Raw genomic sequence first — 60,948 nt, 5'->3', positions numbered from 1 at the left:
GAAAAGAGGAAAAAACATGCCATGCTAAACCATGCTAATTCAGTGCAGTCAGATTAATATTAATATTCATACTATATGAAAACGGTGCACTTTTTTAAATGTTCTCGTTCACTGCACCTGCACCTGCACAGGTTGCGCCCTTAGAATTCTGATGCTGATGCTGAGTCCAACGTTGTCATCCTCGCCTGCCCCCTTTGGACTAAATCTTACATTACAGTCTCCGCTACGTCACTAGCAGAGAGATGTCATGGCGTCTGTGGGACTGGAGCTAGAGCTACAATTTAGCTAAAAACCTGTCGACAGTGTGTAAACCGAAATGGAGAAAAATGCAAACCTGCATCGAGATACTGGAGGACCTTCTCTGTGTGCGACTATTGTTGGAGAAATGGGCGATGTTAAAGCAGCCAGCGGGATGAAAGGAGCGAGCGATACGCGCAAGAATAGTGTGCATTCTCTCAGTACTTTGGTTAGTTGTAATAGCGCTAGTAATGTTCCCAGCACTGCTGGTTCCGTCTCTAGTGTTGATAAATTTGAGAAGCCAGAAGTGTTTAAGTCTTTCTCAGTGCAAGAGAAGAATACACAGTCGAGTAATTGGTCTGAGACACCGTCCCCTGAATCTGGAGATCATTTGAGTAACGGGATGGGACATGGTTCGGTGCTGGCCACAGGAAACAGCGAGGGAGCCACCTCAAAGTTAGTAAACATCAAAACGGATAGGAGGACTTCATTTTTGAAAGGGGCATCGAGTTCAAGGAATTCAGGTGTCCCAGCTGAGGTTTTGGAAGGTGCACCAGTTGATCAAATGAAGCATATAGAACCGACAAATATTTGTCCGGACAAATCATGCACTGGAAACGCCAAACCAGGAGTTTCGAGCGATCAAAATATATCCGAGGGTTTGCCAAGTGGGAGTGACCCGAGCATTGCAGGAGAATCCCGGAGCTTTGACTCTCTAGAGTCTTTTTCGAACCTCAACTCCTGCCCCAGCTCCGACCTCAACGGCGAAGGACTAGAAGAAAGGGGACTAGCCATAGCTTTACAGAGCGAATATGGAGCTGATGGAACCAAGATCCCGTGCACCAAGGATCGGGGCGCTGGCCAGTCTATATACCACATCAAGTGGATTAAGTGGAAAGAGGAAAACACCCCAATCATTACACAGAATGAGAACGGCCCGTGCCCATTGTTGGCAATTATGAATGTCCTTTTGCTTGCATGGAAGGTAATAATTACATTATTAAGCCATGTTTTCAGAGGCAATCTTATGTTGGATGATTAATATATGAATGCCATGATGAATGAATATTGACCCATCACATTCTAAAGTTGATCTTTACTAAAACAGTATGTGTTCATCTCCCAAGCATGTAAGGCCCTTAAAGAAACGCTGGCTTAATAAATATATATTTCGTTTTTGAATCTGTCAATGCACAAGCTCCAGAGTATTTTAATAAAGTTACTAATGCCAGTAATATGCCAGTCATGTCACTGGCAGTAATGCCAGTAATATGACATATTGGCTGGGGTTTATTTACTGTGAAACAGGCTAATCATGGGAGTGGTAGATGCCTGCTGGGTTATTTTTTTTGTTGGGGGGGGGGGGGGGGGGGGGGACGACGACATTGTGTCACATTGCTTTGTTGATTTAACTAATACCCACTTGTGAATGTGTGTTTCATATGCAGGTGAAGATGCCACCCATGATGGAGATCATAACTGCCGAACAATTAATGGAATATCTGGGTGAGTAGTAGGTGGACTTCCAGTTCCTGACTCTGTTTTTGTTTATTAAGACGTGTCTTAGCTGTCACCTGGGCGGTGACAGGCAGGCACAGGCAAAGTCACAGTCTTCAAAAGCATTTTAGATAAGGAGACTCATATTATATTATTTTATATATATGTATATATATATGTTATTTTTATTTTTTTTGCGGTGGGGGGGTTCAAACGTCTTTGTCAGTAATTGCTAGTTTGTGTCAATGGGTGTAGAGGCACAGCAGGGCATGGAGATATAGAAGGGACTGGCTAGGGAGATCAATCTGACCCTAATGACAGAGTACTGGAGGACTGTAATTATGACCACAGTGCCTCTGCCTGGGAAGGCATTACTGAGTGCATGAATAATCAGAGGATATGGCCCCTATATCTTCTTTTACTAAAGTTCTCTCCGCCCATGTGCATTGGTTTCCTGTCTTTTAGAAGGAAACTAGATGACCATGAATGGTGTGTAATGCAAGCTTTGGTATGGTCACTTTGAAATGACATGGACTTGGAAAAACGGCGTATAAAGTGTTAGGTTAGGCCTTTACCTGTGCTCCAATTGGCCACATAGGAAAGCAAGCACATGTATGAGGCCAGGCCCACGGTGTGGTCCAGTTAGGACAGAGGAGCAGACCAGGACTGGGGAAATCCCCTGCTAACGTCAGGGAAACAGGAGCCGGTCCCCTCTGGCAGGCCATGCAGAGACCCCCCCCCCCCCCCCCCCCCCCCCCCCCCAACTGGGATGTTTACATGACGTAAAACTAGGGGTGTCTTCTTACTGCAGACTTGCTCTCCCAAGCGCTATACTACAGGCACCCCGTTACTGTCCTTGTCGCCAAGATCTCGCCGATTTCTATTTGGATGTTCAGATGGGCGCCCTATTTTCCAAGCCTTTTAACCTTTTTATATTTATGACATTTATTGTTTAATTGTAAATGCATTAATTAAAACAATTTCGAATCACTAACAGCCCTCACACGCAGTAAGGGATATAAACACACCAGCTGCAAGGTCTGGAAATGGATCTACTTAACTCATGCCATGGGAGGTTTGTAGACTTTGATCTGTTCAGCTGGGGTTTCAGAATGAGGGTCAGCTTGCACCACAACTCCTCTCCAGTGTCCCACATTAGACTGGTGAATATGAAACTGGGATGTTGTTGTTCACTTTCCCACTTGTGAGTTATCGGAGAAGGGGAAAAGGCTGCTGTTTATATTTCTCGATTTTTGCTTATTTTCCCGATTTGTAAATGTGAGATCCTACTTCGAGGCAACGAGAGTCTTACTGGGTGTACAGCACAATGGTTTTGCAAATCGAATATCCTATTCTACCAATCCCTTTCATACAAGATGACAGCATAGAAAGAAAACTGGCAGGTACCAAAGGTTCCTCCAGGTAAATGCACATGAAACCAAGGGGCCATAGAACGGGTCCTACCGCGACACAAGATTCCATATTCCGTTTCCTTTGTTCATTTTCTTATTTATTACTTTTACATTTAGTCATTTAGCAGACGCACTTATCCAGAGCGACTTACAGTAAGTACAGGGAAATTCCCCCCGAGGCAAGTAAGATGAAGTGCCTTGCCCAAGGACACAACATCATTTGGCACAGCTGGGAATCGAACGTGCAACCTTCTGATTACTAGCCTGATTCCCTAACCCCTCAGCCATTTATTCCTCCCATCTCTTTCTAGTCTTTTGCCCCCTGCTCTGCTAGACCTAGAAACCCCCCAAACTCTGATGGCAAGCTCCCTGCTTTGCTCTGTCTTAACCACCCTGACAGAGAACACGTACCCCACCCTGCAAATCAGAGGTGACAAGCGGTAATTGAGCACCCAACATTTTCATTTCACACAGGCCTGTTTTTCCAACTGTGTCATCGGTGTTAGATTTCCTCTGAGGATTGCTCATGGTTGTCAGCTATCCTTCTCCTGTTTGTACATCGCTGACCTCACAGGCTGTATGTCGGCCCAGTGGAGCTATGTGAATCAGTCCAGACATGTGAGCGATCCCTCTTCCTAGGCCTTGTAAAGTGTGTCTCTCAGTGATTTTGGAGTGTACGTGGTCTCTCTGTAGTTGAGTAACTAAGACTCCAAAGCGCACAATGAATCACTTGGGTTCTGGCCAGTGTGCACGGGCGGTAGATCGTTCCGAGCCTCATCACGACATAATGTTAGTTATTGTTTCCTCCCTAGCCATAAGCAATGACCTGCGAGGAAGAGAGAGTGAGAGCCACGCAGTGTGTGTGGTCTTTGAATGTGGGCTTGATGAACACGTGCTCAGGTCAGTGTTGAGGGAGAAGAAAGAGGGTGGTGGAGGTTGGGCTCCTGCGGCTCCCAGTGCCAGTGAGAGGGCAGCAGGGGCCCAGCAGGGAAGACCCTGTCCCCCACCCCGCTGGAGGGACACCGGGGCTGATGGAGAGAGGCCAGGGCAGAGGAAGAGGGGCCAGGGCAGAGGGAGAGAGGCCAGGGCAGAGGGAGAGAGGCCAGGGCAGAGGGAGAGGGGCCAGGGCAGAGGAAGAGGGGCCAGGGCAGAGGGAGAGAGGCCAGGGCAGAGGAAGAGGGGCCAGGGCAGAGGGAGAGAGGCCAGGGCAGAGGAAGAGGGGCCAGGAGGGGTTCCACGCATAGAAATGTCAGTCATTTGACTGGCCTCTACTGGGTACATTCTTGGGCTGTTGGCTGCTGTACATTGACCAATTCTGTAGTTAAGGAGAGGATATGGAGAAGCACTCATACAGCAGAGACACCCTGTTCCCTTACTCACAGCCAGTAATGAGGTTGTTTGGTTCATAACAAAAAAAACAGATGTTTCACTGTTTTTTCTGGAACTGAAAAGTTTTGCCTCTGTTTTTGGTGGAGAGAGAGGTTGTTGATTCACGATGAAAGTAACTAAACCTTACATTTACTGGAACGGCAAAAAAAAAGAAGCCGTATTGGAGGCGTCGTTTTGCACAGGGGCAGTGTACACCACAATGAGAGGCTGTGTGCTCCGACCTGCAGTGTGCCACAGGAGGAGGGCTGGTGCTGAGGGGAATGTTAAAGAGGGGCTGACAGGTGCACTGTGATCAGGACTGCACTGCCCTCTTCATGGTGGTGGCCGGACTGGGCGAGAGCACCGGGGAGGGAGGGGGGTCTGGTCCTCCTGCGTCCTGTCAGCCGGGGCCGCTCACGCTCGGCTTAGCCGACCCCACATGCCTGGCCCACTGGAAAGACAGCTGGCCAGCACTAAACGCTATCCTCACAGCCTCTCGCTCTGTATTATCCAGGTCTGCTTTCATCCGCGGAGGGAAAACCGTGTTTGATATTCTTTGCACGTGAGATTGATGAGAGGGGCAGATCGTGTGTTCATCGGTTCGTGGGTTCATGGGTTCAAATCTGGGGCGAGTGGGAGGAGTCTGCTGGTGTTTGCTTCCTCTCCCTGACCCTGTGCTGTTTCAACCAGCCGTGCTTGTCCTCTGATGTGGCCTCTCTCTTTCTCTCTCCGTCTGTCTCCCTCTTCTTCCCCCCCCCCCCCTTCCTCCTCCACAGGAGACTACATCTTAGATGCCAAGCCTAAAGAGATCTCTGAAGCCCAGCGGCTCAACTACGAACAGGTAAAGGTGTCGCGGCCTCAACGCGTCCAGTCCTTCTCCGTCTCTCCCCATCCCCGTTGACATGCGTTCCCTGCGGGCCGACGCTTTTATCCATCAAGACGCGCAAAACGCCCCATCTGTCTCGTTCTGTTTCCGCATAAATATCTCCGAGGCGAGCCGCAGCGGCGGCACCATCGCCGCCTCGCTGCGGACGTCCCTCTCCAGGGAGCTCGGCTCGTTCTTGGCACCTATGCAACCCCAAATACGCCCGTGTGCCCGGAGCCCAGCCCTTCTCCCCGCCAGCGAGACCAGAGTGGGGATTGCATAGGAGGCATGCGCTGCCGCCATCACAAGCTTACTCACGCGGTATAAAGCCGGCAGCCCTGCGCTTCTGCATGAGTGGGTTACAGCCCCAGATGGGAACAGCGAAACACTGATGTATGTTCCCATGATGTGTAAATAGCCTTCGCGCCGTTGTTTCCACTAGATGAGTCAAGAGCTCCATTCGGAGCTCCGCTCCTCCCCTATATAGCTTACGTAACATGAGGGCCGAGGGCCCAGTCGGGTTCAGGAGCATTGAATCATGTCCTTTCAAATGGCTGTGGGTGCTCGGGGATGCATGGCTGTGTTCAGTTTAGGGTCAATGGGAGTGTGTGTGTGCGGATGTGGGAGTGTGTGTATGTGGGAGTGTGTGTGTCATGTAGAGGCAGTCAGTGATGAGGCTCCAGCTTCCGTCCCTCCCTGTTGTCTGGGTGAAATGTGCGAGGGGTACAGCTCCTCTCCAGATTCTTTGTGGCAGAGAAACAGTACATCTGTGAAAGCTTTTTACACAAACATCGCTGCTCGGGGAAGAGTGTGAGTGTGTGTGTTTAACCTGCCGATTTGACCACTCGCACACTCTCGTAAAAAAAAAACGTACCCTTGCTTTGTTTGTGCCCATGTAATGTCACCCAGTGTCTGGATACCTGACAGAGCAGAGTTGGCTGGCTGCTATTTAGGTTCCTGGTGTTCTCTCTCTAAAAGCTTTTTTGGAATCGCAAAGAAGGACAGGCTAGCTTTGATGTAAGCACGCGTGTGTGCGCCTGTATCCGGGCTCTGCGCTTGTGTGGATTCTGGAGAAGCTCTGTTAGCTGGGGCAGCGATGCATCTCCGGGTCGCTGTCCCATTTGGCAAGCCCTGCCTCTAGCTCGGCAGCCGAGCAGTTGACCAGGGAAACGGCCTCGGCCTCGCTCCCTGAATGGAGTTTAGGGTTAGGGGCGAGGAGGCGGAGTCCTGCCTTTCACAAGAGGAGTCGCTAGCGTGCCAGTGTGCAAGTTCACCAAATCGATTCATCTGGCCATTCTGTTGGCCTATTTTTGTCCTTCCTTTCCTTCCTTTGGTCACTGCGACTTGCTTTTCAGTCGCATAGACGTGCTCTTTGTTGTGATTTTGAAAAGTTGAATGAGCTCGCGAGAGATGCCTTTATTTATACACTCTGGCTTCAAAACATCTGTCAGAGGAGGAGATGAGGTTGAAAATAGAGAGCTGGTTTGTGGTTCCGCTCTCGTTTCGAAAGGGAACATGAGTGCTCTCACAGGTTTCTCAAATGTTTCACACTGACTTGGTCACAAGAGAGCACTCTGTAGGGCTGGATGAGTTTTCATCAGTAATAAAAAACAGTTATTTTAGATAGATGTTTTTAACAATTCTTTTATATATGGAATGCTGAGACAGTGATTTAGGTAACCAGTCATGTTAATGGACGACAAAGAAATAGACTGCAGGCTGCCTTAGTTGCTCCTCTGTCAGGGGTTGTGGAAATGAAGTATCGATCTGGCAACAAGCCGGGCTACGTATGCGTCAGGAAGACGGGTCTGTTTGTCCAATCAAAGGTTATCGGCCTCTGTCTTTCATTAAACACGGGGGAGACAAAAGTCGAATGTGGCTCCGCGTGTCTCGCGCCAGCGTGTCCCATGCTCCGCCCCCAGGAGGAGGCTGAGCGGGGCCGCCCTGGCACGGGAGGGCGTGGGTGGACAAGACGGCCTATTGGTCGAACCGGCGCAGTGGTCGGGCACCTTCCCGAGCTCCGCCCAAGACGCCGGGCCGTGCCAGTTCCGCCGTCGTCCAGACGGTACGGTGTTACTGGTCGCGGGGTGGCACTGCTGCCGAAGCTCTTCTGCCCCGGGCTACCTGACAGGCTGAGGAGAGGACGAAAGCCGCCCCGAGCGTCTTCGCCGTGTTTTTCTGTTTCTCCGGCTGCTCACGACAAAGAACGGCAGAAGCGAGGGGAAGAATGAGATGCCCCCCCTATCACCTACACACACACACACACACTTACATGTGCACCGGACACACACACAAACACCACGCACGCACACAAAACCTCCTGCAGAGTGATGAGGTGCTTATCGTCGGCTCTCGTGAAGCTCATGGGCTGTTGTGGCCTTCAAGACGTCTGTCCCTGTGGTACAGCACCGTGGTCCATTACATGGGCCCCGCTAATCCCCTTGGACCACAGTCCACATGCGTCCTAATCCCCCCCCCCCCCCCCCCCCCCCCCCATACACACACACGCACACAGATGGGGCAGCAAAAGTCTTTAACCATACCACGCCGCTCAGTGTTGTATCGAAAAGCGTTCGGCTCACAGGGATTAATTTTCCCTTGGCATGATATCTCGTTATGGAACAGAAAATGAGAAAAGAACACGCACCAGCATTGTCCTGGAGCCTCGGCCCCTTCCTTTGTCAAATGTAACAACTGCTTTTCCATCTCATCCCAGTGAGAAAGCCGGTGGCATGACGAAGAACCTCGATTCGGTCTGACCCTCGACAAGCCTTTAATGAGAACACGAGTCTCATATGGGTGTCCTAATGTGTTTTTCCTCCCAGAACATGAGTGATGCCATGGCAGTGCTCCACAAGCTGCAGACAGGGCTGGACGTAAACGTGAAGTTCACGGGGGTACGAGTGTTTGAGTACACCCCTGAGTGCATCGTGTTTGACCTGCTGGACATCCCTCTCTACCACGGCTGGCTGGTGGACCCCCAGGTAAACACCGAGCTAGTCAGCGTACAAACATAGGAGCCGGGTCAAATGACCACCGGGGGTTTGGTGTTCTTCTGTATTGTCTTTCTCTTGGCAACTTGACAGAGGGGTTATTTAAGCTTGTTTGTCATTGCTTGGGAAATGACAAAGTTTGCTAAATGTTCTCTTCCGCTCTCACACGCATACACACTCTCTCTTTCTCTTTCTGCCTCTCCTTCATTCTCCACAGATGGGTGACATTGTGAAGGCAGTGGGCAACTGTAGCTACAACCAGCTGGTGGAGAAGATAATCTCTTGCAAACAGTCGGAGAGTAGCGAGCTGGCTGGGGAAGGTGGGTGGATTGGCCTTACGTCGTTGCTCGTCGCTCTGCGCCACCCTCCTCTCCACATCCAGGGCTCTGCTCGATAAGGCTCACAGTTCACTCCGTTTCCTCTTTTGTGCTGAGCAGATAAACCGAGCAGAGCAAGTGGCTGGGCTCAATGTTTCTGCGGAGGGCTGCCTCTAGTTCAGCTGGTTTCTCTCTTCATTGCTCTCTCGCTCACTCTCTCTCTCACACACACACACACACACAGACACAAACTGTTCCAATAGTGTATAAATCTATTCAAATGGCCTGACTGTTTTAGGCTTTTCGTCTTAATTGCATGACTAAACAAACAGTGAGTGGGTTAGCAGGGCTTAAAACCACATCTTTGTCTCACTCGAGGTCTGGGGCCTGGAGCTCTCTCACCATCTCCCCGATCCGCAACGCCGTTTCAGCCTCTCCATCAGCGCTACTACTAACCCAGTGGTTCTCAACCCTGGTCCTCGGGCCCCCTTTGCACCTGCATGTTTTTGACGTTTCCCTGCTCCAACGCAACGCCCGATTCAAACGAATGGGTCACAGGCCTAACCCATTACGCTCTCTCTACCCATCTCTGCCCTTCTACGATCCTCCCTCCCCCCTCCACCCCACGGCGTCCGCAGGGTTCGTGGCGGAGCAGTTCCTGCACAGCACGGCCACCCAGCTGACGTACCACGGCCTGTGTGAGCTCACCTCCACCGTGCAGGAGGGCGAGCTGGGAGTCTTCTTCAGGAACAACCACTTCAGCACCATGAGCAAGTACAAGGTGACCTAACCCCCTCCTGCTCCTGCCCAGCGCGGAGGTTGAGCTAGTCCGTGTTTCCAAACCACTCAATAGGATCCGTGTCTAGAATTGGCGGTCGGTTTCCGACCTTTTCAGCTGTGCGGATGTGCACAGAGATCTGACGTCCCCCCTAGTGGACACAATGGGCCTTGCAGGCTTGAGAATGTTTGAGGACAGGTTGTCCTTTTCTCTGGAACTTCCACTCCGCCACGGCCCACTCGCCATGTTAAACATGCAAGGTTAGAAGGTTCGGACGCAGATGGTGAGGTGGTGTACTGTAGTCACACTGCAGAAAGTAAATGTGGGAAGAATGATTCCCCGTAATATTTACATTACATTACATTTAGTCATTTAGCAGACACTCTTATCCAGAGCGACTTACAGTAAGTACAGGGACATTCCCCCCGAGGCAAGTAGGGTGAAGTGCCTTGCCCAAGGACACTACGTCATTCAGCATGGCCGGGAATTGAACCAGCGACCTTCTGATTACTAGCCCGATTCCCTAAACGCTCAGCCATCTGACTCCCATATTTATACATTTTGTTTTCCGCACACGTTTTTTCACTCCATGTCATCATGATCATGAAGATTAAATACAGCAGTGTTATTTGCGCTTGTACCGAGTGATAATTGTTCCATAAACAAATTGTAAAACCCATCAAAAATCTAAATTCAGCACTGTCTCACCATCACATTGCCCACTACGAGAGTGCAGGAGGAGGAGATGGCCCGACTGCATGTAATACAGGATAACATCACAGATATCCTACCTTTAGATAAATGCAGAACACAGTGTATAACTGCATATATTTATTTAATACCGTGCACATATCATCATATGTCAAATACAGCGGTTAAGCTGTTGCTACACGTCCTCGTTATCCGTCCAAACTTTAATAATGTTCATAACAAAATCGGCATGAAGAATAAAGTTGTTTTTTGGGCCTCCACCTCGCCTACAAGTATTTCAATGTCAGTGTCTTGCACCTTTTTTCGTTCTTTTTCCACTTGTCGCCATGATTCACCGTAACGTAAGAACAATCGCATGCCAGGGTCATTAATATACTGAATCAGCATTCATGAGGTGCTTTGCATTGACTATTTATGGTTAAAAATGGCCGTGTTCAGGGCGGGGTAAGTTGCTGATTCACGTACGCACACTTGTGGGTAATCTGTGATTAATAAAAGGAACATTGCTTACAGGTGTGCGTACGCACAGTTTTATAAGTCCGATTTTTGGGGGGCGTACGGTATTTTAGGCTTTTGGACATACGTACACTTTGAGTAGGAATCCTACGCACAGTTTTATAAATGAGACCCCAGCTCTTTGTGTACAGCATACTCATGTTGTTTTTTTTCAACACCCAAGTCCTTATCAGCCGTCTGTTAACCACGGGTCACCATCAGCCTCCTCCTCCCTTCCTCCCCAATGACTGTTCTTCACACCCCGTCTCCTCAGAGCGGAGGGATCAGCACAGCCTTTTCCAGCACTGCTGCCATGTTGTCACAGGCTCAGTGGGAATCCTTCATACATTCTCCTCAGCCTACCTCGTGTGGGTAGTAGGGGGACACGAGGAGTCCGAAGCCCCCCTCCCCTCCCTGTCTGTTATCAGGGCTGCAGGGACAGGCCCTTCCTGTTATCAGAGCAGGGGAAGTAGGGCAGGGCTGAGAGCGTGTCGCAGCCACGCCAAGCTAAGCAGAGTGTGTAGCGCCCCTCTGACCTCGAGATCTGCACCACTCACCAGTACAAAGCCCTCGTTCTCACGCGTCGTGCACACTCGCCATACTCATTTCCTCTCAAGTGCCGGGATAGGGCTCCGTCAACACTCACCTTCCGCCAACTGTCAGAGACGCTTCCTCTCAAATCAATTCATCGACTCAAACGTTATTTCTATAAAGTTCTAACGCGGTGTGGTTGTTACTTTACCCGAGGGCAGAAGGTGCTAGAAGGGTGCTGGCTTGCTGGCGGTGGTGAGACCGGAGGGTGTGATGTTTGTCTCGCAGGGTCAGCTGTACCTGCTGGTGACCGACCAGGGTTTCCTGACGGAGGAGAAGGTGGTGTGGGAGAGCCTGCATAACGTGGACGGAGACGGAAACTTCTGCGACTCCGAGTTCCGCCTGCGGCCCCCTTCTGACCCGGAGACGGTGTACCGCGGCCAGCAGGACCAGATCGACCAGGTCACACACACACACTCTCCCCACCCTCAACAACCATGAAGGCTTCTGAATAGTGAACACAGCAGCAATCACCTCAACAACCATGAAGGCTTCTGAATAAAGAACACAGCAGCAATCAATGTGGTGAAAGCGGAATATCAAGCCACAGTTAAACTCTGCTCTGACCCATCTGTGCTGAGACACAGTTATATTCTGTCTGAGTAGCGAGGCAAAGTTCTTTAATAATAGATGATAAAAGCTTCCCTACACCACATTACCAGCTCCACAGCCAAACACACACATACACTTTCTCCCCAGATTTGATCCGCCTGAATTCCTGATCAGCAGATCAGTCACATGTCGCACCCACCCTCTGTGTACTACACGGCGCCACGCTCCACCAATCTGCTCTTTGATGGGCTCTTTAATAATTCACGTCGTGTGCATTTCAGCATAACCACAGCTGGCTGCTGATTGGTTATTGCGCGCGGCCTGCTCTATGCTGGCTGGCAGCTGTGTGACTGGTGTGACGGCAGCTGGGTCCCACACCCACCCACCGTCCACTTCTAGAGACACAGAGAGGGGGGGGGGGTCACATTTCATCCCTGTACCCACACACAGACCCACACCAGAAGACATCCCAGCACACAGTTAAGACTGGGTCCAGTCCAGAGCGGATTGGTTGAACTCGGCCAGGGTTATAAACAGAGACCTCTCCTGTTGCCGCATGTTGGCTTGTAGGTGTTCAGATGATACACAGTGACACATCACACAGTCAACTGTTGATGATAATTATGTCAATGAAAACTCACTGTGTTTGCGTGTGGGGGTGTGGGGGCGTGTGCCCGTGTAGGACTACCTGATGGCGCTGGCGCTGCAGCAGGAGCAGCAGAGCCAAGACCTGCAGTGGGAGCAGCCGCCAGAAGGCCTCAGCGACCTGGAGCTGGCCAAGAAGCTGCAGGAGGAGGAGGACCGGCGCGCCTCCCAGTACTACCAGGAGCAGGAGCAGGCCGCCGCCGCAGCAGCACAAGCCCAGGTCTGGCAAGATGGAGATGTGGAGGGATGAGGAGGAGAGAGCCCAATGAGGAGGAGAGATAGTGGAGGCGGGGGTAGATCCGAGGCGGGAAAGGAAGAGTTGTTAGAGGGAGTTGTGGCAGAGACAGGGTTTTGAGACTTAGGGACTTAGATCATGACAGCTTTTACACATGACTCCCTTTATTAGCTTATTGAACTCCCAGGCTTTTCTGGAGTAGTCCGGTTGCCCGTATCCTCTGCATTCCAGTCAGCAGGAGGCTGAGTGTTGACGCTGCTCCTTGTCGTTGCAGCAGGGCCAGCCGCCGCCAGCAGGGGGCGAGGAGGCGGACGGAGGCGCGGCCGGGCCGGCCGGGGGGGCAGCGGGGCCAGTCGGGGCCACGCCCAGCCCAGGGAAGCAGCCCTCCTCCACTGAGAAAAAACCCAAGAAAGAACCCAAGGAGAAAGACAAATGTGTCATTTTGTAACAGAGGATGTGTGTGTGTGTGTGTGTGTGTGTGTGTGTGTGTATATATATATATATATGTGTGTGTGTGTGGATGAGAGAGGGAGGAGGCGGCGAAGGGCAGCATTTCTACCTAGATCTTACAGCTAACGCAAAGCCCCCACCTGTTGATGAACCAAGGTGTAGGGTGCGAAGGAGAACGGAGATACTTAGAGGGACGACAAGACTTAAGTGAGAGTTTCCGTTCCCAAGCCACTGGTGCCTGCCATCCTCTACTCTCAGTGGACCCTGGACAACAGAAGAAGGGACACTCACGAAGAACACCAAGCTTTCGTACAGTCGGCCAAACTTTGTTACAAGTTGCACAGTGCACTATGTTTGTGACGCGGGGTCAAGTTCATTGGGAGCGACTTTATAGCAAAATGGGAAAACCGAATATCACTACTCACTATTGCATCTTTTTGGGACACCATTTCATGTTCATTTTCATGGCAGTTGATAAGCTATTTTTTTTTATAAATTATAATTACAGCACCTCGTATAGAAATGCCTGCTATAGATTTATCTTGTTTTTTGGTTCTTAGTTATTGTTGGTCACTTACGTCTTTATAATCGTAGAGTCAAGAGTTTGACCCGAGTGTTTTAGCCTCCTTGCCAAATTGCCCACTGAATTCACGTTTGTATGTGAGTGCTACAGAGAAGTTTTATTTTGCTGTAAATTGAAAGGGATTTTTTGCCAGCTGGAAATTAATATAAGAACCCCTGTGACAACCGTATTTATTTCTCGTTTCAGACACTAGTACCCACCTCTATTCTGTCCTACAGAGATGTGGATTCCAGATAGCTTCACTGTTACATTTACCTACCCTCGTTGGGAATACCCACGTCCAGATATCCCTTTTGCCTTACTAGTGTATGGCAGAGTTCAATTCTGCTTTGTGTGTGTGTGAGGGTGTTCACGTGTGTGTTGCGTGTGACTCATTTTTGTCTGTCTGTCAGACCTATTTACTCAGCTCATTGATGTCTGCTTTTTATTTCATTTCTTTTGGAAATGGCATTTTAACTACACCTGTACAGGACAGTATATAAGGAATGCCATACATATTTCATTTATATATCTCCCATCCATGACAGTCTGGACAACCAGACAGTGTGTAAACCGGTAAACATTGTCACCTGAGAGAGAACGCTGGGTCTGGGCCAGATAGCTACTCAGCAGTATCCTACACTAATGCCCCCCCCCCCCATCTCTCTGACTGTCTGACTGCTGCTCACTACACCCTGTCAAGACATGATTTCAGATTAGTTCAGCTTGGGCAGCTGCCCTCGTCCCTTCCTCGTTTAGTTCTGGAAGCAGGAGTTTTATATTGTAGCCATGATTGATCCCATGCGCTTCTCCTACTTCATTTGACAACTAGACTAATTTATATACAATGTGTATCTTATGTAACAAAGGCTCATTTATGGTGAAGCTAGCTAGTAGATTGTGCAATTGTCCTACTATGGTACTGCCTACTGAGAAACTGTTTTTTATCTATACATTCCAGCTGATTGCCTTGACTGAAGCCTTGTGTTGTTTTTCAGATGTAGAAAACAGCAGGAGGAACACCTGGCAGTGCTAGCTTTGAGGTTTGCGTTGTTGTTCTCTTGTGTTTGTTGTCTAGAAAACGCACAGCTCCAGTCTTCAAGGCAAGCCCAGTAGTGTTGTGACTGTTTGTCTGCTTGTCACCTTGGACAGGCTGGTGGTAGTGGCACCCTTCCCTGCACGCTGGGCTTGACAGGCTGGGCTAAGCTGTGCCTGCCTGGCCCTCGTGCGGCCAGTCTTTCAAAAAAAGCCTTACAACATTTACAATAGATTTTATAAGGACAAAAGGAAACAGGTGTATTACCAGAATGAGACAATCTGTAGATTTGAACATAGGCATAAGAAATACTCTCAGGTCTTCTCTGAAGGAACCTATCCTTGAGTGTCTTTTGCTCATATCTAGATGTGAATCAGCTGCCTTGGCAACATTGTTCTTGATATAAACCAGTGTAAAGCATTTGATACAGTACCCTGTCACTCCCCCATGAGAATGTGTTGTAAATGTAAACGTGTAATCACAACATATGTACCAGTAATACAAACTATTTAAACACACAATAGGGCAACTTTGTAGCTGTTAGTACTGGCTGTGCATTGTTAAAACTGTCTACATTTATGGCTTTCGTTCTTTCAAATCGTAAAACTTGAGCTATTCTCAGGTGTACTGGGTGAAAGGAATATTTTCATACGTTGAATAACGTTAAGTCATTAACCTTTTGCCCCTTTTTATTAAAAGGCTGCATATAGACGGTGAAATACGCTGCTAAGGTTTTATGTCCCAAAAAGTGACTCAATTGGCAGGGTTGACAGAGCACCTTCCATGAAGTCAGTCGTGAGTGAACCTTCACTCCAGACTACTTTGTGACTCGCTGGCACCATACTCACGTCATTAAAGAAAGCAAAGAGAAGCTCCTCTGTGTTAGTACAGCTAACCTCAGTTCCCGCCTTGACTTATGTTTATTAATGAACCACAGTTAAAAGCATTCCAAAGGCAAATTGTGGGAAGTATTGTCAAGTTAGGATTTTTCAAATAGCCTGGTCTCCTGCAAATGACGTCATTTTGTGAGACGCAACAACTAGATGCCCAACAAATAGTTCTCCAATACGCATGCTATTGGGGTCCCTTACATTGCATTGGTGTAACAAGTTCTGGATATTTTGATGTGTGATGTGGTTCAGTTTCAACCTTGTTCCTCAAATTGATCTGAAGGGTTTTGTGTGGAATGTCTCAAGTGATTATTCGTAAGCCTTGTGATAGTGGTTGTCGGGTAAATACTGTAGAAGTTGTATTTTAACAAGGTAGTCCTTGAAAATGTAGTCATTGTAATTGGTTTTGCACTGTTACATTGATATGATCTACTAAGAGAAACATACCTCATTTTATACAGAATTGAAATTGTGCTCCACTGCTATGATTCTCTGAACACAGGATAGGAGAATGTCTGGATTGGGACAGCAGTAGTTTCTTTAAATATGATTAAGATGTGGGCTGTTTCTGAAGCATAAAAGGGCTGTTGAACGATTGGGTTTAAAGTAAAGTAAAAATACTTGTGAATATGTAGCTCTGTCAATAGAATGTGCTGCAGTTTGCTACTTATACCTGTTCATCCACTAGAACATTCAATCACATTTGACAGCATAGCTTTTAAGTGTGAGTGATATTGTAATGAAACTCGGCCATCCAGTTGAGAAACATTGAAGAATAAAAAGGATTGAAGTTAATGTACATTTTAAAAGATCGCTCAAAACAGACTGCAAGTCAATTGTCAAAGCAAAATAATATTTTACCTGAACATTTGGTGGAGCACAGTGCATTGTTAAACACCCCAATCAATACTTATACGTCTCAGTTTCATTTGGTTCTCTTGGATGCAATATCAGTTCCCAGATGTTATGTGATGCATGTATAGTGCTGAATGCAACTTAAGGCCTACTAATATCAGTTATCCCACAGTATACTTTAACTTGTCTTTTGTTTATACATTCACTTTCTAACTACAAACAAATGAAGCTCTTGCGCAGTTATGGATATCAAAGTTCTTTTTTGTTGGTTCAAATGTTTCACATTTACACGACCAAATAATGTATGTAGCCTTTCAGAGTACAGTTGCAAAACTTAGATGGTGGTTCTCCTGTAACTAAATGCCTTAGACGAGGGACATTCAGCCTGATTATAAAAGTACCTGGACAATAAAAAAGGAAAAAAGGAATTGCCTGGTTATTCCACGTCAGCCGTTTGTGAGAAAATATACGGTAAGCCTCGAGTCAAACAGCATCAACATCATTTATTGACCTTCAGCACACACCTGCAAAGACCAAAGTTAATATAAGAATGCTTCGTTCTTGGTGTTACACACAGGAATTTGAGTTTTAAGTTGAGGAGCAATTAACATGACATGAAAAATTGTTACAAATAACTAAAGCTGTACAATTTCTTCTAAAGGGTAGTTGAACATGTGCACAGGGTTGTAGAACAGTAACAGTAGGCCTGTCAGAGAACCCTACATTGAGGTAAACACTCATCTATACAAAATAAAAACACTTATTACCTTTTGGCTAGAAACCAGCTTCTATAAACACCTATAATTAAAATATATATATAAAAAAAAAAAAAGAACTTTGAGACTGATTTGAAATTTAGAACCGTCGTGGTGCTCCTTTGAAGGGCTTGAACCCTCCTACACTACCACTGGACATCGAGTTGTTGGTGATCTGTACAATTCTATTCATGCCGGATGAAGAGTGGCTGAGGAGAGAGAGAAGGTAGTGTGAGATGTCACCATGACTGAGGTTTCCAGTTACCTGGTAGTACCAGTATATAGGGCCTGTACCTAGAGTGAGGAGCCATCATGCTGCCCCGGCTGTCACCCATCCTGCGGTTGTCGGGGAAGCCCCTGGCCTGGGACCCAGCCCCGCCGTGCCACTCCTTCCTGGGGCCCTGCTCCCTCCCATGACGCTCCACAACCACTTGGCGAGCAGAACCAAACGGCTGGGGGACACAGACAGTTTGGTATCAACACCGGTATTCTCGTGAGGTATTGATAGATCTGTCATTTTTCCCCCCAGTAGGAAGAGCTGGAGTGGGTTGAGGGTGCGTGGATGCTGACCTGGGCTCCTCCCATCACCATGGGTCGGCGTCCTCCATCCTGGCCCCCGAAGCTGCTCCGGCCTCGGCTGGCGGAAGAGGCTCCTCTGAGGGCCGGCCCCGGGGCTTCCCTGCCCGGCCGCTCTGGACGCATCCGCACCGCGCCGCTACAGACACGCAGGGTTACACCAGCAGTCAGTCAAACAGAACACAAAAGGTACAACACTTTCAAGTTGACACCACGTTTTAACACTATGATAGTTGTTGGCGAGAAAGTCCTCCTATGAACACAAATAAACTGTTTGTAGGGTCTACAGCAGTTAACTTGTTAGCAGCCATCTGGCTTCAACAGTCATTTATTCATTTAGAACCTAGTCCAAAAATTCGATAGGTTTTATGTTCATAATCCCATAGGTCTGAGGTCCAGTATTCACTTGAACCAATTTCAGGAGGAGCAAAGATCGCTGATCCAAAAAAGCGAATCCAGGGGCCCCTTCTTACCGCATGTCTCCCTTGTTGGCGGGCATGCCACTGTCGTTTTTCCACCCACTGTGGCCAGTGTCCCTGGGGGAGCGGGTGTGGGACATGCCAGGCATGGCCGCTCTGCCCCCTGCTGGGCGTTCGGGCATGGGCACGGCTCGTCGCTCGTCCCGGTCTCGGATCTCTCTGCGGTCCGTGTCCCGGATGTCGGCACGAGCAGGTGGAGGCGGCTCGGCCCGGCGGACCGTGTCAAAGCTCTTGGGGAAGCGCTCAAAGCCAGAGCTCTCCCTGTGGGCGGCCGGACGAGACTTCTTGGCGTCGGGCTCGGCATCGAAGCGGTTACGTCTAGGGGGGAATGAAGGCAGTCGTTTAAAAGGCATGGGAGGTGCGTTTTGCAAAACTAGCAATTTTGGCTATCCAATCCAAAATATCCCACCCCCCTCCCTCTAAAACAACATGAATAATGAATATGACAAAAAGTGCTTCTCAAAAACATGACCTACCCTGCCTTTAAAAAAGGGCAGTCATGTCATAGTAGAGAGCCGTGGCAGAGCAGGGCAGACGGGTGGCCATGTGCCAACCAAGGGGGGGTGCCTACCTGTCAAAGGTGTTGGGGGGCATGGGGGAGGCGTCAGGGAAGCGGCCCCTCTCGCGGGGGGTGAAGTCAGAGAAGCGGTTCTGCTGGCGGCTGTAGTCGGAGCCCTGGTTGAGGCGCCCCACGGCGTCGGGCTGGATCTTCTTGTTGCCGTTCCAGTAGGGATCCTCCCTCCGGCTGAAACAAAGGGAAGACTCGTGTCACCAAATGTACCTGGAGGCCTGGTACAGCTAGGCTGTAACAGTTCCATGCAAGTTAGAGGTCAGTCTGCTAGATGGTGTCTGAGTCCAAGCATTCCTGCCAGCAATGGGAGGTAGACAGACAGGGATGGGAGGAATCGGGTTCTTGTGTGCAGGGGGAACGACTAAAAAAACATGGTACAGGGCTGCTTCGTAACTGATCCGGCAGGATTAAACAACGTCTAAACACTGAAACCACTCGATGCCTCGTGGTGTGTCGAGTGCGTGTGACGTGCGTACCTGTGGTCGACGTCGCGGCCTCTCTTCAGGCTGTTCCTCTTCTCCTGCTCGTAGCGGAGTTGTTCCTGCTGCCTCCTCAGCTCCTCCCTCTCCCGGGCCATGCGCTCAGCCTCCTTACGGCGCTCCTGGGGAACAGGGGGGGGGGGGGGACAGGGGGCTCGTTATGAACCACTGGTGGGTAGGGAGCATTCCTCTACTGACCCAGACACTGGTCAAGACCTAGCATGCCAAGACTCAGCCTGGTTGTAAATATGCCCACTGACTGAGGTGGCCCTCTCTGTGTGTGTGTGTACCTGCTCTATGCGGATCCTCTCCCTCTCCAGTCTCTCCCGCTCCATCCTCTCTCTCTCCAGCTTCTGTCTCTCCATCTCCAGCCTCTGCCGCTCTCTCAGCAGGTTCTCGCGCTCCTCGCGCTCCCGCATCAGGCGGATGCGCTCGCGCTCTCGCCTCTCGCGCTCCGCCATCTCGCGCCGCCTACGAAGGGGAAATTGTTTTCACGGTCGTGCCCCGTTTACTAGTCTGGGAAGCGGAATCTGCAAGCTCATTTTTCTGAATGGCACTTGCTGATTTGGTCTGGCCACCCACACATGCAAACGCAAAAAAGTACATGCGGGACCACAAGGTTTCTGCAGGTTTCAGTAGGTCAAATTTAAGACCTTTTTAAGACCATAAAGATCGAAATTTAAGACCTACATGACACATTACCAAAATTCAAATCAAATCAAAGAATTTGATTTAAATGATTTCAGTCATTGAAAAAGCATTCATTTTACACATGGGGCTCCAGACTAACTTTTTTACTAGGAGCACAGTAGCCTCTGACTGAAAATTTTAGGAGCGCAAGCATAAAATGTAGGGGTACACCTTATATTGACCTGCCATGCATGTATTCATGTAACTAGAGGGGGTACAATTCAGTGGCAATTTTAGACCCTTTTATGGAGTGCTCAAGCACCCCTAAATTTAATCTCAGCCCCCCTAAAAATTATATGTATTTTTTTATATATTGTTTATTATCATTGGATGCTGGTAGTTCATGAAGAAAGGACATCCTTAGTTTTTTTAATTCATTCAATAGTTTGCATAATAATACGTAATATGTATTGATGTATGTCATTGTTATCCAGTGAAATTATGGATTTATATTAGCAAGGGGGTTTACGTTTAGAACTTTTGCAAGGCACTGTATTCATGTCACATTCTCATTGGGGGCTGAGCACCCCTAAAGGTCTGATCCTAGAATCGCCCCTGGTGTGCATGCGTCGGTTGCAGATGGGTCCGTTTTTTTACTGTCATTTTAAAACTGATATAGCCTACAGCGACACACCATATAAGCTTGAGTTTAAATACATTATTTAATGTGACATTAGGTAGGCCAACTGTACATGCAAGTCTTAGCTAAAATAATTAAATGTATGATACACTTTTCGATCAGTCCTCCGACACCACAACACGATACTTGCTGAGTATAACAGCGCAACAGCTCAAAACACAGGCAGGGATACAGTAGCAACGCTAGTGCTAAATAAGTAGCTAATCTCTGTTGTGCACACCCAATAAATTCCAAATGTGTAGGTAGGTAGCACATGCGCGAGTGCTAATAAAAAATGCTCGCACCGTCTCAAAAACGCAGTCTGGAGCCCTCACATTAGTAACCTTCCACATCTAACTACGTGCCAAATCCCCAAAACGAAAATATGGTCAAACAAACCTGCCCTCAAAGAGAGAGAGAAAGTGTGTGAGTGAGTGCGACTCCAGCGCCTTCACAACCAATTGTATATTTTTTTGGCAACGTTTGCAGCTAGCCTCGTACCTGGAGCTGGGTACCGCTTGTAACCAACAACGGAAATCGCTGTGATCTAGCCATGTCTCGTTTAAAATAGGCTACACTTTCCCATTTTCAACACGTAGCCGAACTTTAACAAACTGTGACGAGACGCAGACGTATTTCGCGGGCAGGTTTTGCATTCATCACAGGATTTGTAGTTTTATCAACGCATACGTACCAACACCAAGAACTAGACTCTAGAGCTCCGCTCTATAGGCCAAGACTCAATTCTTTGCTACTTTATAATAACTTTCTGCGTCCAGCGTTTCTGGAAATGAACGAGTGTAAAACTTTTTTTATGACCTGACTAGATGAAATTTAAGACCTCTTAAAATAAATCTAGCCGTTTTTAAGACTTTTTAAGGCCTTACATTTTAAATTCTGAATTTAAGACTTTTTAAGACCCCGCGGAAACCCTGGACCAATCATAACTGTTGATCTGACATTGTGCAGGGGCTTAATACACTGACTGGACTGAGGAGTGCCGTTGAGACATTTACGTAAACAATAACAATAAAAAGCATATTGGTCTGCATCTGTTAATAACACCCCTTGGACATCAAGAGGGTTAACTGGTCAAGCGAAGCCAGGCAACCTACTTACAGCTCACTATCACTGATAAGCACAGAGACCAGCAGGTGTGCATTAGACCCTCTGTGTGTGTGTGTGTGTGTGTGTGTACCTGCGCAGCTCCATAGCCCTGCGGATGCGCTCCAGGCGAACCAGACGCTCTCGCATCCTCTGCTCCTTCATCTTCTCAAACGGGAGGATGGCGTCTTTGCTTCCCCCCTTGTTTGGGAAATCTCGCCCTTTGTCTTTCATCATCTCCATCTGCATGAAATCACACTGAGGTTAGCAGGGACTGAGGGCATCCAGAGCTCAGTACAAATTTGAGTGGAATGATCCCATTCCTGACCTCTTCTGGTGGAATCAGCCATCTAGGTCTCCGCATTGGGCTGGGGAAACCAGGCTGGAGGAGAGGAGAGCAGGCGTACAGTCAAAGACTGAACATCATTTTACAGTCATAATTCAGGGTGAGGATCATCCCCACTGTTTATTCACCTTGTCAAAGTATCTTCCTCCCCCCCTCCTGAAAGGGGGTCTCATTCTGTTGAAATTGGGGTCTCCTTTGGCATGGTCAAGCACCACCATTTTAGCAGGGCTCTTGGTACCTGTCAACAAAAGGAGGAATCAAGTCTTGCACGCCACACCACACCCAGAAGTCTGGACCCGAGGGAGACAGAAGACCTACGGCCGTGTTTCTTCTCATCTTTCTTGGAGTCTTGACTCGAGCAGGACGTCACCGGCTCAGACTTGATACCTTTGGACTCCTGTTTCTTGGAGGAATCTTTGCAGTCTTTGTCTGATGGCTTATCCGACTTCTTCTCCTCTTTTTTGCCAGATGGCTGAGTTCTAACATCAACAAACAGACAAAAAGGAGGTTGAGACGGTCACAGAGGAGTTGCACAGAAGAATACAGAAGGATAAAAAAATACTTATTTTTCACTCACTTGCTAGTAGTTTTAGTTCCGGCAGCACTGCGTTTGTCACTTGATGACTTGCTGGAGCCGTTTTTTTCCTCGGCTTCCTTCTTTGAAGGCTCCTTCTTAAACGGATCGCTTTTAACCTGGGAAAGAAAAAGCAAATGGCTTTCATCATTAAGACGAGTTGCTCATTGGCAAGGCCTTCCTACAACTAAGATTTGGGAACGCATTCCAAATCAATGTCAAACTAGCTGTGTTAAGTCAAGGTGCTTCTCAAAACTGTTCATTCAAAACAGAAAAAAATGTATGAGCTAGGGTTTGTGAAATCCTCAATAGAAAAGGAGATTTTAATTAATCACCACAAGGCAAAACAACAGTTCTCCAGCCTTGAACCAATGAACGGGATCAAGTAGCGTACGGTCCGAGTTACTGATTACCCTTGAAATCGTTCCTCGGTTAACTCACCCTTTCAACAGAAATCTGCTGCCCATGCAGCTCAGTCCGATCCAGGTGAGAGATGCATCTTCCCACCTCAGCGCTGGAGGACATGGTGACCAGGCCGTAACACTTCGCTCCTGGACTGCGGGCATTAGTGACCACTTTGGCACTAAAAACCTGAAGGTAAAAATCATTAAACACACATTTTATATATATATATATATATATAAAATAAGCAGTGCCCTTCCCAACGAGTCCCGAGGCACATTGTACATTTTTTGGTGGCTCCATGTTACTCCATCTCTTTACTCCCACAGCCATCAAAATGCTAACACCTGTATTATTTCTCATGCACCTCATTTGATTTTTGCTTAGCCTCCAGTTTGAAAAAGTCGATGGAGCAGGCTGTGTCAAAAGATGGTGTTTAAAGCAGTGTTGCAAGTGTCAGGACTCGTATACATATAGCATTGACATGAATGTATTGTCAGCTACCAAGAGTGTTACCAAATAAATAATATATGAATAGAAAATTGTATCATAGCATGTTAATGTGTTCCATACTGGAAATATTATCACCACTTGCATTTCCTCTGTCAGAAGGTTGTTAAGATCTGATTAGCCTACCAGAGATTCAAAGGAATTTTGTGGAGAATAAATCATTTAGTTATTTTTAAACACATTTCTCTGGACAAAAGCAAGGACATTTGCTTTTCATCTTGTTCATGAGTTATGAAAAACAGTAGGCTTAAGAGAACAAAGGCTTATGCATTTCTCAAACATAATGACCTTCCCCGGAATCAATTATTCCACCCATTTACAGTCGCATCCACTTCCAGCTCAATTGCACCAACAAAATACAAATTTGCGACTATCGTTTAGATGACAACGGCACAAAGGACAGTCCACTCTGTTGCCTTTATTCACACACAGCTTGGTTTTGAATGCAGTTCTTCCACAGTCCTGTTGCCTTTACTTGAAACAAGTCCCTGGCTTACCTTCCCATATTTCCCAAAGAGGTTCTTCAGGTCAGCAGCTTTGGTGTTGGAGGACAGGCCGCTCACCCAGATGTTGCGAGTGGAGCTGCTTGTACTGCTGCTACCGGTACCTGCTGAGACAGCATACATGCCTTTACAAGGTAGCCACAGTCAAACCAACACTACCATTGAGAGCAACTGGCCCATTTCAATCAGATACATGCCAAGACCCAATCATAACCGTTCTAGCGTTCGACTTGGCATACTCATATCTTGTCGCCTAAATCTTAAATGTTCTACCTTATTTATCCCCCTAACAGAAGCTTTCATAACTTGGAACACATTTTACTAAGATTGCTTGATACGCTCCACTGAGTTGAAGATTCAGTTTCATTTCACATCGGTAACAAACAAAAAAAGTCTTACCCTTGTCATCTTTTGTGGCTTTTCCATCTCTGTCTTTTGAAGAGCTAGAAAGTAGATTGAGCAACAATAACAAGAGACAAGAAATGAGCACCGGCACATGAACCCCCCCATGGAAACTGACAGACAAAGTGATGCATATTGTTACAACATAACCCCTCCAAAAAAACTTTTGAGCAAAAATTCCCCACACGCATGTCTTGCATATGGATAACACTTCCATAATGGCTTCTTTCATTGCTTTTCCATGGATGAAAGAAGGGTCAGGTTCACAGCCAATTTAATCCCTGGTACTTTGAATCTTCAGGAGGGCGTTAGACTTCACAGCGAACCATTTCATACGTTTCACAAAAAACTGGTCACATGGACTACTTTTACAATGCCCTAAGTGGGAACTGGAAAAGGCAATAAAAGTGCTGGAAAGGTCAAACAAACAGGCGTGTTTTCATCTCCTGGTCACAAATTACCCAACTTCAGAAAAACAAATGATAGTAACAAATGGCAGGATTAGGTACATCAATGAAAATTTCCCTTTAGAGAGAGAGAGGGGAAAAAAAAATGCAAAAAGTCTTGATGCTACCCACAATGCTGCGTTCTTAGTGAGCTGGAACTTGGTAGTAGTATCAAAGAACTGACATAGAAAGACAAACCTCTTTGCTTGACCTGACGCCCCAGTAGACGAGGGGCCTTTCTTCCCAGAATCCTTTTCTTTGTCTCCCATTTCTGGTTTCTTCAAGGCCTCTCTGCTGTCCTTCTTGGAGGGGTCAATCCTGGGCCCGTCATCTTTCTTACCATCTTTATGGCCATCCGTCACTTCCACCTTCATGTCTTCTTCCTGGTTCATCTCAGCAGAGGCCTCTGGCTCGTCACAGCCCTTGTCTACCTCTGAATCTGGAAGTTTCACATGTTTACCTGTTTCCAGGAGGTCATCGCCATCAACGTCCAATGTGATGGCGTCTTCGTTCTGGATAGAGACGGATAGGTCATCGTCCTCAACTTCTTTGATGCATGTGGGACCTTCGGTTTCAATCTCTGCCGCTTGGTCGGCCTCAGTGTCTGGGTCAACCTCGGCCTCGGCATCAGCCTCTGGTTCTGGATCAGCCTCTGGATCAGCCTCTGGTTCGGCCTCAGCTTCGGGCTCGGCCTCTGGCTCGGCCTCTGGCTCGGCCTCTGCATCAAGCTCAGCCTCGGCTTCAGCCATTGGCTCAGCGAGGACGTCCTCACAGGAGGGAGATTTAGAACTTTCACGAGTACCATCATCTGTCTCAGTTACATCTGAGGGATTCAATAAAGGATAAAACATGGCAAAACACAACGTTTAACATTGACATATCTGTGTTACTTGACCTAAAAAGTAGAATAGACAGCAAGTTTAGTATTAGTGGTGATTGTGGGGGAGGAACCACAGGAACACACAAAACAAACATTCCTCAGTGGAAAGGGTGGTGTCATTCAATATTCTCCTGGTCCATTTCCAGCACAAAGTTCCATCACAATCCAGACAGATTAATGTTAATTTCGATGTTTCCCTTTCAGGCTGTGCCTTTCATCAGAGTGACTGGTTGACAATCGTTCGAGTGAGTAGAAAGGGGCTTCAGTCCATTTTCTTTTGGAAGAAAAAATGAAAATAAAAGAACAGAAAGGCCTGGTAGTGTACTTCAGTCCCATGATGTGGCCACTTGACATCTTTCCTGGCCCTCCTCCATATCTTCTGTCCCATGTAGATGCCAGTCAAACAACACCCCGGGGTTGGATTGAAAACTCAGGAGTGTCATCTTCAATTACCTATCAACTGAAGAGTCCTACTTGCATCACCCAAGTCCTTAACAACTGTGTGTCCACGCCAACCACCCCATCATGATGGCCTTTGGAAATTCAGAGATCATCTTCAAGGTCAATGATGAAGCTTTGGGGGGAACAGAGGCAAACACCTGATGATTCGCTCATGTCATCTTCAGCCTGCATCTCGCTCTTGTAAGCTTGTAATCTGTCAGTCCAGGCTTCTCCTTAAACGTTGAAACTACTTGGTGTCCTCAGGGGCTCCATGTCTTCATGTGTCCGTGTTGAAGAGTCGAGTTACATTATTTTTATGGGGCATGAAAATGATGCAAGAAAAAGGTGTGCCTGAAGCCAATCCCAGAGGGAATGTGTCCCTAGAATGATGAGTCCCGGTTGAAGTGTGAGGCCAGTATGTACATGAAGTGCAATGCATTGTACGAGGGAGGGTAAAGAGTTGGCAGTCTGCCTGCAAAGGTCGTGAAATAACATTGCCTACCCCTGATAGTCAATCCCCGAAAGTGAAACCTGACCAAAAAAAATAAAAATATCAGTTCAACAGAGTTTGGTAACAAACATACCTTTTTCCCATCCATCCTCTTCTGTCTCCTGTGAAGTGAAACAAGAGGCCTTTATGTAATGCAAGATGCTTGAACCAAAGTGGTAAGTAGGCTATAGAGATCTTTTGCCAACATACCTTCGCAGAAGATTCTTCTTCTGCAGTGGCAAAAGGTTCTTCTTCAGCAGTGTTGTCAGCATCCGAATCCACTTTTTTCCCTAAATTGAAAAGTTGCTACACTTAAGTTAATGCAATTAAATACTAAATGACAGTTACACAGACGATCCCATGATACAAGGAAATGTTACCTTTGGTCTTGGCATTTTTTCTGGCAGGTGTGTCTGTTGAAACTGGAATTTCAATCTTGTCTAGATCGCCACCTTCTTCTTCAACAGCCTACGCAAAATTCCATTCGTAACAGATTACATGTTATAATATTTCAAAAGGAAAGCTAAACGAGATTTGTAAATCTAAGTATCCAAGTTGTCAGTAAAATGAACTAAATATTATGCCTGCGACCAACAGCCATTCAGTTAGTCGTTATATTAAAACAGAACAATAAACAATGTAGCCAAGGCCAGGGACGGTGCAAACGACCAAGCATACTGCGTTTGCTACAACACGTTGTTTGCAATTTGTCCATGTACAATCCTTGCCATTCACGAAGAAAGAAACGTAAAAAGTAGACCAACGAACATGCACTAAGGTTGGATTGCAATGAATGATTAGTAGTTGGACGTATTCAACAGTTACTCATTTCGGCAGTGTACGAACATATATTAAGAAAATATCTGGACGTGAAGCTGACGGCTGCACAACGTTATGATAGGCCTACCTGGCGTAGCTAAACCAAGTGATTAACTAGTTATTCATTCAATGCAATTTACCTCCCACTATACATCCCACGGCAGAAATTTGTATTAATATTTTTTTTGCAATTATTGGCGGTATTACAATGGCTTCAAAGATGGCTAGCTACTGTCTGTACAGTAGGCTCTGCAAAAGGACAAAAACGACTCGTCAGCAAGGTTCTGTGTTTTTGCATTGAACGCAGAAGGATAAATTGCCTTACCTGTTTCAGTCTGGCAATAAGAACATTCTTTACACCAGAAACATCTAAATTCCTTCTTTTGAGTTCAGATTTAAGATCAATTACTCTTAAATCTGTTATTTTCTTTGCCTCGGTCGAAATGGCACCCGACGCCATTTTACTACTGTGGTAGACTGTGTGGCGGATTAATCCTTCTTTCCTTTTTAATGGCCGATTGCAACCAACATTGAGAGGTGCATTACCGCCACCTACTGTTTGGGAATGTGAGGACGGCGGCATATGCCTACCGCTGCTACAATGCGGTTTAAAGGGTGCGTCCCAATACCCATGCTATGCTACCACAAGTGTTGCATAAAAATATGTTAAATGTCCCAATACATATTGCCTGCGTCTCAAATTGCATACTTTCCCTAACATCTTCATCCGCAAAAATGTAAAAGTTTAAATTCCTTTCCTTTTTTTTGTGCCTCATTCCAGGGCTCTCAAGTTTCACGCATTCGTCGTGACACATGCATATCTACCATTTGTCACGTAACACCTTTAATTTTGCTGAGAATTAAAGGATAACTAGTCCCGCTATATATAATTATTTGACGAGGCGCGGACTGAGGGAAGTTTTCTGCTGACTTAATAGGCATTGAGATGTTGTCACGCATACTTGTGCCCCAGCTTGAGTTATGTTTTTCTATGCACCTATGTTTCCCTAGTTAGAAACAGTTTTAGCTATGGGCTACATTAAAAATCCCCAAGTCAGTAACAAGTTACTGCCTCCTGCACCCTCCCCATAAGCAAGGCCATAATATGGGGATGGGGAGGAATATTATTCCACCCCATCAGCATGCAATGCCGCCCTGGTCCCACACTCATGAAAACGTAATCATCAGAGCAAACAACAGGGTTTCACCACAGTCCCCTGCGGAGTCCCATTGGCCACTTTCCCTACACTAATGTAATAATAAATAAAAAACAGCTATACCCTGGCCCCCAACCCAGTTTCATGAGGACATTTGAATGTAGCCCTGCACATCTCCCTACCATTAGCTGTCCCTTGTGCTTAGAGTGGCCACAAGGACCACTGCCTTCCTAACTCACTAACCCTACAGCCATACAGCTCTCTCGGCCTCTCTCTGGTATGCATCACATGACAACACTACACTTACAATTCACTGAACACCCTCCCCACCTGAACACTAGTCTGAACTGAATGAAAGTGGCGGCCCTCCACCTCACCATCCCATCAACTCAGCCAAAATCCTCTCTCTAATGTCGGCCTTTACCTCTTCTCTCCCTATTGGCACATCCATCTTAATATCCAAAGACCTGTCACAGTGAGTGCCAGAGGTGGATCCAAATGCAGACTGAGCCGAGGCAGGATCACAAAAAGCAGTTATTTAAAAACAAAACACAAGGAAACACTTTGTTGTTGAAACCAACAACAAACGAGAAAACTGAAAACCTCACACAAACACTTGAAGAAGTTTCTTGTTTTACCCAATTGCTCTCAAAGTACCAAGTCAATAAAGTCTGTTTGCCATGTACAAGTTCCAGAAAAAAATCTCAAATGTGTTACAGATCTGTAAGGTGCAGTTGTCTGATACACTCAAGTTGAGAATCTCAGAGGACTGGACAATGAATACAGGAAGGAAGGGACACAATATGGGAGGTTTTACTTTCACAAGAAACTTTAGGGAGGGACATCCAACATAGCCTTTGCAAGCACAAACAGACGCCCCATTCATGGTGCGAGATAACGTTTGTTTAGTCTTTAGAAGTTTCATAGAAATTGTAACATTGTGACCTTGGACCTACTGTAGTGTCTCAGACATTCCCTAGTCGCATCTTACAAATAACTAACTTATGGCTAAGAAGGCATAAGCAAGCTTTAGCAAGCAGCATAATGACAGTTTATCAAGGTGTTAGCAACACAAATCACAGATTGGCACATTTCTCTCCTGGACATGACCAAAGGTCATGTTCTCATGAGGTAATATGGCAGGGTATAGATCGAACATCGTTTATTATATTCTGAACATTCAAAACAGTATAAGTAATCATAAAGTAATAAAAGTAAATAAAGTAATCATCAGGTGTAATATTTAATGATTGTTAATTGATCAGTGGTTAATAGACCTCTTCACACTTAAGATACAGGTGCAGGTAATCACACAGAGGCAAGGAGAAAACAGGGAAACATAGGTGCAAAGAAAAACTGGAAAACTCAAACTGGAACACAAGTGTACGTGACAAGATCTCAATTGGGCTTTGGCCAAGCCATCCACAACCTCATTCCCGGTGACTCCAACATGTGCAGTGTAGGGACCCATCAAAATCCCACATCAATCCCTAACCTCTGTAACTGCATCATTGATGTTCACACCGTAAACAACACAAGTACCAGTGTCCCCCACCTACTGAAGTACTGCCACCAAACATCTCAGTAGAATACACAGACAGAAGAAGTCACACTTCATATATAGTGTGGAGGTTGTAAATTGGATTCTGAACCCAATCAAATAAAGCATTGTCTTCCCTTCTGTACTGTCAATCCTCAATATGCATTGAACAAGGACATGTACAATATATGACTGAATCAAGGTGTTACCTAATTCACTGACTAGTCGATTCTCTGATTTTACATCTCCATCCATATGCAGACAGGGGGGGCGGGCAAATATCTTATGTTTGTTTCTTTCACAGCATCTGGCCCACACCCTCTGAGGGGTGGTCACAATGGTTGGAGAGGAAGAGAGGAACTTGCTTTTTAATGAGTTATCATTAAAAGCTGTCTATACTGTTTTGAACAACTTTTAATGCTCTGTTTGGTATAATTGAGTTTCTTCTTAAGCGGGCCACAGTTTAACATTGTTTTTAGTTTTGTATGATTTCTTTTTTACAGGTTTTACACAATTGCACATGTAGCAGACCAAACGGGTTTGCATATTCCTGTTTTACAAAAACGGCACATTTGGTCCACCTGGGGCCAGTTGTTCAGAAGTGATCAGATAGGATTTCGGGTATAGAATTGGATCAAATCTTAAAAATGGGTTGTTCAAAATAAAAAAAGGATTTTGAAATTGGATTAGATCACACTATCCAGTCTTGGTTTCACACCTTCAATATATGTTGTTCAAAACTTTTTAGCAGGGCTGGGATACCTTTGATCTAAAAAAATCAAGATCATTCTGATTATTAAGATTTGAGAGCCAGAGATTCAGGGTGGATTTCACAAAATGTAATAAAACTCGTATGTAATTTGAATCATGTAGTATACATAGATTTATTTATGTGAAAGAGCAGAATTACAGATTCATCTGGCAGAGGAACAATCACTCTTCCCCAACTTCAGCAAACCAAAGCCAGACTTGAGATCCGCCTCCTAAAAGGAGAGTTCCAAAAACGTATTTAATTGTGTTAACTATTGGAAATTTAACCTTTTTCTGAATTTGAAACACATGTTTATAATTTTCACATTGTATTTATGAATAATGTATATTTGTTTGTTTTTATTTGTTTGTGGGTCAGATGATGGCTTTGACTGTGGATTATTTTATTTGGCCTTTTTCTGTCTCCAAATCAAATCACTTAAAAGTGACCCCATGCTGGCTATTGAACCTGTTCTTTATGTAGCTAGTGGTCATTGTTATATGTAATCCCATTTATAACACTGGGAATCCGAATTTTGCAACGTTGAAAAGTTTGGATCTGGATCAGGGTGAACCAATCGAATGCTGATTTGAAAAACCAGCACAAAAGTAAGATTGATTACTTGAACCTGGATAGCAAAACATGGGATTTTAAAATCCAGCTAATTCTGATCCAGATTAAAAATGGGCCCTGCAACAACTGGGCCTTGCAACTACTGAGTTAAAGCCGTTGATAGTCCAATATAGATTTGTATGCTTTAGACCTCCTGTCTCACCGTTTAATAAGGTTGGATATAAGGAAAAGCATCTAGTCATACTTTGTGACTAGACATGTCGATCCCGGAGTTGTGTTTACTACAATGTTGCCTTTCATTGGCAACATTGAAGGTTTCATTCGATTTACTGGTTGTTTTACTATTTACTAGTAGGCTACTATTTAAAAGCACTAAGTACATTTATCATCTTGCTTTTACAATTCGCCCACCGTAGGCCTCTACGTATCACACACTTATGTAAGAATACACAGAGATAGTCGTATCTATATGGCCATGTATAGTATTGTTTTAGAATTAGACTGTTGTACTTTTTTTTACTTTTTCTATTTAAGATTGTCATATGTTTATCGTATGCACCTTCTTGCCACAGTAAATTCCTTGTGAACTTATATGGCGAATAAAGCTAATTCTGATTATCTGTTCATAAATATAGGCCTATGCTTAATTAGTGACTGTAGCCTCTGAGTCATTGTTTCCATAGCACCTGAGTCACTTTTTCCATAGCCTTGCCTACAGCTGTTAAGTGAACATGCATTGAGATTGGTGTCCTGATCAAACATAGGAATTATTCCCACCCACGCTGATAATTAAGTTTATTGTTTGCGATATTAAACAGTCCTCCAATAAGGAAAGAGCAAACCAATGTGCCCCAGTCCTTACAAAAATAGGTTTTAGACTAGAAGCTACACAGAAACAAAGGTGGCAGGGTACAATACAGTCGCTTGGAAACAAAAATAATATATATCCATAAAACCAAATATGTGTTTGGTTTGTCCTTTTTCAGATCTGTATGATACATCAAGACATCTAGACACATTATAGCCTACTAGGTTGAATTAATGAGGTTACTGTCAATACTCATTAGACTTCCTGCACGTCTGAGAATGCACGCTAGAGCATGATAGTACAGTAAAAACAGGCATATAGCAAATGATCCAAATAATACAATAGGCTACCCAGTGGATAGGTTGTTATTTATTACGTAGGCCTACATAGATATTATATCCGTTTGTGAAGCCTGTTTTCTGTGCAGAGTACACTGTGTGTCATTGTCACAGACATGTTTTAAACGCTAGTGGGCACCCGTAGCATACCATTTCACCTCCCATACAGCAGCGACCATCTGAGGTTGACGTTATTAGGTCTGTTTCACAAAAACGAAAGCATGGCACAGTGTTTATTGTGAGTTATAATAATATCGACCAGGTCATAGTTGCGTTGCTGTACTCTTAGCATTTCTACGTTACGAAATGTACACAAGTGATGTCGTGAAGTGTCGTGAAATGTATTTACATTCGTTTTGGTAACCAGGAAGTTACCCCATCGTCACATGTTAAACCCAAACTGTCGAGGGCGGAGCGCCATAATAAGAACGAGCAGGAATTCTGTCTCCATCAAATAGTCAGCCGTTTGCCGGCGCACCGGCGGGTGCACTAATATTTTAAACCATTTTACTTTAGAATTGCCAGCGAGACGACCTGGGTAAACAACAGTAGCTAGTTAGATGCCTCAGAGAGGCAGGAATGGAAACTTCATCGAGGGCAGTGTTCGCAAGAAGTGGAAATATGCTGTTATATCATGGTGTGAACCTAATGGATTACAGGGTGTGCTGTGTGCTGTGCTTCGAGTAATACGCCCCTGACCTGAAAAACAGGATAAATTATAATTGACGTCGGGTCTACAGATATCTAGGTGTATGACGTTGGTAGACAGTAGCTAGTTGCTAACACACTTAGCTGGCTAACACAGCTATGTATGTTACTGTGTAGTTGAGCCAGCCGCGGAGGGCCCTATTCGATTTTGTTTCTGTGTGTTGTCACAACCCCGGCGGCTGTCGTTCGTTCGCGATCCATAGTTGCCCCCCTTTTAATAAAACCAGGACTTATACGTTCAAGGGAACCGATGCAAAATCTGGAGCACAATTGTACAAAAACCCAGGTATGTTTTTTCTGTGTGTGTTAAAATTTAGTGTCTTTGTTGTTCCCTTTTCTCCCATCAACAAATATGGCTAGCTACTAGCAATCTTACCAGTTTACCATAGCTAGGTCTTAGTTTTAGCCACGGTAGCATCTAGCTATGGCTTTCTAGTTACCCAGCCATTGAGTGATGTGTTTTCTAGCCAAGATTACTCTTGAGGTTTGGAAATCTGGCCTGCTCCTTGGTTTGGTGTCATACACTTTTTTGTATGACTGCAAACACTATGGCTGAGGCATGCAACTAACTGGCTAACTAACAATCTTTGGAACGTCAACATTCAGCGGCCTGCTGTGTCTAATTCTGAATCTGAACAGCTTTGCTAATGCTTGCAAGCTTGCTACACAACTCGGCCTACTAGCTAATGCTGCTGGTAGTACTAAGCTATATGTGAAGCCTTAATAACCTGCCATCTTGATGAGCAGATTCTACAACCTTGTCTTAAATAACCGCAAATATATTGCCTGTCTGCTACGACATAATAAACTCCTAAAACCATCTCAAATAAATAGATTGGAAAGCTGATTTACACATTCATCTTTGAGCAAGGATATAGTAAAGTCCCATAAGTAAATATTTTCGCTTGTTTGTTATGGAATCAAGTTTGCACTTTATGTGGGAATGTGAACCTCTGCAATATAGGTGTTTAGATGTTGGCTGGCTATGTTTGTCTGATATAAGCACCCCACTATTCTGTTGTCAATCCTGGCCACTCAACAACAGTTCATTTGATGATGGAGGTCAGGCACATTCAGAAACAACTGTGCATAAAGTAGGATATTCCCATGTCCGGTTCTTAAGATCTGGAAACGGTTACGCTGAAAAAGTGGCCTGACTGTATTGTGGAATTAGAAATGGTGTTGTGCAGCTCCCCATCCACATCTTCTTCCCTTCAGAAATCTGTATCCACCTTGGTGCTCGTGGGGATGGCCCCAGGGCCTGCCCCCCGAGGCCACTGTGTTCATGTGTTTCTTCAAGCTGCTCGCTCTGAGGCACAGAGGCTAATCAGTTGTTCGCAGGTAGAGTCTCAGTGGAGCGTGGGTGGGGGCAACGCTTCTCCAGCAGCAGCTCCACATCGTCCTCACCTGCCTAAAGAGAATCATAGCGCTGTCCCTTTAAGGGCCCACCTGCAGCAGCCAGTTCCTCTTTCTGCTCATTTGATAGAAAAACAGACATAACAGGTGGCCTGTGTTTTCGATTGGCTCAGATATTTGTTTGTAGTCTCGTTTTACTGTGAACACTAAGGATATCCCAAAGAAGTGGGTGTCCCTGGACTTTTGATTTTAATCAGCTTCAGAACCATTGTATAGAAATAAGGTTTGAAACGTGTTAGTCCAGATTCCAGTACAGCTAGCTACACACATCATTCTGTGCATAGTTGACTGAAAGGTTGATGTGGTTGCTCGTGTGAGCAGGGTGTGAGAGCTTTGCTTCCCACGGTCTGTCCTGAACTTCATTTGTAGACCCACTCAGGGTTCAATTGCCTCGTGAACACCTTTGTCAACATTGTGTTGAAAAGGTGTAGAAACATTTTGGGCTTTTTCCTCATCTCGGTCCTTCGGTGACTCGAGTATAAGCAAACTCCACATGGGAGCAGCTGTGTGCGCGCATGTAATTCCACTCCACCACACCAAGAAGTAGGCTAATGAACGGAGCCAATGTGCCTTTTTAAACAGATGGCTGCTTTCATAATTCAAAGGAATGGATTTGAGGTAAATGCACTGGAGCACAAGATAGTCTGCTCTGTCCTTTCATTGAATAGATGTTTTTGAAGGAGAAGGGATTGTGTGATTTAAAATCCTTTTAGGAGAGGCAGACAGGTGTTGAATGGTAAATGATGTGAAAAGGTAGATTCTGGACTGTGGCCTTTGATTGGGCCTTCCATATGTCTGCTCATTTTGGGGGGTTCATTTACAGTCACACCTGCTTCAATTCAATAAGCTCAGGGTTGCTTAGCTTTTTGTGGCGCTTGCATCAGTTTCACCAGGAGACACTGGCTTTCTAGTCAGCCAAGTCGATCCGTTTTTTCGTCTGTAATGGACAGTGTTGGATCATGTGAGCAGTGTTTTTGTTTCCCCCTTTTCCGTGGTGCCAGGAATGGCTGTTCGTTTATTTTCCTGTGTTCATTACAGCAGAAGCTACTAAACTGAGGCACGGATTATCATCCGGTCTGACTCATGCACTGCCAGGAAAGGACAGTCCAATAAAACAAGTGCTAAACAACGGACTCAATCCAAGGCCCCTATTTAGTGGCTTTCACAAATACCCAAAGCTGGACCATTTTCGCTAGCATGTGCATGAAGACACTCCTCATGACATTACCACAACATGAATGTTATAATGACCAGTTTAGACCCATCCCAGGGCTGATGAATGATCCCTTTATCTCTTTTGAAACAGAGTGATTACCCTTGTAGACCGAGTCCCCCTGAAGACTAATGCCTCTCCCCCCTTATCTCGCCCTCCCCTACTCTCAGTCGTAGGTCGCAGTGCTGCGGATGGATCCCTGAGAGCAGGTGTGGGCGTTCTCGGCGTTGCGCCTGTGTTGACCTGCCGCGATGAAGAGCGAGGTGCCGTCTGAGGCCCCAGGCAGACAGGAGAACCTGAAGGGGCCACTGGCCGACCCGGAGCCCATGGAGGCGGCCAAGAGCTTCCCTGCCAGCATGGAGGTGATCGGCAAGGCAGGCAGCGAGTTTGCACCCCTGTGCGCAGAGACCCGACACCGGCCTTTGAGGGAGGCGGGGGCTCGCAGAGACTCCGACAGGGGCCTCCCCGGCCGCAAGAAGCGCAAGAGCCAACAGGCGGGGCCCTCGGACTGCGCCCTGAAAGAGGGCCGCATGGGCGACGACTCCCTGGCCCCGCAGCACCACAGGACAGAGCTCGTGGAGGGCCACAGCGAGGGCGAGCGCAACCCGGAGTCCTCCTTCAGCGACTGCGCCTCCTCGCCCTCCTCCAGCCTCAGGTTCGGCGACTCGGACACCCTGAGCTCGGAGGAGGAGGGCGCGGCAGGAGCGGCGGGCGGGGGGCAGCCGAGCGCCCCGCAGCACAAGGCGCCCTCCCCCCCGACGGGGGGGGCGGCGGGGGTCGGGCTGCGGCCCGTCCTGGGCCGGACTCGCGGGAGCCGCTCTCACAAGTGGGCGGCGTCGGAGGCGGAGCCGGTGCTGCTGAAGCGCCCGTGTCTGAGCGGGCGCCGGCCGCTGCATAGGAAGCGCTTCGTGAAGGCCGGCCCGGGCGGAGCCCCGCGCACCCAGAAGCAGAAGGAGCGGCTGCTGCTCCAGCGGAAGAAGCGCGAGGTGATCGCCCGCCAGAAGTACGCGCTGCTCCACAGCACCAGCAGCTCCAGCGAGGAGCTGAGCAGCGCCTCGTCCTCGCCCTCCTCCACCGAGGCGGAGGACGAGCTGTACGTGGACGTGAGCAGCACCAGCAGCCAGCCCAACAGCGCCGCCGTGGCCGCAGGTACGCCCTTTCTCTTTTACCTTCCGTCCCGAGATTTGTTAAGTCGCTATTTTTTGGGGACGCACGCTCTTTGTTTTCTGTTTGGATTGCAGGGGGGGGGGGGGGGTTATTGAGCGACTGATTTGAGAGCCAGAGAAGGTCGTTTCTCCCTGTAGGTGACCTGAGTATTGCCTCTTAGCCAGCCACACAGTCTCCATTAACCGTGTTGGTTTATCACCTCCACCTGTCCCAGGTGGACTCGAGTCTGTCTGAATCCAACCGTCGGCCCTCATGTCAACACCAGCGGCGTCCGTCATCCTTCCACAACAGTCCCCATTCACTGTTTGCAACTTCGAGCCGGGTCGAAAAATGTCCCTTTTCACTTTGTCATAGTGATACATAGATGACCGTCATCCTATCGCGTGTCCAGGATGTGGAGATGGCATATATTTGTCCCCTTGAGGCGTTCTGCTCGGTGCTGCTCTGCAGGTGACAGGATTGAGCCAGTAAAAAAGGCCAGCATTTTCCATTCTGTTGACATAGCTCTTGTGGAATACACACCGGCTAAGCACAACGCTTTGCGGGAATATGCTCCTCCCTTTGTGCACACACACACACATGCTCACACACACACAGCTCCGCAGCCCCCACCCTCTCCACAGTCTACATTGGAGAGGCTGCTGACTTGGACTGTGCTGAGCAGGAATCCATGGCCAAGCCTGTTAGAATTTTTATAAGCGTACATAGGCTGAAAATGCCTGAAACAAAGAGAGCTCTGTTCAAGAGACATTTCCCTCCTCTCGTATTCATACGCCTCTTTCTAAACATCTGAGGGTGGCTTTCCAGCGTTTACCGTCGATGTGCATGCTTTGATGGGATTCTAACGTATGGGCTTTTGCTTTGAGATGTACACATGAGGGCTGCTCACCAGCTTGCAAGGCGCCATGGCAACATGCTCACACTCACATGCACAGTTTTGTTCTGTTTATCGTGTGTGTGCACAAAGCGCCATTTGAATTTTTCTGTTACATCTCTCCCACATAATGTTCCTCACCTCTCAATGATTCCTGTGAAACAATGTCTTGATGTAACCAAGGTTACTGCCTGCGCTCTTTCACCTCTATAGCTCCCCTCAAAGTACCTGTGGGAAAGAAAAAAGGTTTGACAGGCATGGTGGGAATGAAGTCTCCATCTACCATAGCATGCGAGGAGGTAGCCTTCAACATCTCCCTCCGTCAGGCCGCTCTGGAGCTGTCAGTCAGCTGCAGGGCCTGCCTCAGAACCCAACCCGAGCCGGCCGGGGCTCCTGTAGTACCCAGCTACCCCCCTCGCTTGTCTTCCTCCCCACGGCCCGGCAACGCGGCACCCGAAGACACCTCGCTGTGTCATAAGCCTCACTTCTGGCCCACTGACGAGAGGATGTCATGGGGGGGGGGGGGGGGGCAGGGGGGGAGTTTAGAGGAGTCTATATTTTGGTTTCGGCCACAGCCACCCTCCTTCCTGGGCCTTGGTTTAATGTCTTCCTGCAGCCAAAGCGGTGTTTCCCCACTGACTGCAGGGCCCTGGAGAAGGTCAGTAGGAGAGGCTGTGTGCTGTGCCTCTGCCATGGGAAGTAGGTGGGTGGAGAGTTGTGCTCTAAGCTCCACTGCTGCCTGCATGGAAACAGGGGCTCTCTGAGGGAAAACCGTGCCTTTGTTTACAACAGAGGGGAGGTGGGACACAGCCGGCAGAGCTGACACTCTCATTGGCCAGAGGAGAAGCGTGAATATGACGGACACGGCAAACACCCAATCGTAGAGCTTCAAAAGGGTCATGGAGTCCATGGAATAATAAGTGGCATGCAGCTGGCCGATGTGTCCCTGCTGTCATTTCTGGATTCATTAATCATGATATAAGGATATCTACGCTGCGGCAACATGCTAACATCCCAACGCCAACGAGTTGTAATGTTGGTGTGAGGTTCACAGTAGTTGAAGTGAGAGCTGTTATCAATCTGTAATGCAGTTCAGTGCCATCTCATACTGACCTCGCCTTTTCAAAGTGTAGGGTGGAAATAACATGCTCGCGACATCCCGTTCCGATTCAAGTCGTCTTTACCCTCAGCAATACAAGAGAGCACCAAAGCCAACACGACTGTTCACTGTCATGCGGGGTACATCTCTCAGCATCCCATCAGTGGAATATCTGTTTGTGTGTCAACAGCCAGGGAGGGAGTGAGAGCTGGAGGTAGCTAGGCTAGGTGAGGGTGCTAAGCAGCAGGGGCCCTGTAGACCACGAGAATAGAAATGAGCCTGGGGACTTCCCCTGCTCTCGAGAGCCACGCTTCCACTGCTGACGGCACAAACAACACAGCGCTCCAGCCCCAGGAGGGTAACCACACTCGTGTGCATCTTGTTTATTGCGTGATCGGTCATCATACCCAGTACTCAATGGCCGAGAGTTGAATCTTTTTAAGGATATAATTCCCCCCCCCCTTCCAACCTTATGGTAAGAATTGCATCAGACTGGCTGAAGGTGTTTGGGCTATAGGAGTCATTTGGAGACCTCGCCGTTCTGTGTGGCGTGAGAGAAACACTTGGTTGCAGCGTTGAAACACTTGGTTGCAGCGTTGTGAAACGTTCAGCTTATTGAACACACCCCCAGGCCTCTTCCTGATAGAGAGGCTAGGCAGAGCAAGGGGCCACTCCCAACCACCAATCAGAGCAGATCCACAGATTGCGCTGTGAAAAAAAGAAAAAAAGAAAAGAAAAAGCTAACAGTTGAAAGCAGCGTTTGCTGACCTACATTCCAGCTGGTGTCCAATACACAGACTATAATTCTGTGCAGTGACACTAGAAAGGCCTGATTTAAACTCTCCTCGCTGGGTGTCAGCTAGGTAAGATATATACGAACACACTCAAATCCCAAGGAGAGATCTGGGAATCCGAATGAGAAGGGAAAACAGGTGAATTCGAGGAGAACTCTTGTCTTTCTGGGAGCACGCATGCGCGTGTTTGTTGCACATGCTTTCCCCCCAGGTGCTAACCTGGGACCTCAGAGGATGGAGGTGGAGGTTGTTTGCGGTGGTGAGGCGAGCACACATAAACTGTGGTACTGTGTACATCCCTGGTATAGTTAACGAAGCTGCTTTCAATGCAACTATAGCCTATTTCTGTAGCGAGTTACCTGGCTCATTATTCTGTTAGCCAACTCATTCTATAGTTTCAGAACTGGCCCACTCCTTACCCGTAGCTTGTTAGTTTTTTAAGTTTTTGTCAACTTATGTATTATTGTGCGTGTGATGTATGAAAGTTATCATTAGTCAGTTATATGTAGGTTGTGATTTGCGTACAAATGGAAGAAAATCAATATATTTGAGGAAAAGGACAATTCTTTCCAAATTGTAATTTCTCTTATTTTGCATCCACCTAGCTAATGGTTAGAATAGGTTTAGGGAGACGGATTGTTTGTGCTTGAATACCCTGATGGGAGCCCATGGACAAGTCCCCCATCTTTTCTAAAGTTACTATCTTTACATCAGGAAACTGTGGTGGTCTTTCATTATCATTCCTTCCTTGTCCAGTCCAGTAATGGGTACAACGTGTGTGTGTGTGTCAGGTGCCCTGGACGAAGATGTCGTGGTGATCGAGGCGACCCCCGCTCCCCCTGTTCCTGCCAGCGAAGAAATCAATGTCACCTCCACTGACAGCGAGGTGGAGATAGTCACCGTGGGAGACAGCTTCAGGTAAGCCCTGCACACGAGACCCTCGTCATTCTCTACAGGGGTTTATAACCTAGGAAAGATGTTATGGTGGGTGTAGAAAATAATGAGCTAAACCCTCCTCCCACTGTTAAGCAGCCTAAAAAGTGCGTTCGACAACGTCGGCCATACTTTATACTCACGGTTGTGTTGGTCTAATCGTCGTAAACACGACGTTGCTTCTTTTAAGGAGAATGTGTTTTGGCTTTGCGTCAAGTGTCATAATGTTTACGGGGAGCACTGCATTAGGCTGTTTTCACCGGGCCCTGTCAGAAGCGCAGTGTAGAGGGGTCTGTTTGCACGCCCCTATGGAGAGGCGTCTGGCGTCTGTGACAGAGGCGAGATAGCACATCTGGGAATCGGCGTGAAGCTGGCAAACCGCAGCGTTTTTCCCTGGTCGCTTCCCAACAGCTCCAGCTGTTGCATATCGCGTTCTCGCTCAAGGGCACGCCTCCAACCCGTAACGCTGTGAGTCCCGCTGCTATGTCTCCCGAAACTGAGGCTCCTCGACCCCGCCCGGAGTCTCTCCCGACCTCCAGGTCGCTGTCCCGATATGGATTCGCGGTCACGAATCCATATTAAAACACGAAAGTCACAGAGGCTGTGAAGATGCCACCGTCAGAGGTCTTTAGTCCCTGTCTCGTTCCTGTTTGCCGGCTCAGGCCTGGCTTCTGTAGATGGACGACACGCCCTGCATCTGAAGGACGTCGTGTTCTGTGATGTTAGAACTGAGACACCCTACACTGGTCCTTACCGGTTCTCCCAACACCAGTTATGGAGATGGCTGTGTACAGAACAGGGAGATGGAGAAACGCATGGGACACAACAGCTGTTTGGCTTAAGTCTGGTGGTCCCTCTACCCTCCGCATCCTCTCGACGTGTCTCGTTGTTATCGAGGTTCCTCGGGGCATGGCGCTGTCATTTCCACCAGCCTGATTCCATTATTCCGCTCTCTGCCGCTGCCAGAAATAGCAAGGCAGGCGAATTTCCCGTCCTGCGAGTACAGTCACTTTGTCAATCGAAACGGGTCGCTCGTCTTCCCTTTGTGATGGGATCTGTCCCTGGCGAGACAGAAATCTGAAGTCAACCTAGAAATGGTCCCTTACTTCATTAGGAGGTGTTGAGGAGGGGGTGGGGGCGGGGTGAGGTGGGGGGGGGGGGGGCAGTGGGTAGGGAGGAGGAGGAAGAGCTGGCTGGTTAGGGAGGGACAGATTGTGGTCTCATCTCAGGTGAGCTACACAGTTCATGGACAACTGGTCTGGAGCTCATCGCTTCCAGTCGGATGTTTCGGTCCATTATCCAAGGATAATGCTCCTTGCAAAGCCATACCATAGCAGTCACGTGCCGCTACATGGACGTGGAGTTGAGCTCGGCAATGCCATTATGCTTTCTTGAAGAGAATCAGGCCAGTCTGGCCTTCTCCCGGCCCGACGTTGCACAACGACAGCCATCTCGCACACAGTAGCCAGTGTGAACAGGCATGCTGGTGCCCGGGGCTAAAGAATGTTCTGGAAGCATTCTCAGTCTCTTGGGCTTGATAAGTCCATGTGACATGGCTCCCCTATTCTCTTCAGCATGAGAGGTCGTCCACGACACTCCTATCCATCACTTCGACCCTCGTGCTTTTGTTTGTTGGTGGCGTCGCGGCTCCTCAAAGCGGACAGAGTATTTGGGCACGTGGAGCGTTGCCGTGTTTCAGGCCGTTGTGCTCTTCCCCAGAATGGGGCCCTCTGTTTTAAACCCTCAGGTCAGATGTTTGTTCTCGCTCACTCTCTCCCACTCCAACCACCTCTCCACATCTGTCTCCACCTCCTGCTCTCAGGCACGGTCCACTGATGTAACTCATGCCAAGGCCCTCTCCCCCCTCTCTGCACTGTGCTGTATGTTCTGTGTTGTGTGTTCTGTGTGTTGTGTGTTCTGTGTTGTATGTTCTGCAGTGTTTCCCCACACATAAGACTCATTGGTGGCGGTGCGCCACACAATCAACACCGGCCGCCACATGTTGCGTTGAGTAAAACAAATCCTTTTGAACGCTATTAAGGTTCAAACACGCAGCGTATTCATTTAGCTGCATTTCTGCTCTCCCTCCATGTCTCTCTGTCACTCACGCGTCTTTCTCACATACGCACAGTCACAACGTCGGAACACTTTAGCAACGATGCATACATACCCTGTTCTAGTAAGACCGACAGGTATATCAGCGAGCCTTCGGCGTCAGTGCCGTAGCAAAGTTGACGTCAACTTTTCCGTAGGAAAGTTGACGCTATTTTTCGCTAGGTACCTACGAACATGTCTTAATCAAAGGTTCCCCTTCGTTCTTTTGGTAAGAAGAAGGATCTATCTACTTACCCGTCGTCATGGAGCCGACCAGTTAGATAGTTATTTGGCACTAGCATTGCTACCTGCATATGCAGAAATTATTGTATGTTGTATGTTCTATGCTGTGTGTTCTGTGCTGTGTGTTCTGTGTTGTATGTTCTGTGTTGTATGTTCTGTGTTGTATGTTCTGTGCTGTATGTTCTGTGCTGTTTGTTCTGTGCTGTATGTTTTGTGCCGTAGGCTAGGCTCTGTGCTTTCGAGTGGAATTCAGGGGGTGGAGGAAAAGCTGGATTCTTGTCTGCTGGGGGAGGGGGGGTTAATGGCACATCTTAGAAAATGGATGACCTGTGTCCAGGATCGGGTGGCACTGCTTTTTCTTTGCCTCTCATTCCCTGTAGAAGAATGTGTGTATACGAGTGTGTGTGCTTGTGGTAGCCATGTCTCTGTTCTGTGTGTGTGTGTGTGTGTGTGTGTGAGACTGACTCCATGTGAGGGGGAGCGTGAAAGGCAATGGATCGATTAGACTGTTGGTTACTAGTGTTGGGTAAGTGAGAGCTCCAGAATGATGCAGCAGCAGGTGAGAGGGAGAGGGGGGGAGGGAGGGAGAGTTGGGAGGGAGGGAGGGAGGGAGCAGGGTTCTCCAGGGTACAAGGTGTCCAGCTCTTCAGACCCAGAATGGAGCTCGGTACTGAGGGAGATATCAGACACACACCTGCATGTTTTTAGCCGAGGCAAAGAAACCATAATAAGAGATGATACACTCAATAGTTGAGTTCGTTTAGACAGCCAAAAAAGAACAATAGCCAGGCATTTCCAGCACTGTCTTTGTGATGGACTCAGATGTTTGGCTAGACTTGTCAAGTCAAGTAACAGATTATTGCTTGACCAAAAATTAAATCGTCAATCAGTGCTCTCTCATGGAGCACAAATGTATTGTTTTTCAACGCGCACCCCGAACCTTCCGACAGTGACCTATCCAGGACAGGGCTGGGTTTGAACCTTTTGTATGAAGTCTATGACACCTCACTTTTCTCCGGGGCTTGCTGATCTGCAGTTTCCCCCTGAGGACAGAGGAAAGCCTGCTCTCAGAGTATGCAGAGGGCGAGGGGATCGCCAGCGAAAGATGGATCTCCGAAGAAATAGGAAGACTCGGAAGAACTAAATATTTATAGTGCGATACAGATGGGTTTACGTAAGCGTTTCTGTCTCTCTCCCATTCGTCGGTTGGATCTGAATGAGCTGTTGTTTTGGAGACTAACATGATTTGTTCATCGTGTCTGTTTAGCCCAGTGGAACAGTTTGGGGTATGGTTTTGTGTGTGCACTTTGTATCCGTTTTGTGTATGCATACTTTATTTTGCCCCAAGCTGAACCATTTGCTAACATTAAATCTCAGAGAACACCAGGATGGTAGAATGAGCTTCCTTTCGGGGCCCACTGTGTAGGAATCCCCCATCCCTCTCTATCTCTGGGGCTCAGTGGTGGCAGATGCTTTATATTGTTTATGGTTTCCATGCAGTGAATTCCCTCTATTGTGCAGCCCAGCCCCCCACCCCCAACAGCCCCCCACCCCCAACAGCCCCCCACCCCCACCAGCTCCCAGCCTTTTGTACACCGTCCACAGCTCCAGCTCCACACAATTCCCCCCGCAGTCCCCCCTCTGCTGTGCCGAGCCACCCCCCCCCCCCCCCCCCCCCCCCCCCCCCCCCCCTGTTCCCTCAGTGTTCATGTTTACTGTGTACTGTTTTCCCTGTCGCCTCGCCCCCCCTCCGAGGGCACAATGGTAAACAGGTATTTACAAAATAATCCCAGGTGTACTTGTGGGTAATTAGGAGCCCCTCCCTGGAGGTGCCGGCCCTCCCTGGGCTCCACGCTGGGCTGAGGTGGGAGGGGGAGGACTAGCAACACAGACCCCCTCCCCCTCCCCCCCGTGGTAGGCATGCCTGCGTTGCTTGCCGCCCCCGCGCCTATCTACAGTCACCACCCTGACGGCGCGTGTGCGTGTGGTCCGTGAACCGTTAAGCCCCGTGGAACGTTCCGTTTGAAACGCGGGGCTATTTCTTCTTTTTGTCCGTTTTCCTCTTTTTTTTTTTTTGTGGTGCCGTTGGCAGCTTGGGGAGCCGCATCGATAGCCGCTCTTCCTTCCGTTCCTTTCACTTTGTGGTGCGGCTTGTCCGTGTGGCAGGAAGTTGAATGGCCCTCAGTGTGAGCTAATAGGAATCCGCCCCCCCCCCCCCCCCCCCCCCCCCCCCCCCCCCCCCCAAAACACAACCCTCAGCAACTGCAGTCGTGAGAATGGCGTTTCCTGTTCTCAATAGTCCGCTAGAGGTTGTCCAGAGAAGCTGACACATCAGACTGGATATGTCTAGGAACCCAAGGAACCCAAAGACAGGCCTTCATGGTTAGCTTCTAGCATCTTTGTCGTTTGGAATAAAGGTTTCTTGTTTATTACAGTCACGCGTTGCTGTGATATACAAACAAAACACGTGCACGCCCACCACACACACACACACACGCACACCCACGAAAACACACACACACACTCTCTCTCTCTGTGGATTAGTAGCAGCCAGCCACACAGGTCTGTGGTGCTTCTCTGAGGAGTTTTAATGGTTGCAAGGTTTCAGTAGGGGGTTAGGAGATCCTCTGCTCCTGCCTCCGGCCCTGTTCCCCCACCCTCTCCGGAGACATACCGCTCGTCCTCAGACGCCGCTCTCCATGGCATCCTGCTTTATGGCGCACACACACACACGCCCACAATCACACACACACAAACATCCCTCGGGCTCGGCCTGCTTTACGGCACTGTGACGGGAAAAGCTATTCCCCCGACCTCTCACAACCAAGAGAGAGAGAGGAGGGGGGGAAGGGAGAGTGTGAAGGAGGGGAGCTAGCGGGAAACTGAGGCCGAAAAGGAACTGAGGGAGTGAAAGGGGAGGTTGGGTGCAGAGCTCAGCGTGTTACGCAATGAGACCTTCTTTTTGGAGGAGGGGGGGGGGGGGGGGGGGGCTTGTCGTGAGGCATGCCTCGAAATACAGATGTTCAGATATATCCCAGCTCGAATCGTCAGGCCTTTCATTTTATGCTCGATGGAGAATGGAGTTGGGTTCACGTTGCCGAGTGAAGACTGACGGTGTGTCTTTGTGGAAGAGAGGCCCTCCCGAGCGCTCTCTCGCCGTTCCAATACCGTTCCGGTATTTTAGCGACGTGGTCATTCCATTTCGACTCTGCCTAGGAAGGCATATTATATGATGAGCTTTTATGTCTGAATTTTGCATGTGTGCAACTGTCTTGTCTTTTTGAATTAGCTGCAGGCCGGGCTCTCATGTCAGCTGGCTCTTATTTCCATTCCAGCCGAGGCTGACTCGTGCTCTACAGAAAGAGCTGTGTGGACCAATCCCCTTCCCCCACAACGCCCTGGCTCTGTCTCTCATTTACCCAGCACTACATGACAAATCCTCTGCAAACGTAAAGAGTGAAACGGCGTTCCGAACGGGCACAAGAGCGGGAAAGGAAAAAACGGCGGCCTGCTCCAAATAGCCCCCGACGCTGTTCCCTTCTAATGCTTCGGACACGAGGGCTTGTGCGAAACCTTGCCTGCTAGGAGAAAGCTTCGCCGAGTCCATCCGAAGGGTTCAAGCTTCATAAACTTGGCAGTGTCAGATGGGTGTGTGCCAAGCAGATGAGGAAGTGGGGCTGATGTGTGGCTTGGCTGACCGTGTCTCTTCTCTTTCTCTCTGTGTGTGTGCGTAGGCCTCGCTCGGTGGGGGGTCATGGAAGGATGCACTGGGGCCCCAGCTGCTCCCAGAGCCGGGGCCAGGAGCCGCGCGGACGCCACCGCCTCTCCACCGTCATCCAGCCGCTGCGGCAGAGCGCCGGGGAGGTGGTGGACCTCACCGTGGACGAGGACGGTGAGCGGGGGGACGCGCACACGGGATGACACGACACACACACCTCTACATTTAGTCATTTAGCAGACGCTCTTATCCAGAGCGACTTACAGGAAGCACAGGGACGTTCCCCCCGAGGCAAGTAGGGTGAAGTCCCTTGCCCAAGGACACAACGTCATTTTGGCACGGCGGGGAATCGATCCAACAACCTTCTGATTACTAGCCCGACTCCCTTACCGCTCAGCCATCTGACTCCCTACACACACACACACAGCATGAACGGCTCGCGATACGGCGCCACCCAGACCAACGTTCTACACCACGACACCCACCCACCCCGTGAAGGCTTCAAGATACGCCACACCAGAACACCTCTTTAGATTATACCCCGTGTGACGCGGAGATTAATGACGCCCCAAAAAAAGACTCACCAGAACGCAGGGAGATTACATCCAAGGACGTCTCCGTCCAGTGCCGGGATGAATCATATAGCGGCTGTAGTGGCCGGTGAGAGGGCTGTACCCGGCTCTGTAGCACGCTTCCAGCTCCGCTCACAGCAAGGCCCCTCCTCTTGGACGGCTAGAGAGGCGCTGGTGATTATACGGCCCAAATCAATTACATTCAGGAAGAGCTTTTGTCACTTCGATGCCTCGCAAGATAGCTGGCCCGCCATAGTGCAAATGAATGGGGGGCCAAACTGGCTTTGTATGCAAATGAGCCGAGTGAGAGCTTTGTTAGATGGGGCCGGTGCAACGCTGCGTGGGGGGGTAGGAACGACTTGTCACGTTAAGTACAAATGGTTATACGCCGGTGATTAACAGGATAAACTCCACCACCATATCTCAGTAGATGTGTGCGCGTTGGTAACGTGACTACGGATTGTACTGTCGTCACAATGAAGTCGAGAAATGTTCTCTCTGGGGAGCATGGAGTATAACGAACCATCCATATCTTTTCATCAGGGAGTTATTAATAGCCAGTAGCCTCTGGGAGTCTATTTTGTGTCTGGGGGTGACTTGTACAGAACTGCACAGCCCTACTGCATCTCTGGTGTGTCCTGGTTGCTTTTACGGATCTAGTCGGTCACCACAGTGGAACCCAAGCATGTTCTGCCCTTTCACTAGCCCCTGGACGCACGGGGAAGGAACGAGCAAGGCTCGCTTGTTGCGGCAACATTGGAAATGGGGGAGGTCGGATTCGATGCCGACACCCTGCTTCCCAGTTAGTTGCCGTCAAAGCCAAGTCCCGCGTTACCTGTTGACTACATTTGCCAAAACGTACGCATCAATGCCGTGTTAAGTGGACCTTTTAAACCTGGCCCTATTATACCACATCAACGCTTCCATGGGATATAAAAGTCCAATTTGGTGTGTTTTCTTTACCATCGCAAGCCCGTGACAGATAACAGAATAGCAGAGCAGGCTAAGATATGGATGCATTTGCATTTCTTTGGGGGAAGAGGGGGAGGAGAAATTAATTTGTGAGTATGAAAAGCAGATGGAGCACGCACTGGAATGCTAATGAGGTCTCCTCTGTTTCCCGGCTGCCAAGCCACTGCAGCCTGTCTCCAAGCTCACACACACACACACACACACATGCGCACCCTAACCCTGTTGTATCGCCTCTTACTTTCTTTACTTGTCTCTCTCTCTTTCTTTCATTCTGCCTTTCTCAGATCTCTCCGTTGTGCCAACCACATCTGACAGCGTTCACCCTCAGACTGTCAGTTCTTCCTCGTCATCCTCCCATCATGCCTCTACCTCAGAGCCCCATGAGGCCCCTGGGCCCTCCTCCAGCTGCCCTGGCCCTGCCCCGGACAGCACCCTGGCTCCTTGCTCCAGTGGCTCCTCCGGCGCCGTGGGCACCACCACCGAGGGTAAGTCCTTGACGACCTTGCTGGTTTGGGTGTATGAGATGTATGAGACATTCTTCTCTCGGTAGCTGGTCTTCCACAGGGAAAACCTTGTGACTTGTCGTCATGGCAGTTCACATGACGACCCGAGTCACGAATCGGTTCCGATTTTTTTTTCCAGACGAGAGCAGACGCAGCTTGGCGGGCGACGGCGGCGGCACGGCCATGCCCAGGCTGCCCTCCTGCTGCCCGCAGCACTCTCCCTGCGGCGGGCCCTCGCAGGGCCACGTCGGCCTGGGCCACGCCCACCCCAGCTGCCTGCAGGCCTCCTCCCAGCAGGCGGGCTCCCAGCACGGACACGCCCACCACTTCCACCACCACCACCACCACCCTCCGCCGCCGCCGCCCGGCCTGCCCTTCCCCGAGCCCAGCTGCCCCCTGGAGAGACCCACCGCCATGCCCGCGCCCTGCGGGGGCGTCAGCAGCAGCAGCGGCCACGGAAACCCCTACCACGACCAGGTATCTGCTCCCCCGTCCCGTGACCGCGTTCCGTCTCTCTCCTCGGGGGGGACGGCGGGACCGTCGGGTCGTGTTTCGGGGGTTTTCGAAGGATGAAGCGATCCGCAGATTGGGAAGAGAATCGAAACCCTGTGGACGCGACTGACGAGCACGCAATGCAGCGTCCGTGACAAAGTCTCTGAGGCATGAAGTTCAGAGGACAGCATTGATAGTAGAAGGGGAAAACCAAAGATAACAAACAGCAACCAGGCGTTATTCAGTCAGGCGGGTACAACAACATAGGCCCCTGACTCTCAGCAGAACACCATATAGGTTTTTGTAGGAACACTTGTGAATGATTAAAAGGACAAAATTCATTAACAAACAATAAGGCAATAGCTAATCTACTGACTGTGATTAACATAAGCACATGCCCTATGACTAATTGTTATCACTAACAAAACTCACACAAACACACTGTCACAAAACTCAGGTCGACGCGAGTGGGTTCCTCAGAGAGACGTGTGGAGCACAAACCACCCGGTCGCGAGGTGTGAATTTGACGACTGACGTGGATGTGCCCCGTTTGAACGTTACAAACACAACAGACATGCATTGCTGTGCGACGTGTGGATGTTCTGCTATGATCTGCCACTTCCTGTTTTGGTCTCCTTGATGTAGAACGCGTACGTGCGAGCGGACGTTTCATTTGTGGTGACGCTTTCATATGCACTGTTCTCATATGCACTGTGTGCAGTGCTGGATTTTTTTCGGGGGGGGGGGGGGACGGACAAATGGGTTTTGTAGTAATTTCTCTGAGCAATAGCCCCTCTTTTGTATTGGCTGAAGGTAAATGAGAAAGACCTTAGATGCCTAGACAGGCATGAAGTGTTAACGATGCAAATCATGTTCTGTCGCAGATGGTGTAAGGCTGAGACCATATGCAGTAGTTACCACCATCACCAAGGGCAGTGGCATTCAAACGTGTCTTTGGGAGACGTCTTTGTGTTTCCAAACAAAGCAGGCGAGCAACAGCAGCCAAAACGCACTGGGCTCCGTTCAAGGTGAACAGGAGGAATCCGGTTGGGGGGAGCTGACGCATCCAGGCACTTTACTTGTGAACAGTGTTGCAGTGCTGAAAAAGCCTTCCCTGCTGGTAGCCTGCGCTCAAGCCCAAATCGAGTCCTGAATTATTCACATTCCGCTAATAGTTGGAAGCTGTTGAATCATTTTTTTTTCATCAAAGCTCTGGGGGGGGGGGGGGGGGGGGGGGGGGGGGGGGGGGGGGACCGCGTTGGCTTGTTAAAGCGTAATGAGTGTGGAGGCAACAACGTGGACTGTATCTGCAGGGCAGGTGAGGAGGGCTCCCCCTCACCTGCTACACCCGACTCTTGATTATTCATGGACGGGGGGGGGGGGGGGGGTAAGTGTTCTAAAACTGGGCCGTCGGGTTTCTACCGTGAACAGGAAGTGGTTTATGTGTTGCATGTGCCAGCGTGGCCCGCCCCACCCTTTGAAGGTGCATGCTAACTGCCCTCAGCGGTGACTCCGAGAAAAGCAGATACTCCAAATAAGGTGAACACATCATGTTTTATGCATCAAAGCGTTGGAGAAAAAAAGCCTTTTTGCAGCTGCTCCTTTGGTTTTGAACCGACCCTCGCCAGATGTTATATCAAAGCCTGGCTAACTGCAGGCTAGCGACTGAAAGCACAGTGTTGTTACTGTACGGTGTTTTGCGCGGTTGCCGCCGTTCCAAATCCAGTCACCGTAGAGATCTGTCAGACAAAGGGCCCAGTGAGAGGATGGAGAGGTCTGTTTTGATGACAGCCTCTCCGCCTTCCTACAGGCTTATCTGTCCAGTTCCATGTTGGACGTAATGTCCCAATCGTACCTGCAGGTATCGCTCACAGGCATGCCCGAGCCTTTAGCGACGCCTACGCTGAGGTAGCGGTAGATACAGTGAGGCGGATCCTGTAACATCCATGGTGTGTCTCCCCTCCCTATAGCAGACCCTGCCCGTGGACCTGAGCAGCAGCGGCGTGCGGGCTAGCGGCGGCGGCGGCGCCGGTTTCCACGGCACCTCGGCCTTCGACCCCTGCTGCCCGGGCTCCGCCTCCCGACCCACGGCCTACATCTCCCAGGCCGCACCGGGGCCCAGCCAGCCCAGCGTCGTGGAGTCGTTCAGCTCTGCCATGGTGGCCCAGCCGCACCCCCAGCCCCAGCTGTCCTCCTGCAGGCACTTCATGCACCCCACCTGTAAGTGAAATGCCCCCCCCCCTCCCTCCTCCACCCAGCACACAGAATACAGATGGTGTCACATTTTTTTCCTCTTTTCCTTTCTCCGTCGTGCGATTTGATGTGCAGTTGAAGTCGAAAGTGCTTCGGCGTGGCTTGCATAATGCTTCTGCACACGAGCCTTCGCGTGGCTGTACCTGCCTGCATGCCGCCGGTGCATGGCAAATTATGCCGACGACGGCACTCTTGAAACCCTGTGCTAATAGTAATTAAGAGAAACACCTGATGTTTAATGTGCTAAGTGCTGCGGTACTGCTCCAAACAGTTAATTGCCGAGTCTCCTCAGAATAGCTGGGTGTGTGGCTGGAGGGGAGGGGGTGTGGAGGGGGCTCCCTGGTGGGCCTGTGTTTAGAAGGGTAATTGGCGCTTGTCGGAGCACCTGCCTACCCTCTCTCAGCCAGCCAGCCATGCGCCATCCCTGCCCCTCCCTCCCCACCGCTGCAGAGAGACTGGGGCTCAGGTAAGAGGGCTCCACAGTAAGGCGCTGGCAGCAGGCAGGGAAGTTGGGCCGGCTGGCAAGTGGGCGGTGGGGGAAAAGATGCCGTTGATAGCGAGAAGAAGCCCCAGGTATGGACGTTTGTCTGCACCATCTGCTGTGTTTTCACGGACGTCTCCTCGTGCACGGATCTGGTCTTTCTGGATCAGCGGAGGGCAGGAACCCGAATGGAGGCACCAGGATGGTTTTTGCTAACAACGTCTCTCTCCCTTTTCTCCTCCAGACGCTCCGCTGGCACGCTCCCTGCACCACCAGCCGTCCTCCTCCTGCCCTCACTCCCATGGCAACCCCCCGCCCCAGCCCCCTCTGCAGGGAGACTACGTCCTGCCCCACGTGCACCCCTTCCACACGCCCTCCCACCCTCCGGGCCACGCCGTGCCCCCGGCCCCTCCTCCGCCCCTGCCTGCCCACCACCTCTCAGGCCCCACTGCCCCCTTGCCCCAGCACCTGCAGGCTGAGCACCAGGCCCTGTCGCACCACATCCCGGCCCTGGGGCCCTCCGTTCAGAGGCTGCACCAGCACGAGATGCTGCAGAGGATGGAGGTCCAGAGGCGCAGGATGATGCAGCATCCTACGTGAGTTCCACTCCATGTTGCGTCTCGATTCCGTGGCCGCGACGTGACAATGTTTGGATATTGGAATGTTTGGATATTGGAAACATAACCCCTCAAAGTGCAAACTACAGCACAAAGTACTGTACACAAAACGGAAGACGTTGTTTTTGGGATGCCAATGTTATTCTATTTGTAATTTGTTTCCTTGCTAGCTTCAACATAGTTAGCTAACACGGAAGCTAGACTGTCAGGAAGCTAGACTGTCTGCTAATCCACTGTATCTACCGTTAATCAGCCACACCACTGACAAACACACTATTGTCTCTGAAAAACTTGTTTTCAATATTCAACAAAGTGACGTGTCCACTTCCATGCACAATCAAGGCCTGCACAAGAAAGCAATGGTAAAGGCAATGGTTTAATTGAAAGGCAAATACTAATATGATGATTTGGACCCCTTTGTGTCTTCCAGACGGGCTCACGAGCGCCCTCCTCCACACCCTCACAGAATGCACCCCAACTACGGCCACGGGCACCACATCCACGTGCCTCAGACCATGTCGTCCCACCCCCGGCAGCCCGAGCAGAGGACCGCATGGTCAGTATGGACCGACACATCAGAGACCCCACCTGGCGCTTCTCTCTAGTCTGGCTTCAAGAACCAGAGACGCTTCCAATGTGTTCGACTGTGTCACGTCCATGATCTGGCACTGACAGGCTGGTGTGTTGTTGCTCCTCTGCAGGGAGCTGGGGATCGAGGCCGGGGTGACGGTGGCCCCCTACCCTTCAGGACACCTGCACCCCCACCTGCCTCACTACCACCCTCCCCCTAGGCTGCACCACTTCCCCATCCCCTTCATGGTGAGTCAGGAACGTCGCCCTCGTCCACTACCCTCCAAGCACACATGCGTACATTTACATAGAGAAAATGCTTTTTCTGCAAAGTGTGGCGTCGATTAATGATGGGAGGCCTCTATTTAGAACATCTGTTATTTCAGAGATGGTTTGGTGGGCCTCATGAATAATGCATCAGCAATTAATGGTGGCCCATCAGGCATTTCAAGTGCATATTCGACGAAGTCAGACGCCTGGAGTCAGTGCAGACCCATATGGATGAGAAGTTTCAAGTCGACTGCGTGCATGTCCACGGACGATTTTGTTGTAAAAATAATGACGTTTAACTTTTTATTTGACCAGAATCCACAGTATGCAAAGTTGATCAAATCGGTCAGCTTTGCATACTGTGGAATCTGAAGAAGAAAAAAAAAGTATAACCTTAGTATACTCTGTCATTTTCACCACCCGTATACATCCATTGTCCATTGAACCGATCTGATCTCTCTCCCAGCACACTGGCATGTCTGAAGTGACCTACCCACACATTCGGTACATCTCATCTAGAATGACTGGATTTGGACGAACTTACGAGGTACTTTTTACATGTCGTCATCATCAGGTGGTTTACCACATCAAAGTGCCCCTCAGATCTTTGTCGTGTGGAGCTTGTACGTAGATCTCTGTCGAGGTGTGTTGACGTGTGGGTGGAGCTCAGTGTCTCATGTCTGCGTGGCTGTCCTTCCCTGTGGCCATCAGGATCTGCTGCATCTGGAGGAGAGGTTGGGGACTGTGAACAGGGGGGCCTCTCAGGGAACCATAGAGAGATGCACTTACCCGCACAAGTACAAGAAGGTGAGAGGACTCATGGACCTGTGGGCGTGCGTGTCTCTGTGTGTGTGTGTGTGTGTGTGTGTGTGTGTGTGTGTGTGTGTGTGCGCGCTGGTTTGAACGTGGCTACGCGTGCTGGTATACATGAACGTGTGCATTTCATGCAGTCTGCTGAGATTTGTGTGTTGAATGTGTGCATTCGATTGGACTCTGGGACAGAGTGCACATTGGTCCTTTGTGCTGCAGTTAATTCATTGTCCTGTTCACCAAAAGATGCAGCCTTTCGATGACATTGTAGGGAGAGCTTCCATCGACGTAGTATTCCTAATGTATTTAAATGAGCAATCTAACACCCTGCCGCCCAATACAGAAGGTGTTGGAGAGAGACATTGACGAACAGTTAACCCCTGAAGCATGGGCATCTATTGGGAAAAATATGCACGCAACCTCAGACTCGGTGAGAAAAAAAATTGAACAAATCAATTTGGAAACATGTCTCTGCTCACATATTCAGTAGCTCTAGTATTAGTGCTGGAACCAGGGGATTTGGCACCAGGGGAATACCGGTTGATATTTGCTAGTTTGCTAATTAGTACTTTTGTCTTTACGGTTGACTTGCTAGTACAAAATGACCGTCCTCTCTGTCCTTATAGGAATTATTCCTTTTTGTTAATGTTATTAATCCTTGTTTTGTAAATCCTTAGTCCTCAACCAGCTGTAGTGCATATTATGGAGCCTTGATGTGTAGACATGTCATGTAATAGTAACACTGTGTGAACTAAATATAGTTGGAGCCTGAGGAATGAATTCCCGAAGTGTCTACTGCTTTCCCTCCCCATACCCAATATACATAACGTGTATGTATCCTGGAGAAACCCGTTTGATTGTGGATCTGAAATGGTGAAATGGTGTTTTCCACTGTTTTCATCAACAGAGAAAGCTGCACGGTAAGCAAGATGAAGATGAGGGGGCGGATGAAGACACAGAGGAGAAATGCACCATCTGTCTGTCAATATTGGAGGAAGGGGAGGATGTCAGGTAAACGCGTGTGTGTGTGTGTGGGGGGGGGGGTCTATATGTTTGGGACACAGTCATTAAAGCCTGTTTTCATATGCTGTAGATGTCATAGTAGTTTTGCCACATTTTCGGTTAATACTCTAGAGATTTCGTCAACACCCTTAAGTATAGTAATGAGCAGAGGACCCCGTTCCCCCCGTGTGCCTCCGAATGAGAGGCCTCAGTGGATGTTTCTGCAGCTCAACACAGGTGCCCATGCAAATAGGCTCAATGCCGTTTCTAGCCACTGTGATCGAAATGGGGATTTTTTGGTTTATCCGCCCTCTGTTGGTGGAACATATCTATTACAGGAGATGTTTATTTCTTCTTTTCTTCATAGGGATTCTTCTCAATTGCATTTGTTATTGGAATAATCGTGATCTCCGTATCTATTTCTTCTCACTCTCTCAACGTCACAGACGCCTACCTTGTATGCACCTCTTCCACCAGCTCTGTGTGGACCAATGGCTGCTCACCAATAAGAAGTGCCCCATCTGCAGGGTGGACATCGAGGCCCAGTTGTCTGCTGAGAGTTGATGCTGTTTTCCTACCATTTTGTTGGATTTTTCTTTTCTTTGTCGTTTCTTGTTTTCAGTTCTCTTCAGTACTGCAGTCAACCAAAGATGGCATGAATAACCTGCGCATTCAATATGAGGAAAAAAAAACATCTGATAAAAAAAAGCATTGAGCCTAGAGTGCCAGCTATCACAGTACAATACTGCTATAATTGACATCTCCATTAAGGATTTAAAGATTTATTGTATTTATAAAGCTTTTATGTAGCTTTTGATTGTTTTGTTAAGTGTCATTTGTTTTTGTTTTTTTGATTTTTTAATGTGTTTTTTTTTTTTGTTCTTTTTTTTTTGTTCTTTTTTTTGCATGGTTCCTCACAATGCATTTCTTTGCACATATATTGTGGTCTTCTCATGGGCCTAACAACTTGCAGGTGAGGATAGCTGCTCTAGTAAAGAAGCATTTCTATATACTTAATGCCTTGCTTTACTGGAATAGAATGTCAACCTCCGTTTGAAAACATTGCAGAATTCATCTTACCAATCATTGTATTGATTAGTTCATGTTTAGACAACGTGGTTTACTAGTGAAATACATTTTTAAGTAAATCAAGACATTCCTTAATTAGGGAAATATCGTTTTTACAGATCAGCTGCTGTATTAGTGTTCACCCAGTATTTTTAGCGGGAATAAACTCCGATGTTCACCTCACTGCCCAGAAGATGCACATGCTTGTCTGCCATCACACCTTCCCCCGCACCTTGATTTGACTCAACACCATTTACATGTCATCTAACGTACTTTAGAGAAAAAGAAAATGAATGTCACATCTCTGTCTCGCTCTCTTGACTGTTCTTTTTCAATTGAATGATTGTTGCGGACTGCTGAGGATCCAGTCTCTGTGTTGTGTTTGGACTTCCCCCTCAGACGGGCCCAAGATGGCCGACTGGGTTCTCAAGGGGATCTCAGGCCCCATAGATGCAACCAGTTTCACATGAGCCTGAAACCTGGAAAGAACATTTGTTTGGAAGCTGAGGATATTGGTTTATACTGGCTAATCTTGGCTTTTCATTTATGCCTGCTTGGTGATTCAGATGGAAGTAGCTTGGTTCAGAATATTAAGGATACGGGGTTATTCTTTACAACCCTCAAACAACATTTTACCTTCTCTATCCCTCACCATATTCTTCTGTAGCTGGCTATCTTTTTGCTCTCCTGGAAAAGACACTAATATTATTCTGAGGCAACTTGCAAATACTTGCACATGAGAGAAAAGGACAGTGTGCAGTGAAAATGATAGAGTATACTAAGGCAGTGCATTTCCACTCTGATTTCTGACATCGTTTTCAAAAGACAATGGAATTATTTTGGCCCTCTGTATTTTCATCAGCTATATGGACAGGACAGCAGTGAAGTGGGATGAAAGACAAGGGCAGCAGGAGGAAGGTGTTAAGTCTTTGCTGAGGAGAAACTGTTGTCATTGGTAAGCTGTGCGTGTTACCACTACACCATGCTTCCACAAGAATTTCTGTCCATTGAGGGGAATTTAAACTGTAATCATTTTGAATGGAGTGTTGAATGCAGTACTTATGGCAGGTATCCATGCATTCATAGACTTAATGGCACCAGGATGATATTCCATGGGATTTATATTAGTTTTAAAATAATGATATTAATAAAGTTAGATAACTCTTGGCTGTGTCTTCTTTTTGTCTCAAAAATGTTTCATGCACATTCACCTTTTATATTGAAAATAATTACGTTTCATGTGGCGAGTTATGGTTTGTGACTCGACATGCGCAAACCATGTGTTGTGAGATGAATGATACAGTTAACCAACATAGCTACAATTCTATAACAGGTTCAATAGTTAGAGTACTGAGAAGAGCTAGAGTTGTCAGTTAAGTTTCCTGGCTTTTCACAAACCACATTTCACCAGATAAAATGTCTTGATGCTGTGTAATATCTTTTTGCTTTCAATTTCCATGGTGTTTTCACTTTGGCCTTGTTCTATAATATGTTAATAAGTATTGGTTAGAATCAGGACACTGCTATAGTATGGAATGCCGTGATTCAAACTGTGATCGAGGTTACTTCCTGCACATCTTTCACACTAACGGTGCTCGAACTATTTAAGACTTGGTCATCGATGTCTATGTTTTGCAGAGCACATATCTGGCCAAGTACCTCTACAAAATCTTCAGTGTGTGCCAAAATGATGTCCCCTGACAAGCCATGCTGATCAGCTATAAGGCCAGCATGCTATCTCTGATGCCACTAATACCAACATCTGCACCGGGGGGGAATCTAGGTTTCCACTTTTGAGGGGGCTAAGCCCCTGGATAAAACCTATCATTTTTCCTGTGACCCAGCAAAACTAGGGGGGTCTGGGGGCATGTTCCCCGAGAAGAAATGTTTGAAAATATCCTTTTAAATAGTGTCCTCTAGTGAAGTGGTTCCCAACCCTGGTCCTCAGGGACCCCCTGTCATGCATGTTTTAGATATTTCCCTGTTCCAACACACCTGATTCAAATGAATGGTCGTTAACAGGCTTCTGCAGAACTGGATAATGACCCATTCATTTGAATGTGGTGTGTTGGAGTAGGGAAACATCTAAAACATGCAGGACTGCTCTATTGGGTTTTAGGAAGAGAAATTAACAAATTTAGATTTAAAATATGAAGAAAAGAAAAACAATTTGGGGGGGCTAATAGGGCTAGATACGCCCATGATATGCACTTTTTTCTCCAGGCACCCCATCGTGCTGTTGCTTTGGTTTGAGGATAATCAGGCCCCTCTCATTTGCATGTAGGATTGGAAATAAATACAGCACAGAAATAAATGTGGCATTAGGAAATAATAGTCCCATTTAACAAATAAATGTATTTTGAAAAACGTAATGTTTATTTTTTTAGGTAAATGGATTCAGCTTTATATTTATATGATGCTATATTTATATATTTATTGCCATCTTTTATTCAGGGTTTAATTCATAGCCATATGTATTACCTATTTTTATTTTATTTTTTTTATTTGGAATCAAACGGCGTTGCATACTATAGTAGCTACTGTTATTACTTGCTATCGTTAGGAGGATCAAAATTGCAAAATTGGTACATCCATCCCCATTGCAAAATCCACCCTTGACCTCTTTGCAACCAATGAAATGACTGCATTCTACGACGCCGTATCCAATGAAACGCAGCGGAGCGGTATTTGAATGGACGAGATCCCCTAGCTAACATCTGTGTTTTTAGCTTGACCTAGTGCTAAGTGACTGTGGTGCCATCCTGTTTGGTTTTTAAACGCCTTTTATACAAAAATTGACGATGTCCACCTTGGAAGTTCGTGCTACGGTGAGTTTGCAAAGTGTGCGCTATTTGACTGCATCAGCTATTTTGGTGTAGCGCTGCTTTGCAAAAACAAGTTTCACGTTGTTGGCTCCAGGTAATGTGCTAAGCTAGCTTGTCTTCAGCTGGCTAACGTTAGTCTCGTTAGCTCATTAGCAAACTAGCTTCTTTTTTTCTTTTGTTGCCTTATATATGCATTTAAATGGACATCTACTATGCATTTTGTTCGCAGTTCTCAATGTTTTTTTCCCAACAGCTCAGGAACTTGGAAAATCCAGCACCAATGGGTAAAGCCATTGTCGGTGGTTTGAGGAGACCTGCGCTAGGAGAAATTTCTAATGTTCCCAACAAAGAGGTGCAAGCCAAGGTAATTAAGCTTTTTTAGACTTAAGAATGGCTTCAATCATAAACACGATGAGACGAAACAACGTTCGCAAGAGCAAAGGTTCCACATGGACCAACAGGGCTGCATAAAACTACAGACCTACATTAGTGCACGTGTGGAAAACATTTTTGTACAACAAATTGTACAAATGGCGTACCACACCACCCAGGTCTGGGTGGACAAAGTGGCATATATAAAATTATGTATAAGCAAAGATGTTGGGTTGAAAGCGTGTCAGGGGAGGGGAATGTCAGTACAGTTTCTGGGTTGGGGAGTCTAGTTCATCACAAAGATGTTATGCATTATTGGACAACTGCAGCCAATGCTTGCTCAAACATATTTTTATTATTTGTTTCAGAAGGCCACTGCCAAACCCACAACAAAACATCTCAACCATAAAGCCGAGCCAGCAGCTGTTAGACCTAAATGTGGGCAAGTTCATCAAGTTGCACCAGTTCCCTGTCTTCCTATCCCTGAGGAATCTGCTGACGTGTCTATGAAAGAGGAATTGTGCCAGGCTTTCTCAGAAGTTCTCCTCACTGTAGAGGACATTGACGAGGGTGATTCAGACATGCCCCAGCTGTGCTCTGAATATGTAAAGGATATCTATGGTTATCTTCGAACCCTCGAGGTAATTCTTTATCTTGCCGCAGTTTGTCTTTGAAAGAATGGGTCGTCACATGCACATGCACTTCTGAGTCTGCATTGTGTGACGAGGGTTCAGCTTTTGTGTACTTTCTCAACAGGTTCAGCAGTCAGTTAAACCTAAATACATGCAGGGCTATGAGATAAATGAGCGCATGCGGGCTCTCCTCATCGACTGGTTGATTCAAGTTCATTCCAGGTTCCAGCTGCTGCAAGAGACTTTGTATCTCACAGTTGCCATCCTCGATCGCTTCCTACAGGTAAAGGGCAGAGTGGGTGGGTTACTTCAAAGACTTGTCATTCTAGCCTTTTGTGTAAAACCATTGTCCTTCCACATAAGATTCAGCCAGTGTCACGCAAGAAGCTCCAGCTGGTTGGTGTGACTGCAATGTTGGTGGCCTCCAAGTATGAGGAGATGTACAGCCCCGAGGTGGGAGATTTTGCGTACATCACGGACAACGCATTCACCAAGGTCCAGATTCTGG

The 60,948-nt window shown here is 47.9% G+C and overlaps 4 protein-coding genes across 13 annotated transcripts in view; 3 read left to right on the top strand and 1 right to left on the bottom strand.

Moving 5' to 3' along the window:
- The first annotated feature begins 233 nt into the window (after positions 1–233).
- Positions 234–17,321, top strand: mindy2 (MINDY lysine 48 deubiquitinase 2). Of its 3 annotated transcripts, none has more exons than XM_047041294.1 (9): positions 234–1,222; positions 1,686–1,743; positions 5,291–5,355; positions 8,205–8,363; positions 8,590–8,692; positions 9,328–9,470; positions 11,493–11,666; positions 12,499–12,681; positions 12,974–17,321. In XM_047041294.1, exons 1-9 carry the CDS (start codon positions 317–319, stop codon positions 13,142–13,144), a joined length of 1,962 nt encoding a protein of 653 aa, XP_046897250.1. In that variant the 5' UTR covers positions 234–316; the 3' UTR covers positions 13,145–17,321. The 3 variants fall into 3 exon arrangements, 2 of the variants coding, with proteins under 2 accessions (XP_046897250.1, XP_046897249.1); XM_047041293.1 differs by having other exon boundaries at positions 12,971–17,321; XR_006957641.1 differs by lacking the exon at positions 12,974–17,321 and having other exon boundaries at positions 11,493–12,382; positions 12,499–12,588.
- Positions 16,973–28,070, bottom strand: sltm (SAFB-like, transcription modulator). 4 transcript variants are annotated; one of them, XM_047041288.1, is made up of 20 exons: positions 27,901–28,070; positions 27,137–27,224; positions 26,967–27,046; positions 26,851–26,878; positions 25,144–25,768; positions 24,497–24,540; positions 24,092–24,204; positions 23,124–23,273; positions 22,686–22,801; positions 22,427–22,587; positions 22,237–22,346; positions 22,091–22,144; positions 21,857–22,005; positions 19,640–19,820; positions 19,347–19,471; positions 18,871–19,044; positions 18,294–18,617; positions 17,815–17,959; positions 17,539–17,696; positions 16,973–17,453 (listed from the first exon to the last, which is right to left on the bottom strand). In XM_047041288.1, the coding sequence occupies exons 1-20, from the start codon at positions 28,033–28,035 to the stop codon at positions 17,345–17,347; spliced, it is 3,069 nt and encodes a 1,022-aa protein (XP_046897244.1). In that variant the 5' UTR covers positions 28,036–28,070; the 3' UTR covers positions 16,973–17,344. The 4 variants fall into 4 exon arrangements, with proteins under 4 accessions (XP_046897244.1, XP_046897245.1, XP_046897248.1 ...); XM_047041289.1 differs by having other exon boundaries at positions 24,092–24,201; XM_047041292.1 differs by lacking the exon at positions 25,144–25,768 and having other exon boundaries at positions 24,092–24,201; positions 27,901–28,025.
- Positions 28,071–33,236: 5,166 nt separating this feature from the next.
- rnf111 (ring finger protein 111) lies at positions 33,237–57,778 on the top strand. 4 transcript variants are annotated; one of them, XM_047041404.1, is made up of 15 exons: positions 33,240–33,736; positions 36,250–37,228; positions 40,805–40,931; positions 47,018–47,175; positions 48,830–49,030; positions 49,188–49,525; positions 51,514–51,760; positions 52,519–52,870; positions 53,322–53,447; positions 53,593–53,710; positions 54,198–54,278; positions 54,443–54,538; positions 54,885–54,971; positions 55,449–55,552; positions 55,990–57,778. In XM_047041404.1, exons 2-15 carry the CDS (start codon positions 36,331–36,333, stop codon positions 56,105–56,107), a joined length of 3,051 nt encoding a protein of 1,016 aa, XP_046897360.1. In that variant the 5' UTR covers positions 33,240–33,736; positions 36,250–36,330; the 3' UTR covers positions 56,108–57,778. The 4 variants fall into 4 exon arrangements, with proteins under 4 accessions (XP_046897362.1, XP_046897361.1, XP_046897360.1 ...); XM_047041403.1 differs by having other exon boundaries at positions 33,242–33,736; positions 51,511–51,760; XM_047041406.1 differs by lacking the exon at positions 54,885–54,971 and having other exon boundaries at positions 33,237–33,736.
- Positions 57,779–59,298: 1,520 nt separating this feature from the next.
- Positions 59,299–60,948, top strand: part of ccnb2 (cyclin B2) — a 3,601-nt gene continuing 1,951 nt past the window's right edge. Inside the window, exons 1-5 of one of the 2 annotated variants that reach the window (XM_047041409.1) lie at positions 59,299–59,439; positions 59,690–59,800; positions 60,180–60,449; positions 60,565–60,723; positions 60,804–60,948. The exon at positions 60,804–60,948 is cut by the window's right edge and continues 92 nt beyond it. In XM_047041409.1, coding sequence (XP_046897365.1) covers positions 59,413–59,439; positions 59,690–59,800; positions 60,180–60,449; positions 60,565–60,723; positions 60,804–60,948 — 712 coding nt within the window. In that variant the 5' untranslated portion in view covers positions 59,299–59,412. Of the gene's footprint in view, positions 59,440–59,689; positions 59,801–60,176; positions 60,450–60,564; positions 60,724–60,803 lie in introns of both variants that reach the window. The other variant, XM_047041407.1, reaches the window with a different exon arrangement.

Source organism: Hypomesus transpacificus, chromosome 19 (assembly GCF_021917145.1).
Source record: "Hypomesus transpacificus isolate Combined female chromosome 19, fHypTra1, whole genome shotgun sequence".
NCBI classification, from domain to species: Eukaryota; Metazoa; Chordata; class Actinopteri; order Osmeriformes; family Osmeridae; genus Hypomesus; species Hypomesus transpacificus.
This window is presented reverse-complemented; position numbering and strand designations above follow the sequence as displayed.

Coding starts and splice junctions, on each gene's coding strand:
- mindy2 (XM_047041293.1), top strand. CDS start 317: ATGGAGAAAAATGCAAACCTGCATCGAGATACTGGAGGACCTTCTCTG. Junction 8,693..9,327: donor TAGCGAGCTGGCTGGGGAAG/GTGGGTGGATTG, acceptor CGGCGTCCGCAG/GGTTCGTGGCGGAGCAGTTC. Junction 11,667..12,498: donor AGCAGGACCAGATCGACCAG/GTCACACACACA, acceptor GTGCCCGTGTAG/GACTACCTGATGGCGCTGGC.
- sltm (XM_047041288.1), bottom strand. CDS start 28,035: ATGGCGTCGGGTGCCATTTCGACCGAGGCAAAGAAAATAACAGATTTA. Junction 24,541..25,143: donor GCGTCAGGTCAAGCAAAGAG/GTTTGTCTTTCT, acceptor TCTACTTTCTAG/CTCTTCAAAAGACAGAGATG. Junction 19,821..21,856: donor AGGGCTATGGAGCTGCGCAG/GTACACACACAC, acceptor TCCCCTTCGTAG/GCGGCGCGAGATGGCGGAGC.
- rnf111 (XM_047041403.1), top strand. CDS start 36,331: ATGAAGAGCGAGGTGCCGTCTGAGGCCCCAGGCAGACAGGAGAACCTG. Junction 53,448..53,592: donor CCCGAGCAGAGGACCGCATG/GTCAGTATGGAC, acceptor GCTCCTCTGCAG/GGAGCTGGGGATCGAGGCCG. Junction 53,711..54,197: donor ACTTCCCCATCCCCTTCATG/GTGAGTCAGGAA, acceptor TCTCTCTCCCAG/CACACTGGCATGTCTGAAGT.